At 47.6% G+C, this 69,591-nt stretch overlaps 1 protein-coding gene across 1 annotated transcript; it reads left to right on the top strand.

Moving 5' to 3' along the window:
- Positions 1 to 14,412: 14,412 nt before the first annotated feature.
- LOC144138195 (serine/threonine-protein kinase SBK1-like) lies at positions 14,413 to 68,034 on the top strand. The gene is made up of 6 exons (XM_077670371.1): positions 14,413 to 14,872; positions 52,399 to 52,529; positions 53,006 to 53,194; positions 58,857 to 59,036; positions 61,449 to 61,630; positions 62,544 to 68,034. The coding sequence occupies exons 2-6, from the start codon at positions 52,410 to 52,412 to the stop codon at positions 62,932 to 62,934; spliced, it is 1,062 nt and encodes a 353-aa protein (XP_077526497.1). The 5' UTR covers positions 14,413 to 14,872; positions 52,399 to 52,409; the 3' UTR covers positions 62,935 to 68,034.
- Positions 68,035 to 69,591: the final 1,557 nt, after the last annotated feature.

The raw sequence follows: 69,591 nt of genomic DNA, 5'->3' as shown, positions 1-69,591 counted from the left end.
CTACGGGTGCTTTACTGGGGCCGGTTCTACGCTCTGCAAAACGCTTATTATATAAACCATAAACCGTATATACCTTTCGTTTGAACCTTGGCCCGTTTTTTGTATATTTGTGGCCAAAAAATTTTTTCCACCCACATGCATGGGTTGTGTGAAAGATTGTCTTCGCTTCCTTCGCTGCAAACTAGTCAGTAGCGTCCACTTTGCAGACCAGCCCACCTCACAGTATGCACACAGATCGAGAAAACTGACATGCATTGATAAGACTAGAACGCGCATGCGCCCTCGGCTATCTCGACAGAAGGCGCTCACCCGGAAGGCGTCGCGCCGATAGTTACCGCGCATAGCTCCCTTGTTGCGATTTATTTTGTGACCGACAGTACACCTGTGTTTTGACGCTCCTTAGGTAGGCAAGTTATTCCGGATCAAATTCAGTCATTCCGTACCTGCGAATGTACGAAACCAACAGCGCTAACCGTTCTCTAACCCAAAGGTCCCCGCGCCGAGATGCCCAATAGACGACCCATCGCATTGAATCGCGCCTGCTGATCGAGAGAACCAAACGTGTAAGCACAAGTGGGCAGAAGTTGCCATGAGCGGCCCCTCGCTCCAGATACCTGTTCCTTTTCCCTTCCCCAATTTTGACCTGAATGTGCCAAGGGGAATGTGCAATGCGCATGCGCTGAGGTGAGACCTTTCAGCCGAGTCATTTCGATGGACCGACAAACTGGCAGACGGGGATAGCTCTCGCGCTTCTAAAGCGTTCTTTCCAGAACGGATTGCTACGTGTAGGCGGTGCAGTCGCAGATTTTATCCATATAGTGGTTCTCAACAATGAGTGCACCGGGGACGGGCCCTTTCGGACTTGTGGGGTACGGTGGACCCCACGATGACCTATGTTGGTCCGTGTCCTAATACCAAACAATTTGAACTTGTGGGTAAAGACCACAACGTATACTTATTCAATGCCCGCAAAAAGGCGCGCCTTTTGTGTCTGACTTGTGTCTGACTGGTTCCTTCTGTGTCTGACTGATGCTTATTCAATGCCCGCCTTTTGTGTCTGACTTGTGTCTGACTGGTTCCTTCTGTGTCTGACTGATGCGTGCCGTATCGACAAACAATTTGCTCTCGCAGCTAAAAGTCACCCAAACACTTGCACACGTACTGCGTTTCGCGTGTTTGGCTTCTTCGCATAGCCGGCGTGTTGTGCAAAAAGCCAACCTTAAACAAGTCCTGCAATCCATCATCCCCCGCCTAGTTTCCAAGTGACCCATGGGCCACACGAGTGGCGGCAGGGGAGGATCCTGGACTCCGAACGCGTGCTCTTATACCTGCGTGTTCGGTTCTCCTCTCCTCAGCCTTACTAGGATGGAGGAGGTTGTCCTAGTAAGGCAGGGGTTCTCAAATGGGTGTCCACGGACCCCAGGGGATCCGCGAGAGCATTTGAGGGGTCTGCGAGGCCTCCCTCAAAACTTTTTCTCCCTCCATTCTTTTCCCGATTTTGCCAGCCCTTGCTTGCAACGCAAAAAGGTGGCCTCGCCGCATTACTCGCACGTTTAGCTTCTACGCGTAGCACATATTTTAACATCTGCTTTTTGTCCACCACGCCAGGTGTGAGAAGAAAAAAAAAAAACACACAGAAAAGGCAGAATATGGGTGTTTGGAGGACTTTCGAATCCAAGAGCAAATTGTTTAACATTATGACGCGCATCTTCATTAACGTCCAGCAGAAAAGGCGGGCATTGGATAAGTGTGTGGGCGACGTAAGGTGAAAGTGCAAATTGTTTGACATTATGACACCGATCAACATACGCTCTATCGTGGGGTCCCCCATCGCTTTCGCAAGCCCAAAAGGGATCCCCGGGGCAGTCATGGCTGAGAGCCACGGTACTAAGGATCCGGCTGGGGGTGGCTCTTAGTCCTGCCCTCACGAGTGGATGGAATGGGGAATACCCAGGTCACGTGACACGTCCAACCTGCTCTGATGAAACGGATCCGGCAGACCTTCACCTACATGCCCTGGAACCAAGGACTTTCGAAGGGGATGTCTGATGGCCTCGGGCCTAAATTTGCGGCAAGACACGTATCACCATTGGTGGCTCCATGGTCCTACCTACCGTTCTTTGTTGGGCTTTATCCGGGACGCTAACCTAGTTCTTGGATATAGATCGGACTCTCGTAATGTCTACTAAACCTTGAGGCTGTTGAATAAACGAAAACGCGACAACAAGTCATGCAACCAAGCCACCTTTTTTTATTGCCAGCAAGGTTTGGCAAAGAGGAGAAAAAAAAATGGAAAGGGGGTGGATTGGGCTTCGCGCATCCCTGAAATGTCCTCGCGGACCTCCATTCGCGAGCCACTAATTTATTACATTGCGCGAAAAAAAATTTCTTTATTGAGACGGAACAGTCTAAATGCTGTTGCTCTGATGTATGCCACAACTGATCGATAAGCGGGACAACACAGCCAACCTTTTCGCTACGGAAGATGTGTCCTGCAGCCGACATGGCTGTAACGAAAGAAGACCAGCGTCTGGCTTCCGATGTGGTGATCGAGTCGATTACCCAGGCAGCGAGCGCCCCGATCCACCTCTTCCTCTTTTCCTACTGTCGCCCCCTGCTTGCGCTTCTTTATTTCTCAACACACTCCCGCCGCCGCCCAGTTGGTTAGGAGCTAGCTGGCAGCAGCACGGGAAGTGGAAAAATCCGGGCCTCACTACGACCAGTTGTTCGACTTCCGGCGGCGCATAATTTCACACTAGCAATGCTTGTAGGCTGGCTGGGGGATTCAGTGGAGCATCTGGCTGGGTGCCTCGATGCCGTCGATCTCGGTATATGTCTATAGCCAGCGTCACGGGCAACGAGCGCTTGCTGGGTTGCTGGATTGAAGTGACTTAGGATCTAAAAGTGAATATCGCGAATGTTCCTATGGTCACCCGTCAAGCGAAACCATGCTCCAGGTTTTCGACCAGAAGGCAGCCGCCAGGATCGAATGGGAACAGCTGATGGGGATGGTCAAATTTGCGGAGAGCGTCAGGAGAGTGATATGGCATTGCCGTCACGTCCACGTCTGATACTTCTTCCATGAAGAAATATGTGTGTTCCACCGGCGTGTCAGTTTTCTTTGTGAACCATAGGATTTCGCTCTCGCTGGACTCAACACGGTACAAAGTCTCGTACACAATCGAGTTGCGCTTGCTGAAGAAGGGGTCGTCACCATACAAGCATTTGTTCTGTTTCGCCACGAGGATGCCTCTCCACCGGGCTGACACAAGTGCGGCCGAAGCTCGCTTCCGGCGTCGAAGCTCGCTAGCGGAGCGTCGGAGGAGCATGCGCTTCGTTATTCCCTGAAGCGAGTCCATCTTCTGCACGAATCGCGTTTTCGTTGCTGGACCCAATAAAAATATATTTGTCTCGAAACCGGGTTGCTGAATTTCTTGCGAAACGAGAGATGCATCGCCGACGTAAGGGTCGCAACAGGGAAGCTCGGAGGACTCCAAAACAATAGCCGCATCGTCTACGCTGGGGCCATGGCAGAACGGGTCCGACGTCTCCAGAGCGGTAGTCAAGTCGTCAATGCGAGGGTCGCCACAGTGTCGCATGGACGACTCCAAAACGGGGGTTGCATCGATGATGCAAAGTTCGCTGCAGGGCCGGTCGGTTGTCTCCAAACCAGTAATCAAATTAGCAATGTCATGATTCCGGAAGGGGCGTGGTGACGTCTATGAAGTGAGAGCCGTGTCGGCGATGCCAGCGCTGCAGCAAGGCCGGTCAGACGTATCGGAAACAATAGTCTCGTAAGCGACAGCGAGGTCCTGGCAAGGTCCCTGAGATTTCTCCATAACGGCGATCACGGAAACACCAGGGTAGGGCGGTCGCAGGAGCCGCTCTCGCGGGCTGAGCCCCTAAGGGTCTTCTTTAGCATCGTTGTAACGCGCAGCGCCCTCTTTGTCGTCGTGTTTCTCTACCCGTGCAACAGTCATTGCCCGAGCAGGCGGCATGTCACCCGTGACCTTTGTGGACACCGTCGGCCGCGCCTCCTCGGGAGGCGAGCAGAGGGTCGAAGTCGCGTTGCAGGTAGAAAACAGGGCTGCCCTAGGTTGCGGGACGGGGCTTGCGGACAAGTCTTGGCTCGCGGAAAAGCGTACGCGCGTTCGCAGGGCGCAGATTCGTTCATCGTAGTCGATCGCGTTCAAAATGTCCGCTTCGAATTCGTCATCCGTCAGGTTCGCTTGAATTTCGGCGTCGAGCTGGTGAAGGCTCACCTGGTCATGCAAGATGAGGTCGAGGACATTTTGCCTATCAAGGGCCGTTGCTGCCTGACTCCGCAGCAAGGCGTCGAGGACTGTCATGGTCCCGGAGACGGTCGCTCGCAGGACATCTCGGCGAATACGAAGAGCGTCCATGGCACCAGTCGATGAAGCAAGACGCTGGGGTTGCGAATAACAAGGGAACAAGGGCGGGCTTGGGCACGAGCCGAAAGGGGCGGCGGCCGAGGGCAAGGCTTCCAGGATAAAGCAGTACAAAGGTATTCAAGCCTCGCGTGCCTTGGAGCCGCCGCGCCGTCGAACGTAGATTCGCTCGTGCGTCGGTTCTAGGGTTTCAGCACCAGAAAATGTGTAACGAAAGAAGACCAGCGTCTGGCTTCCGATGTGATGATGATGATGATGATGTCCTCAAATTTTTTGGCACGTACCCACAAGGGGGGATTGGCCAGGGCTAAATCGGTTAAAAACGTGGGGACTTCAATATACTTATTTCCGGAAAGAGGCTGTAAAAGGAAACTTAGTTGTTAATGAAACCCGAATTACCCATTAATCAGCACCGCTTAGCAATTCAAACGACCTGAGGCAGAAAGAAAATTTTGAATGCAATTATATATATCCCTTCTTGCAAACCCCAGCTTTGATGCGCCAATAGATAATATAAGTGTTATCGATAAAGTCAACCCCAACCTCTCAATCGGCTCCTTCAAAAACAGTTGTCTAGCTGTTGAGAAACGGCGACAGTCGAGGAAAAAATGGTCGATTGTTTCGGGGACCTGGCACCGCACACATAGTTCTGTAGGTGAAAGTTCTGATCTGAACAGATAGAAATTAAGCCTCGGTACCCTGCAGCGCAGCTCGGTGAAGGTCACCTCGCATTGCCGAGAGCCACAAAAATGAACATTCCACCCGTACTTTAAATGTTCGAACTCTTCAAATGATAAGAGTGAATCGGAACGGGTGGCGTCTAAATGCCAATATCGTCTTAGTCTCGCAGATGCAAATAGAGCCATATTAGGAATTCCGAATTGAATGGGAGCTGTGACGGCGAGATTAGCTAAATGGTCCGCTAGCTCGTTGCCCCTGATGTCCGTATGGCCAGGGACCCAAGACAAGCGTACCTCCTTCACGTGACTGGGAACAAAAAATAATAGTGTGCGGTACAATGGAGAGTCCGAAGAGGAAGTTAACGCCGATACAACTGCCATCAAATCAGATAATATGATGATTTTTGAAACATGCTGCGGTACTTTGCATAGAGCTAGAGCTATTGCTAAAAATTCGGCCATAAAAATGGGTGTGTAATCCGGGATTCGCAGCGAATAACTCCAGTCTAAAGATTGTGAAAAAATGCCAATTCCAGCTTTCTCGCCATTTTGAGATGCATCAGTATAAATCACAGAAGAAGCAGGATACTGGGATAAATATTCATTTAAAATAGCGGCTAATAGCGAGCGTGGTAGAAGTTTTGCAGCGGAAGGGAAGGGGTTTTGAAAGTAAAACTCACTTTCTCGCTCGATTGTGGATACCGGAATAACCTCATATAACTTAACAGAAATACAATCCAGGCATGATTGAACGAATAGCACTTGGGGGGAGATACGTTTAGGCCACGGGTATGTAAAAAATATACTCGGCTCACAAATAAATACAGGCTTGGCAGCCCCAGAGGGGGCTTCGTACATGCGGAGGTAAGTTTGCACCGTCAGCAAGAGAAAACGGACCCTAAGTTCAGGAACGCGTGCCTCTAAGTACAGAACTCGGTTCGAAACGAACCGGGGAAGGCCAAGACAAAATCGAAGAATGCGCCTCTCCAACAGGTATAACGGACGCAGTTTGTAGATAGGCGGTGATCGAGTCGATTACCCAGGCAGCGAGCGCCCCGATCCTCCTCTTCCTCTTTTCCTACTGTCGCCCCCTGCCTGCGCTTCTTTATTTCTCAACAATGGCATCTCGTTTATCGATTTAGCGAAATTCCTGATTTTACGAAGGTTTCTTAGCAGATGTCCACCGACTTCGTGAAACCGGGTTTGAACCGTATTCCACACGTCTAAGCGAATTAGTACACAAAGCCGCCTGATGCTGGTACGAATCCGATCCCCGGGAGAAGTTTTTTCCCTGGGTGAATCTCGCGAGACTTTCGGTTTATCAGGGGTCTATTCGATTCAGCCTGCACCTCTTGAACCAGTTCACAGCGGTGCAAAGTGGGTTCCGCAATCGGCGGAACCATGCCCTGCACTTTTTTCGTCTGCTGCTGCACCTCCTCGGCAGGGAGTGCAGGCAAAGCCGTGAACTCGTCCTGCACCCGTCGGCACCACTGGTGAATCGAGCGGCGCGGTTCAGGTGCCGCGAGCTGCACCACTGAAACGAACGGCGAGGTGCTGCACCGCCTGAACTGGTTCACGTGGTGCAGGTGAAACGAATAGACCCCATGTTACTCAATGCTAAAAAGGGGGGGGGGGGGGCATTTCCGGAAGTTTAGCTTTCGTGCGAAAATTAAGATTTACTTTGGCGTGGCAAAACATGTTACCTGGAGCTAGAAGTGCTCGTACAGGTGATTGCGCGCACGTTCGCATTATTTTGCGGCAGACATCAACTTCAACGCTGCTCACGAGCTCTATGAAAGTTTCAGGGTACACTGTTTTTCTATTTACATGAAAACTTTTCGACGATTCACGATGAGTGACGTCAAAACCGCAGTGCTAAAAGAAATGCGCGCATCAACGTCACCAGTTCTCAGTCTTTCGGCAAGGTCTGCATTAACAAACAACTGTAGCTTCGCGAGTGGCGTATTTGTACTCGGAGCAATGTAATCTATCGATATAGGGCAGCTTGTTCTTGCACATTATTCCTTTACTACACTACGCCATGTCTCTCAAGGTCATTCACCGCGTCGTCATGATCTTAAGACACCGGAAAAACAAGTGTGGCAGGTGCGACGCCACGCCACGTGATCAGCTACGGAGAGGCATCGCCGCTGCGCTCGCTCGGAGTCTTGGCGCTGTGGTATCACGTGACTAGGCGAGGGTTTAACAGCTGCTTCGCTTGCGCTTGGCCGCTCAGTCTCGCCATGGATAGCGCGCAGGCTGGGCCAGCTGCGTATGCGCTTCAGCTTTCCGTCGTGATAACGATGTTTTGAAGTGCGTGGGCCTATTTTAAAGGGGCCCTAAATAGGCTTCTGAAGGTCGCCATTTCAATCGCGCAATCGCTAAAGAACCCCTTCACTGCAATGTATATCAAATATTACACCTCTGCGTAAAGCAGAAGCCGCACAAACACGCAACAAAGATGCTTTCTTCCTTGCTCACCTAGCGCTTCCTTGCCGCCACACTCAGACGTGAGACAGACTGCTTGTGACGCATCCTGTGACGCACGAAGCTCTCAACAGTACGGCTGCGCTATTGGTGGACCCCGTTAAATGCTGTAGCCAATCAGCGTTCCCGCCTCTAAAACGTGGTGGCGCGCGGCGCTCCTGCACCGGCGGCACGGATATATTCGTCCTGCACCGGTGGCACGGACGAATCCGTTACACGAGCTTAGCTGAGTTTGTAGATATAGCGCGTCGTTTACAAGGTATGAATAACGCTGAAAAACACGGAGCAACTCTGCGGGCACAAACGCTTGCTACACGCGTGGCCGCGGCAAGCATCTGCCTGCACGGTCGACAAGCAGCCCCCTGTGCGGTGTATGCACGATACGGCATACACCGCAGCAGCTAAAACTTGTCACCGCCCGCCAGAGCGGGACTATTGCTGAAAGTCCGTTTGCAAATACGCGAAAGGGGGTGATAGTGCAGTGAAAGATTGCGCGGGGGATCGTCGTCGTCGCGGCCTCGCAAAGCAGTGTCTGGATAACTGCGGCGATGCTAAGCCTTTTCCCAGACCTCGGTGGGACGAGTTCACCGCGACAGCGCCGCACGCCGAAACGCTGGCGAGCCGCTATGGTCGTCGGTGGCAATCTCGTTTGGAAGCCTTCTATTTTGCCTTCAAACGCTCGTTTTCGCTCGTTTCCGCCGACGCGGGCACGGCCGGTGCGAGGAGCCGTTCGATGCGGGTCGTCTTGTGCCTGGTCGGTGACGTCTCCGCTTCCACAGTGCTTTGGAGGCGCGGTGAAAGAGGAAATGCGCCAGGCCTTGTTGCGGGCCCTTTTTAATGAAAAACCATTTTTGCGGCAGGACGTTTTTTGGATAGTACTCCAACGATTGCGCACGTAAAATCGCAATCTTTGGAACCTTGTTTAGGGCCCCTTTAAAGCGAAGCTTTTACCTCAACCACCCAAAGGTTCTAGAAAACTCCCACTAACAAATAAAAAGTTATTGGCACCACCAGGAATCGAGCCGCGAACAAATAGAGAAACGGAGCGAGAGCTCTGTGTCTTACCGATTGAACTACGAGCCCACGCGGAGACGGGGGAGCCCACCTGCGGGTTTACCCACTGCGCTTTCGCTGAATGCCACGTAATAGCGTCACGCGACCATTGGCGCCGCTGTGCGCTCCGCCCACGACGCGTGTAGTGGCCGTGTGCGCGCCTTGCACATGCGCTAGGAGTTCGTCAAAATGAAAGGAAGCTCACACCAACGCATGCCATCTCGCTTCTCCGTCTCTGCCTCTGCCGATGAGGCGACGAGATCGGCGGCAGAGACGGAGAAGAAGTGAGATCGTCTAAGACCGGGTTTGAGCTTCTTTTCATTTTATAAAAAAAGGTTTTCACCCATGTGTTTCACCAATAAAACTCAACCAGCCACCATTCATGGATCATATTACGGAAGAACGACCGAAGCGAGACCGAAGCCCTGGCTGCCCGGTAGCGGGGACCATCACTTTACTAACACGGTCTGCACGATGATGGTGATTAAGAGGCGCATACCCATCGGGAGATTCAACATCCTCCCGCGCGCACGACGTTCGCATCTGGCCTTAAACAAATGCGGTTCCACACACCGAACCTTCTAGCTGTTCAACAGCTTCAGCAGCTGGCGCTGTGTCTCGAACACGTTTCTGCGATGCAGTTTCTTGTAGCGCTGCTTCAGTGTGTTCGCCTCGGGACGATTCTCGCACAATGAGTCCCGCAGTCCATCCAAAATCTTGGGCCGCACGTGGGCTCCTCGCAGCAGTATGCACGGAGGGGCCGCTTTGCCATGTCTGGTACACCTCTGAGCTGCGGCACAAGTTAAACGTGCGTATCCGACACACTTCGTCGTCAAGTACGGAGAGCTTTTCTTCTTTGGCGCGTTAAGAAACTGCAGGGTTTGCACTGCCGCGCTACGCTTCTGCAGCCTCGTATGGCAACCGGAACCAAATGGTGGTGAGGTAGGTGACTGGCGGCTCGAACTTCAGCTTATCTCGGAGCTTGCCCTGACCCTCATTGTGTATGGCGACGCCTTCTGTGGCGGCTCAGCAGCTGGGAACAACGAATGCTTCTTCTGTCGGTGCGCGCGAACGCGTGGCTATGGCTCTGTTGCTCCACAGGACGCTGAATTTCATCAGGTCGAAGCGGCTCGTCTTATTCCCCACTCCCACCCGCGAGAAAATCGTTGTGGGGTTTTACAATTCATCCGCAATCATAGTGTATTGTTTTAGGGGCGAAGCTCCTTAAGTCATGGATCTGTCCATCCCTTGTGTCTTGTGGTACGTGACCGCCGCATGCTTTCGGAGATGTCGCAAAGTGGGCCGCGTTGCACGCGCAAGAACCGGCTGCAACCGGCAGCGCAAACTCGGCACCGGGAGCGCGAGTTTGTCTGCGTTCGCCAACGGAGGCGCGAGCGCACGTGCACTGCGAGGGGAGATCACGCAAGAGATCACGCCACGAACGCAGGCAGTCGTTCTCGGAGATCGAACGAGACGCAAGGACCTTTGCTCGTTTCCTCTCGTCTTGTTCGGGCACAAGTTCACCCTAAATAAAAGTTCTTTCTTTACCGTTGTGTCCCATCCTACGTGACAAATCGTGGTGGAGGTGCGGGGTAGTCCTCGATGGCGCGGGGTCTTTCACCAGGTCTGGGCCTGGGAGCATTGACTCCGAAAATAAAAGTTGATTTGTACAATGTACGCACACAGTCTTACGTCTTTCTTAATGATGCAATGGGCGAACTTTCACGGGGGAGTAACGGTTACCGATGATCTCCCCCACTCGAGCTTCGCCCCACATCATTCGTTCCGTGGATATGGCGTGATTTTTTTTTCTTTCGAGAAGGTCATTCCTTGGAAAGCTACCCTGAATTGCTGTCACCTCTTTTGCTTCCAGCGGTGCATCCGACGTCTCGCAGCTTTCACGACAGCCAAGCGCCGCCAAGGTGATGCGGTCGACAACCAAACTGTGCTCCAAGCTCGTGTTTCCTGTCCTTCGGTTATGGACCTATTTTGGTGAAGCTGATGTCGGGAAAGTCTCAATGGTTCATGGTACCTGCAGTTCTCATGCAGCGAATTGGCCCGTATATTCAGATTCGTCTTGTCCCTGCCTCGGGTTTTTCTTTTGGCGGTTTCCGATTCTGGCGAACTTGCCTTTGTGCGAGGTGTCGGCTCAATATGCGTTATTGATGTTTCTTGACAAGGCCCCGGTGTGTCGTTACATTGACCCGAAATGTTCAGCAATAGCGGTTCAGACTTCCTAACCTCAGGAACGCACAACGAAGCAGACTCGAACCTTGGTGCAGCGTCCCGCTCTAACTTGACAATTGGTGATAGCCGGAGTTTAGGAAGCTCCGGGAAGGCTTCCTCATTCATGAAGTCTGGAACGAAGTTATACTCGAACGTGTACGGTGGTGGCTCTATGCTTTCTTTCACGTTATTCATTTGACGTGTTGCGTCGTCTACTTGGACAGGAACCGCTGAGTCGTCGTTCTCTGTGGCAGACGTAGCCTCGCGCTCTTCACGCTTGTCTTTCGCTGGGACGCGCGACGCAACCTCGCAACTGGCTCCCACTTTGTCAATATCGGGAAAGTTCGGGTGGCTGTTGTCCGTTGCCTCGACACTGCACCGAAACCCGTTGCACCCACGTGGCTCACCGTGGAAAGTCGAAATCTGAAGCATCGGCAGGACAACTGGCGAAGTCGACGTGTGCGAGCTGACGTGGGAGGAGTCGTGTGGACGGGGTGAAGTTCCCTTTCCGGTAAACTTAATGCCGGCTGCCCGCAGATTGTTCAAAGTCGATCACAGCCTACTGAGGGCCCCGCATATCCTCTCCTGGTAGTGCAAAATGTCGTAGCAATCGTGTTCGAACTCGTCTCCTTCCAGCAGCTCACCCACGATATCGTTCTTGTTGAATTCGGCGTTCTTCTGTTCGAGCTGGTTGATAGCCAACTCCAAGTCCAACGCAGATGGTGAGGAAGCTTGCGGGAGCGCGGTCGCTGCCTTAAGCGGCCTTGTAACTACAGCGCGAAGAACCTTTCTCAACGAACTTAGGGCGTCCAGGTCGTCACCAGTTTGGTACTCGGGGGACGTACAGTTGCTCCCAAGCATGGTACCCTGGACGTGACGGGGCGTATGTGCGTCCCGTTGAAGGTTCCACTCAGTCGTAGGTGGGCGGTCAGGGCCAGCCATGCCTCTCCGGCTGAGGGCGGGGTTGATCAGCGGAACAACAGTCGAAATCGCGGGGTTCTAGGTACCTCAAGCCGGAGGGGACGTAGGTGGTCTCCTTCGTCGTCGCATGCGATCATCCTCCCGGGTTTAACGGCACCACAAAATATTACGGAAGAACGACCGAAGCGAGACCGAAGCCATGGCTGCCCGTTAGCGGGGGCCATCACTTTACTAACACGGTCTACACGATGATGGTGATTAAGAGGCGCATACCCATCGGGAGATTCAACAGATCATGCATTGATTTCAATTTATCAAAGAATATCTCTGAAGTGATAAGGGGCGGGGTTAAGTTCTGTTCTTTTGTCTGTGGTTTCGCTCTTTGTAGAGCCACGCGTGTGAATTCAAGTGACGTCGCAGGGGTAATCGTTGTGGGAATCGTATGCAGTTTCGCTTTCCGACCACCTTCACAGGGTGGATTGACGCGCATTTTTTTTTTTTAAATCGAAGCTGACGCACTGGCCAGAAAGATGTTTATGTGCGTATTATTCTGCGACTAAAATGTTTAAAAGCATGAAGTGCTTTCTGTAAGGTATGATGAGAGCAAGGATCGTGTGATGTTCACACTGGATAGAAATTAATCTGGAAAGAGCGTATGCATGCCATCCAAGTGAACACCCAAGATTTAAAAATACATTACAATGTGCATGCGATTAATACAGCCGGTGCATGCTTGCTGTCCCACCGTTTACCAACTGCTGTAGCTCTTGCAGAGATAGGTGCCAGGTCTACACACTTCGGAAATATTGTCATCGTCTGTGAATACGAAATCGAACCAGTCGAAACCCCCAACCGTGCCCCCGTCTCCCGCCGTGTGACTCACTCCGAGCTCTGCGTAGGCGCCACTACCTTTCAAGGAAAGTAGGAACGGTCACGGTGGCATCCTATATGTAGCCTTATCTTGCCATGCGCGCGAGACTCACGTGTCTTATGCGCATGCGTCGACGCTACGCAAGCAGGTTAAATCGCACGCACCTCTTGTATAGACCGTTCCAACCTCTTTGTACGGCAGCAGCAATTAATCACTGGGCTGTGCTCGCACCCATTTAAATGGCGGAGTCGCCAGTACAATCTAACTACGCACGCGCAGCATAGTCTATTGATGTCATTCGAATATGTTATCAAGTTATCAATGTAGAAGAATGGCAAGGTCCGCACGGGGAGATCAAGTGCAGCTGCACAATCGTGAATGCACGTGGTATGTTCCAAGTGCCGATGCAAGTGCGATCGATAAAATTCGGAGCTGTCGCTGCCAGGCCCATTACCTGGATATGGCTTTGGACGTTTATTGCTGATCACTGCCGCTGCGTTGGTAATGGCCATACGACAGTTCTTGAAGCATTTTCCAAGCGATGCTTGAAATAACTGGCTCGAACGCTGGAAGCTTGATATAAACTCCGTACAGAAAAGCCCACCTTAAGCAGCTCTGATTATGATGATCACCTGAATTCACGTTCCCAGCTCAATGGGTAGGCCACGGGTGATTCGTTCCGCCGATGGGCTGCATGCTTAAAGCCACACAGCAAAGCCCACCATAAGGAGCGTGAACTACCGTTCGCAGGTCTATGGGTAGGCCACGGGTTATTCATTCGGTATACTAAGTTTGCGAAAACATTTTCATGGTCTGAAAGGACTCCAGACATCACAAATACGAAGTCAGAAAAACAGTAGGTTTATTAGAACGGCTTGTTGGTTCATGTTCAAATATAAAGAATAAGCAAACGAGTGGAAGTAACACTGCGCATAGGTGATGAACAGAAAACACAAAAATAAAGTTCTTGCAGAAGATATTTGCTTCATATGGTTCGAGTATATATATATATATATATATATATATATATATATATATATATATATATATATATATATATATATATATATATATATATATATATATATATATATATATGAAAACACGAGCTACAAAGGATTCAGACTGCATTTTTTGTTTGCCAGTGTACGAAGGAAATATTTTAGACAAAATAATTGTAAGACGCGGGTTTTTTAAACCTGTGTATTTTTGAACTTGCAATGACTACATTTTATTGAAGGTTTCAACGTCTATACTGTACGTTTTTTTGCCGCATTTGTTGGGAATATCATCGCATGTTCCTTATATCCCCATTCTAGTTCCCAATTCAGCCAAGCATCTCACTTGAGAGTGTCTGTTCACCAATTGATTTCTGTTTTCCTGCTCAATGCGCTCGTGGTGTTTACGTCCTCTACTTCCAACCTAAAACTGGAACGTACACCCACTCAAACCTAGCTTTTGAGAGCGGAAATACAGCTTGCACTGCTTCGTACGGCTTCAACCGAATGCGCCGGCTTCGGTTTCCCCAATTTCCCTCTTCCTACGGCTTCCCGTTTTCCCCCATCGATGACAGAAAGGGAGGCACGCTCCCGTGACGTGTGCCGACGTCACGCACAGTGACGTCAATCGTTGCGTCACGGTGTCGTCACCATTGACGTCACAGCCGCGGCCCTTCCTCTCCCCTCTCTCCAAGCACCGCTCCCTCGCCCTCTTCTTGGCCGTGTTGCATACTCCGGGCTTGTTTTTAGCCGCAGACGAAACTCCCGGCCGCTACCCTCGCCCAGTTCTCTTCTCCTCGGCGCGGCAGCCGCGCACCGTTTCGCCTCCCGTCAACCCGTGGCATTTTCGGGTTTCGTCCACCGTGCCGCATTCAACGGCGAGGCCGCTCCGAGAAGTTCCTCGTCCATGTTGCGGCTACGCCGTCGGGTGCCGGTCTCGCGACAGTGTTCCCAAGAGCAGATGAGCACGAAGAGATGACGGCGACGGCAGTGGCGTCCTCGACAGGGTCGGAACACCGTTGGAACGGAGAGGCTCGCGTGCGCTCGTCGCCTGCCCCGTGAGAAGCGCTGCGGAGAACCGCGGCCGAGGTGGGCCGCGCCAGCAGAGACGCGCTAAAGGTCAAACTGTGTCGGAGTCGACGCCGTCGGTGCGGGCTACCGGACGGGCCGGATTCCGACGCATCGGAGGGCCGCTTGGACGCTGTTGGATACCACGGCGCTGTACAGGTGGGAATAAGCATTGTTGTGGCATTTGACTGCAGGGTTTTGTCAAGGAGGCGCTGACGAGGACTCGTGCGAGTTTTGGGTTTTTAAACGAAGTTGTCTCAAAGAAAGTGTTGAGCATTTCGCACATGAGGAGTGACAGCTAATCACAAGAACGTAATCGTGTGCACTTGAAAAGTTGTTTCTGAGATAACCTATTATTTTGTTGCAGGAAGTTACTTAACTGCACTATCAGCTACAGGCGCCTAAAGGTTTGTAACTTGCACCCAGACTACCTGTAGATCGTGATGTTCATGTCAGGCTTCAAATGTACTCGCGCAGGTTCTGGGTTTATAAACAAAGTCTTGCAAAAGAAAGATTCGTGCTTTCTAGCATCCAAGGAGCAACAAAAAAGCGCAAGAATGGAAGCGTGTGCAGTTTATTAAGACCTGTCTGGGTTAACATATTTTGTTGCAAGATACTTCTTAACTGCACTATTCGGCACAGGCCCGAGAAGCCTTTTCCGGGCCCTCAGATCTTCATATGCATATAAGACTTCAAATGGGCTAACTGTTGCAGTGTCAACCGTCAGTGCCAGGATAGTTGGTGATGTATGGCGTATTTGGTGTTCGCGGAAAAAGCTTTGGCCCCTCAAAACCAGGTGGATAAGTGGATGGTATGCCCTTGAAAGGGATTGACCAAGGAGCTAGAAAGGATTAATTTATTTCCACGTTATTTTATCTGTCACCTTAAAAAGCTTACAGGCATTCATTTACAGCAATGCTGGCCATTCTATTGACGCTAAAATTCGAAGCACTGATATAAACCCGTTCGGCAACTCTTTTTGCACTTCCAATGCAACTGAGATTAGAGGCTTTCGCGAGCGTGGCCACGTGAAAATAAACAAGTCATGAGTTTCTTATCTGTCAGCACGTCGAGAAGAGCATGACAAACGGACAGATTGCTTGTAAAGAATTCCCTCCCGGGACGACCTTTCCGACGAGACGCGCGCATCAGCTTTCGTCGTCGAACAAGCAGCACCTCCGTTGAAAAATTGCATTAGAAGAGGTGACAGCTCAGTGGGCGGAATAACAAAGTCAGCGCATTCGTGAACCAAATGGTGCTGCAAGTGTATGCCACCATGGCGAAGACGTTGTTGCTGATGGTGCATGTGACAGTCTAAGTTGCAAAGTTGTTACTCGGCAGTTGGAACACATCCAGAGTACTTCATCATCTCCTTGTGCTGGAAATAAAGAAATGACGGACCAGCAATCAGCGCCTACTGCAGTACGAAGCAGACGTATAACAAAGTGGGACACAGGCGCATGTCCGGTAACTGCGTTGTGTGGTTTTGCTTTGTTTAGACTAATAATAGGAGATGATATGATCCTTATTATCGAGCAAGCTGGTTTTTGGAGAGGAGCTATTCTTATGCTGGAACGAAACGAAAAGTGCGATAGCCTTTTTTTTTTTCCAGTGAAGTGCACGCACGCCGGCAAACGAAAAAGCCGTGAACGGGATTCTTGCTGATATTTGCAATATAAAAAGCGCACAGCCCTATAACAAGGCAGTACAGTGGGGTGCCTTCATCATACCAACTGCCATTTTCGGCTAACATATATTCCTCGTTCACTAACATGTCCTAAGTCGGTTTAAAGGAACTAAAATATTCAACAACAGGTGTGCGAAATGGCAGTGGCTTAAGCCCAATGATGTAAGTGGGAATATAAGAGGAAATGCAGCTGTCATCGGTTTCACACGAACAAGAGAGAGAGTGAATAGCTTTCTGTGTCATATAGAGTGCAAAAAAGCATTCTGAATGACAGCAATGTTACGAGATTAAAAAAATAAAGCACACCACTTAAGAGTCCCTGCTCATTGATTAAGAATTACGTGCTTTGTTCTGCACCAGTTAAACCATAAAACAGTTGTCCTGCCGATCTCAAGGATACGTCCCCCAAACGCTGTTCCCGTACATTGCGCAGTAGGAGTAACTTGTGTGTGTGCGTTGCGTGTATATATGTGCCACATCTCTGACACGATGTTTTCAACGCAATATCATTTCCAGCATTAAACATCCCTTTTTTACGCCAGGGATTGTAGCTGGGTCATCGTAGCAAACTGTGACAGATTGCAGGAGCTGATACAAGCGTCGATAATTTTAAGAGATTCTTAGACTGAAATTATGGCTAGCTATACCATAACGCGTGGGCGAACATGCCCAACGAGACAGTCATTGTATTGATCTGACCATGGCCTGAGACCATAAAAGAATGGGGGAACAATAGCGCAAGGTAAATTTCATGCGCATGGAACGACGTGTCATTAGAAGTCTTAGCTGAATATAAATCTTCGCCAGCAAAACAACAGCGTGCTTTGTGCATGTGTCGATTCACCGGTTGAGGTCTAACACTGCAATAGATGGCAAAAACAGGGTGCAAAGGAAATGGAAGGTGAAGTCGCCGGCACTGCAGTTGTCTTGATGAAGATGCACCTGAACACCCTTTGGTGTAATTGAAATATGTCCCTAAATCATCGTTTCTGCACGTGCAAGTGCTTGGAACCGTTCAGCGCTATTCACTTGATGGCACGACCATTACAGCTAAGCTGACAGATGACTTGTGAAACGTCACCAACCGTGGAAAGCAGGGGGTAATTTCACCAATGCTGGCGGGAAAGATGATAACAAGGCAATAATGGATAGGTTAGTAGCATCGAAAAAACAAACTGGTTCGAAAGAACCAGTGATACTCTTTCCTAGCGTGATACATTTCGCGAATGGGACGATGTCACGTTTCTCTCCCGTGTCCTGGGCACGGATACGCGATCATTGCCATCAGTGCGGTGCAGACGGTCCCAGATGCGGCTATTTTTGATGGAAATTTACCGTATTTTCGCGCGTATAACCCACCTCTGCATATAACCCCCCCATTCACTTTCCGTCAACTAATAAAAAAAAAAACATATCCCCGCGTATTGCCCGCATATTTTACACATAAAAAGATGGACCAAAGCTACTACTCAAGCAACATTACTTACCTAGCTTACTGCGTAACTAGATGACTTGACGCATTCATTTTTTCCAGGTTGGTATATTGAGCTGTGTGTGCAAAATAAGCACTGTCAATGGGATAACAGTGGCTTAGTCGCTGTTACTGCTGTAGGGCATCACGGCCTAACGCGTATTGCGGTGAAGCTGCACCCTAAGGAAATATCTCGCATATAATCCGCACCTCTACTACACCCCTGGAATTTTCGCATTTTTGGTGCGGGTTGTACGCGCGAAAATGCGGCACGACGTCGGCTTGGAAGATGAGCAACTGCTTACCGCAGTGGCTCTTAAACAGGGCTCCGCAGACCCCAGGGGGTCCGCGAGGCCATTTAAGGAAGCTTGCCTCAAGGCTGTTTTTCTCATTCTTTTCTCCCTTTTGCCACACCTTTCTGGCTATGCAGAAAGGTTATTTCGCTGCATGAATCGTGCGTTTAATTTCGCGGAGTAGCCCATGTTTTAATGATAGCACATGTTTTAAAGCTTCAAGCGCAAAGTGTTTCACATTACGACATGGATCAAGAGAGTTCATCGTGGGGTCCGTCATTACTTTTGGAAACGCGCAAGGCGTTCCGGCACACCCATTGTTGAGAACCACTGGGTTACCGGGTAGGATTGGCAACGAACTATAAGCCCTCAATTTTGAGCATGGTAATGTTCATTCATCTAAAACTGGAGCGTGCAGGTATGCCATTTGGTTGACCAATTGCCATTGGCCATCAGCCATTTTCCACATTTTTCGTTTTCGTGTTTAGGGAATCTGTATTATGGGCCGGGCGAAAAAATGGCCACACGATGTATAGGTTGAGAGCTCATTTTCAGATCAATCACCTTATATGCAATGCGCTGAATGCAAAGAACGAGCATTTTAAACACAACAATTTGTATTTTTTTCTTGAGGAACGAATCAAATCATGCACACCACCGTCAACCTACAATGATGGTTCAACGAGAAGCGTTTTCGTGACGGAATATTTGGTTGTCGCCCAAACCGCTTCGACCTTGTCGAAATGAAGTAATCGGATAGACGCCGGCTTCATAACGCGAGAGACCCAGTTTCGGTCCCAGGCATATTTTTCTTTCACTTCGGCATTTTCGCGTTACAGATGCCGTCAGTGAGAACGACTGATGGCGATTGTACGTCAGTGAGTACGACTGATGGCGTATGGTCAACCAACGTCCCCACTGCCTTCAATGTTTCATTTTCGAATTTCGTGGCTCCCACAACCACTCACAATCATTGGTCAGTCCATGACAAAATATGTACAGTACTGAAATTTAGATGTTGAGGTTCACCATTTCTTTTTTTTGCGTTGTCTGACGTAAGCAATGACGTTCTTTGCATAAACTAAGGAAATACCCAACCACACTTCGTTGCCTTAAATTAAAAAGTGCCATTATATCATAAACATTTTCTAAACTTTTGTCCGCATCCAAGGCGGTCGAACAGCAGTACTGGCATTGATAACGGGGAAAATCGCTCACATTGTGCGCATTAAATTTCGTAATGCGTGTCATCAGAAAGATACTTTCGTATTCTTGTTTTATTCGATTCTGAGTGCTCCCATTTTTTCGAGTGGGCTGACGGTGTGAACGAAGAAGACAGATTTAGAAATGGTCTCACAACACCTTTGGGTTGGGGGGGGGGGGGGATACTCTTCCGCAGCTAGTTTGACACCTGCTAAATACTTTTAAAACATATACTTCTTTTATATGCAAAGTTTAGCAATGTTCTGGCTGGTTGCAGTTGCTAGGCCACTCCCCTTTCCGGCCGCTACCAGTCAAAGCTGGTGCCTAGAATCATTCTTTAGATTTCAAAAGTCTTGGGGGTGTATTAGTATTGGCAATGTCGACACCACAACAGTTCCGGTCGTGCAGTGAGCGCGTTGATAATGCAGTCCGCGCGGATCGAATGCCACGCTAAAGCTCCATCTATTTAAGTGTCGATAGGCAGCAAAAAGTGCCCGTCAAACCTTGGCAGCACTTTTATTACAATTTTACCGTCTATTAAATTGGCAGCCATGAATGTGTCGGAAACCACTTTTGGGCTTGTAAAAGTGATGGGGGACCCCACGAAGAACTATGTTGATCGGTGTCGTAATGTCAAACAATTTGCACTTGCACATTACGTCACCCACGCACTTATTCAACGCCCGCCTTTTGTGCGTGAGTTTTATACTTATGCAAGTCATAATTCTAAACAATTCGTTATAATTCTAAACAATTCGTTATTGCATCAAAAATTTTTCCAAGCACCTGCATGCTGCCTTTTGTGCGTCCGGCTTTTAGGGGTGAACCCCCTTAAGGGGCTAGGGCTGTTGGCGTCTCCTGTCGTCGTCGTCGTAAGCGTCATCTCATGTAGTCACGGTACTAAAACACCGGGGAACTCGTTTACGCCTCGCGCTGCCGGAGCGCTCCGTAACGCGTACTAAAAAAACATCAGGGCACTCGTTTACGCCTCGCGATAGAATGCTTTGTGCTTCAAAGGCACGAGACTTTTACAGCAAAGCCTGCACCCCCCAACGGTTTCATCTCCGTTGGCAAAAACGCCAAGGCGCCAAGAATACCCTTATACACTGCATGCTTCGCCCCTCACCAGGTTTCACGTTAGTGGAGATGGCCCGGGATTTTTAATTAAAAGAACACGAGTGTTGCAGCTCTAACGGCTTTTTTTCTCGTAATTCGCGTGTTACGCAAAACGACGACGTTAAAGAATGTGCTACGCGGAGAAACAAAACGTACGTGTCATGCAGCGACGCCCCCTTTCTGCATTGCCGGCAAGTTCTGGTAGTTTGCGGAGGGCTTCGCGGACCCTCACTTTAGAACCAATGTGCTAGATGAATGCCTCTGACATTTATTTCCAGCAGGTCCTGTGGTGTTACAGGCGAATCCATTGGTTGCGCCAGAATAATCAATCAGATCCCTCGACCTACGATATGGCAATTCTTATCACCGCGTCCCTCCGTGGTCATTGCTACTTCTTTTATTTTACTCTTCGTCCTCGGCATCCATCCGAACTACACTTGTTTCTCCTAATCTAGGCTCAGATAATGTCTACCAGACGAGTTTGGTTCGTAGCCCATGAAGCTGACTTTCTATTACTCATCATAGAGTGTAGCCTCGAGAAGCCACACACTTGAGTTCTTTAGTGTCTGATCTGCTGTTCATGTTTTCAGTACTTGTATTAGCATTCATGTATACTTTTTTGGAAACCTTCTGGCCGAAAACAAGCTTCTTGGTTTCTGGAGACTTCCACGGCTGTATACCTCCTTTCCGGGGCCACCAAAGATCTCCTGAAGGTCTTCACTAGAAGTAAGAGAAAATTCCGCGCAGGTGGACATAATTACGATCAGAAATTGTGTCGAACGGGATGAACAGTTACTTACACTGACTCGGTTGAAATGTGACTGTGATTACCCGTTGCAGCCACAGAACCAGTAACCCGCAATGACGAATTAAAATGGGTTCAAGTGATCATTATTAGGGGACCATTAACAGCGCTTACGTCATCCGTTTTACCACCTTCCTTAAGCTGTTTCCATCTACACCCCTCAACCTCCGCCTCACCCAGTGTCAGGAATAGCGCTAGCATGTGTGCTACTTTAAGTAATGTAAGAATGATAACGGGCTCCAAGCAGTTTAAAATAAAATTCAACTCACGGTTGTTTTCCAGGGTCACTCGCATAATTTCGATATATTCCGTCGACTTTCCGTTCCTAGTCATGCACTTCCTATGGCCGGTATTCATTGGCGTGGAATTCATGCAGGCAACCATGCGAGTGCGCCGCCATATCTGTGGCCAAGCGTCTGTTGCTAGGCGACGTTGTGCGCACGGCCCCCAGATCAGGCACCCCACTCGTTACGTCGGGCTCCGCGGGATGGCGGCACTTGTCCATGTCCGTGGCGCATCGGCCATGTCTGTGGCCGTTTCCAGTGTTGCCAAGCGATGAAATTGACCGCTAAACTTTTCAACGAATACCGTCTATAGGCCGTTTTATAGTCTGGCGCAGCGCGCGCGTGCTCTGGGAAGCGGTGGTCGATGTCGGCGTCGTCAGGTTTGTCACGTAACGCTGTCACGAAAACCGAGCCTTTTATACTTCAACGCGACCGTCATAGCGCGCCGTATCGCGCTGCCTTGACGCATGCGCAAATTCGCTTTCTTGCATGAAACGGAACTGCGAGCTACCCACACCTTGCATGCAGACAGTGGGCCTCTTCGATTTTCCACTTCTGGCTCCCCGCGGGCTGCCCGCGGGTAGTCCGAGGATTCCCCGAGGCCATAGGGATACACGGGAAAATCGAATGTTGGACTGCTTCTCGGGGAGTCCGCGGTGAGCCCGAGACTGTAAATCGAAGAGGCCCAGTGTCGACGCGCGGACGCTCCGCGTTCTCGGTGACGAGGCTGGCGTCACCGGCGCGAAATGCAGCATATTGCATCTCGTTCCCGCCGCCGCCGGGTAGCGCCGACGGACGCAGTTACGTCGGCCACGCCAAGTCCATGAGTGCTGCACCTTCTTCGCTGACGCAACGTCGCCGTGCCGCGCGCGTCGACATTACGTCTGACTATACAGGCCCCTTAATTTTTAGTACTCGGCGCTGTATAATAATTAAACTACATCTTCAGTGACTAACGCGTTTCATTAGGACAAGTTTTATTTCGTGACCTTTACTCAACGGAATAATGGTGCAACCGAGCGCTTTTCTAGTGCACTCTAAAATGCCCTCCCCCCCTTTTTTTTTTTTTTGCAGAATCTTTGGCACGCCATAGTCGCGGCCCTGATTTCAGTCGTTTATGTAATGGCATTGTTCGCGCAAGAACCCTGCCGCTGTTCCGCCCTTCGACTGGACGTCGTAGCGATGCATATGCGGCGAGGTAAACAAGAACACACGCAGTCCCTGCCCTTTGTCTTACGACAGAATCGGCGAGCTTATAAGACGGAAACCCGCCAAGTGTGACACTCGTCGCCACCGGTCTTCTATTTTTTCCCTCACTCTCCTCAAAGTTTGCTGCTTTTCTTGGCAGCTGGTGTTGAGAAGCAGGCGGAGAGAGGGGAGAGGAACAACACGATAAACAAGGCGAGGGTTAACGCTACCCTGGTTACAAGCCTCGCACGATTCTGCTTGTCTCCCCACCGCCAACCAGTTTGGTACCTCCGATCACCGTGAGTGGCGCTTTTGATTTCGACCAATCAGAAAGGAGAATCGGAGTCCCCCGAGCTTCCAGGGCTTACGATGCGCGTTTGGCTTATCCGCAGTTGCCGCACGTACAGCACGCATTTTATGATGACGTCATTGTCTTTGTCGTAGTATCCATCGATGGCAGGTTTTTTGTTATTGCAGCCAGTTTATAACGGTCCGTCGAAACGGTCCCGCTGTCAATTCTTACTCAACGAACGCGTCTTGTTTTCTGTGAGGCGTTTAGTCGCAGAAAGGTTGCGGGGAGGCGGGGGCCAGAATGCCGGGCCTCGGGGTTATTTTTAGCGTAAAGCATGGCAGCGGCAATATAGAACACGGGCTTCAGTGGTCGGAAGCGCAGTGAGAGAGAGAGAGGGGGGAGAGGGAGAGAGGGGTCTCGCGACGCGACGCTGACGTTTGTCTCAATCCTCCCTGGCGTGGTCGCCGCTTTCTCTGGCGACTTGTTCCAATCTCTCTCCCCCCTCCCTCTCCTCCACTTTCTCGGCGACCTGCGGTGACAGCCGCAGTGACAGCAGCGTGAGTCACCGCCCTGCAGACATCTGTCGAATCCATTAAAAATAGGATCCTGCCGTAGGCAAGGCGGGTGGCGGTGAAGTAAGTCACTGTGCTCGGTGGGTTATCGGGCTATTCCTGCCGCTTGGCTGGCCGGTGATTTTTATTTCTTCTGACACACCGGTGCTGTGGCTTTTCGTTCGTTCGCCAGTTTGCGCGTATGTCGCTTGTTTCTTCGTTCAATTCTATCCGGAGGGGATGTTCTCGCGACTTGCGCAGATATTTACTTGTGGAGAGTTAAGCAGGCTTAGGGGACGAAAAACAAACAAACCGCGCGACCGCCGCTTTGTAGCGACGCTATTTCTCGGCGCTACCAACACCGACAGCCGAGGTTTAACGGTGGAAACACTCGATCACCCGAGCATTCAACTCGGTGGACACGGCGTACTTTTTCCCCCTCAAACCGCTGCAGCAATAAATGGGGCAAAAGGTTGCACACTCCATTTTCGCGTTGTTTTTGTTTGCGTTAGAATATATAGGTGTGGTGCAATAGTTGAAGTTTCCACGCCCAAAAACCACCTGCTAGGGCAATGCCCTGTTGTTGAGTGGAACATTTTTGTTTTCTGCCAGTTTCTCAGATGCCGCAGGTTTATTTTTATCGTCGACTAGGTTTTTCTTGTGGGCCATCATTACCTTTAACCTATTGTAGTTCTTGCATTTTGGATGGATCTTCTCCTGTAGGACGCGGGTTCGATTCCCGGCCGCGGCCGCTGCTTTTCTGATGGAGGCTAAAAACAAAAACGCCCGTGTGTTGGTGATTTTGGCGCACGTTAAAGATCCCCAGGTGGTCAAAATTAATGCAGAGCCCTCCACTACGGCGCGACTCATAGCCTGCGTTGCGTCGGTGCGCTAAGCCCTGCAATCAATCAATCAATCAATCAATCAATCAATCAATCAATCAATCAATCAATCAATCAATCAATCAATCAATCAATCAATCAATCAATCAATCAATCAATCAATCAATCAATCAATCAATCAAATCTTCTTCTGTAAACGAAATTGCGGGAACTCCCAAGATGGACTTGTCAAATCTCTGCAATACTACAGCAGACAGCGCCTGTAAAGTTGCCTTCACGGCTGTGGGCAAGTGCATTGCCGCGAATACATGTTCACGAGCATACAGGAAGTCAAGTACCAAGGTGTGATATCAGAAGGACCTTTTACTAAACACCTTCAAAAGACCCCATATATCCCTAAAAAGAGCTGTACATTAAGCACCAATAAAGTTTTCTTCACTGCTATACACAAATGCATTACCGAGAAGACATTGTTTTCAGTGACAATACAAGCGGTCTTATATGAAACCATGAAGACCCTAGCGCCAGTTTTACAGCATTTCCTTATGTGGCGGAAGTGTGACACGCCAAACTTTAACAAACGGACAGTCGGGTTTTCCCGTTTAGTTCGCAGAAAAATGCTTAGGCATGTAAAAAAATGCAGTGCCGTTCTACTCCGTGAAGAAGGATGACCGGCAAACAAAGGGAGGGGGGGGGGGTGGCGTAATGGTAGGGCCATCTTAGCGGATAATCGTCATATTGTTCTTTTCCGTATAGTTCCGGCAAAGCAACAGTTAGACCGGGTTCAGACTGTTGCCGCAACTGTCGTAATAACTGTAAAGAATGACGTCATTTAACGTCTCAGCCAACCGAACTGCGTGACACGCCGTTTTCTTACGTCCATACATAACGATATTTCTTTTGCGTCGGTGGTCTGAACATAACCTTTTGCAACGTTTGTTGTAACCATACTGTCTCCATACATGACCATGTATACTGTAAAGTAACTATGTAACGTTCAGAACATAACTGCGAAGTAATTAAGACAAGTCAATGAAACTCCGCATAACGGTAGTCATCTTAGCGTATAATCGTCATAAAAAATTGTTTCAGGATACTCGCGATAGCACAAGAGTTAGACGAGTACGGATTCCTAGGCGAGTTGCTGTTGCAATGCAGAAAAATTCTCAGCGCATGCGGACGAGGACAAGCAAAGAGAACAGACACCACGTTAGAGACGTTTTCTCTCTTCTTATTTCCGCCGTAGATAGACATGTTTCACTGCGCAACAGGCAATGTGGGAAAGCCAGCTTCCGAAGACAAGCTTGCATCAATTTTTTTAAAGGAGCCATGAAGAGAAAATACAAGTTGGGTTTATTAGAAAGACTGCTTAGTCCCGATAACAATGATACCAATATCATCGCAATCTTCGAACAAAGAACGGATATATTAAAGAAAACGTGTGAAGCAGTGACGAACCCCTAGCCAATTTCCCGCAAGTTTTCTATGACGTCACGGAACCTTGTTTGTGCGACTGGCGGCCGCCTAACTGACCTGTCGCGACAACACATGACTGGACGTCTGTAATGGGGCCCCTAGTTCCATTTGACCGCGTAACTTGAATGCTAACGTGCAGTTAACGCACTGAAAATTGTGTTTTGTTGTTGGCCCGTATGACGTCATTCTTGCTCATAACACGTCACTGTGGCGCAAAATTTGAAAGTTTTTAAATACTTCTTGCTTTTTTTCGTTAAAAAACATCGTTTGTGGCTGTAATGGAGCTGAGTTAAATACTGAATCCTTGTTCTTTCAAATTAAACGAAGTTGTATTTTCTCTTCACGGCTCCTTTAAGACTTCACCTTTATGTACAAATGAAGTGCTGGAAAGACATTCTTCCGGGGCAAATATAAGCATTTTTATATCAAAATATTAACAGCATAGGACCTTCTTTAGTTTTTATGAATGTTTTTTTTGTACGCTGAAGGTGTGGCGCACAGTTTTACGGTCCCAGGGACCTAGCCGCAAGGTGGCGCTGCGCTCGCGCGCGATTACTGTCTACATCGCTTTGTTGCGGGAGATAATCTGCTGGATCCTAGCAACAGACGGCTTTGCTGTAACGTCGTTCTGCGAGTTCGTCCGGGATCCGAACACGCAGCCTCTAAGTGACGTAATCCTACCGCTCTTAAATACTCGTACCTTAAACAACTCAGCTACATAATTACAAAAGCGTAAGGATCCCCGTCCAGTGGCAGGTAATTACCCTTGCGTTGTCACCGACACTATACTCGGTGACAACTTAAGAACGGCACAGGAAGTTGCCGCTGTGCCTTATCACCGTAGCCGGATGTTTCTCCGCACGGCGCAAGTAGGGCGTTACTGGGAACATTTTGAACATGGCGTGAGCCGTTCCCGTGATTTTTTTGGACTTAATATGCTTATAAACGACTCCAGTGACGACAAACAAACTGCGTAAGACAGGGCAGACGATATCACGCATTCATAGCAAACCCCTTTCAAAACGCGCGCGCACTGACGTCACGGGTCCGGCGCTTTGGCGGAGTGATACACTACATGAGGTGGTGCCCTTCTTGAGTTGTAACCGAGTATAGAGATTAAAATTTTTTCGCACGATGACAGTCGGTGCCGGGAGTTTCATCAGCGTTAAAAATGCTTGTATTGCCTGAGAAAAATCGTCAATTGAATTGTCTTGTCCAATGAGTGGACTTTTATCATTATGCTTGATTAACTGGGACTGTATTTGATTAGCCGCTTTATCAAACTTTGATCGGACATTTTTGTGAGCACGTGAAACTCGCTGTTAATGCATGCCACTGTGGGGCGATAATTTCCATGAGCATGAGCTGCACCATAAATCAACGGCTAAATACAGCATTCACGCTGCGAATGAGGCAGTCACAGGTGATACTGCAAAATAATTCAAACTCCGCTTCTTCTTTATTCCCCGCTCTTATTTCGCTGTTTTATAAGGGACAGTGCGTATAATTAGCGTTACCGTAGCTTTATTAAAACGTGTCAAGAAATGCGGACAAAAAATCAGAAGACATTTGTACTGCTCTGAGAAAAAGGAAGTTCTATTGTATATTGACAGCCAATAACTTCTTGCCGGCGGTTCTCCTCTCTCCGAAATCGTTGCCTGGAGGTTCACCTCCGGAGCCTGGACCTCGCCTTGTCGGTGCCTAATTTATTGTCAGTTGGGGCAGTGGGGCTCGGTTGGAGCAACGGAGATGTTTGTCGCGCTGTTCACTCTTTTATTGACGAATCAGGTCGCTTGCATTGTTAGTCAATCGCATCAACCAACGCGAGGTTCACTCCGCGGAAGAGCAAGCTACTGTACCAATGGTTTTCGCGCTTCAGTCGGCTTGCGTTAGAAAGGGGAGTTTTAACTTTTTTGTTCATTGATTATCGCATGGAAACACTGACGTACATCTAAACTGGTCGTAAGCCATACGACCTTATCATTCATGAAATTATATGTTCAGGGAAGGGGCGCACGGTAAACTTCTGGCAGACAAATGCATTACACAAGCCTCTGTCGCGGTACGCGCTTGAGCAGTCTGTTCCGAAAGACAAAGGAAACAGTATGACGGTTGGTTCCGCATTCCAGTCGTCTATGTGGTATCTTCATAGGGGCTTGAGTCCAATTTACGTGAATAAATCCTACAAGACGTATTCACATTTTGTTTAGAAGGACGCGTATTCCATGAAAAGATAGGGGTAACTTTTTGGATGGCACACTGCAAATCGTATCAAAAGAACACACCACGGGGATAGGGGATACAGCAGCGGTCCCTTGTTTGGGGCTGATCGCACAAAGGCAGTTCACAGACCACGTGACATCCGCACCTTTTGCCTGAGGCCGTGCCAAAACATGTGCTGAGCTGCGCAGTAAAAAAAGCTTTCCCGTAAAACACATTCTGAAGACATTGGAGAGTGTCTTGACCTCAATACTAACAGTGAAGCTGACGAAAATTGGGAACACAGGAGTCAATCCAAGTTGTATTTTCGTCATCACCAGCCTATCTACGCCCACTGTAGGGCAAAGGCCTCTCCCATAATTCTCTAATTACCCCGGTCCTGTGCTAACTGCGACCAATTTGTCCCCGCAAACTTCTTGATCTCATCTGCCCATCTAACTTTCTGCCGCCCCCTGCCACTCTTGCCTTCTCTAGGGATCCACTCTGTTACCCTTAATGACCAACGGTTATCTTGCCTTCGCATTACATGCCCTGCCCACGTCCATTTCTTCTTAATGTCCACCAATATGTCCGTAACACGCGTTTGCTCCCTGATCCGCTCCGCTCTATTCTTGTCCCTTAATGTTACACCTATCATCTTCAGTTCCATTGCTCGCTTAGTCGTCCTCAATTTAAGTTGAACCCTTTTAGTGAGCCTCCAAGTTTCTGCCCCGTAGGTGAGTATGTGTCAACCACCTTTAAATGCGTAATATGGCATCTAGCGGGATGTTTATCCTTCGGCGCGTGACCTGGTAACTTTGATGCTTTTCCCAAGCGACGCTCTTGCCAGACGAAGAAATAAGAAGCTTAGGGGCGCTTCCCATGGAGAAGCGACAGGCCGTGATGCATAAGTTGTTGCTGAAGTCACTGGATAAGCTGCTGCGGCTTTACACCATGCCGTCAGCAGCTCCAGAACTGCTCATGTACGTGTCTAAAGTACTCGGAAGACTGGTAACGAGTGAAGAGGTGCAGCAGTGGCAGGAAAGGCTTGGTTGGGTGCGTGTGGTTGTCACTGAAAAGAAACCACCAGAGATGCGCACCCGCTGTTGCTCAGGGCATGTGGAATGTTTTGTGGCTGCAGGGCAAATGACACGAAGGATATATTTGAATGTGAACAAGACGAACTTTAATGAGCGGCAGCAATTTTTTGCGCGAGCACGGCTATTAGTCAACTTGTACGTTGTCCTCTACGTAGAACTGGTACGCCACTGTCCAACCTCATCTTCTTCACGTGGCAATATATGTACGAATCGTGTATGTAGATACTCTCCTTAAATTATCGCTTGTATCTTTTGATAGACCTGTAGCCTGTGCGATATCACTGCTAGGAGTTTGTTTCCGTGAGACTCGACATCATTCAGATGTATCCTTGAACTATGCGAGTGAGGACATACGGGAAATGAGAAGTTAGTCAACCGGATGAGTTTGGCCGAAGTTACGCGACCTCAACTGTTCAAGTGTGTGGCTTTGTTTTATAGGAAGCGGGGACATGTGCCACGTGACGTCAGCTGAGTGGCTTGTATGGGTATCGAGTGACAGGCAGCTTTTATAGTGCAAGTGAGAGTACGCGAAGGGATCTATAGGCCTCTTCATCCCTTAATATTTGATGCGATCAGGACGTGTTCTTGGCTGTGTTGCGCATGCGAAGTCAGAGAATCCTGTCGACTGTGCCAATTATAGTTTCGCTAGCACAGCCCATTAATGAAATGATCGTTCCCAAGCAAGAAAGGTTGAACAGGTCTACAGGTGGCTAAATCCGCTGAATGCCAGTAGCGGCGGAGCTGGGGGATACGTGACACCGTCCGTCACATCGTAAGATGCGTTACAGCTTCATTTTCGTGGGGTCATAGTGCCCATTTTCAACAGTTAACCCGAGATGAGATGATTTTAGCTTGCTTTCGTAAGACTGTCTAAAAGGAGAGAAAGAGTGGGAGGGATAGAGAGAGAGTGCGTTTATTGAAACAATAGGGGAACGGGTAAAGGAGGAAGAGCTATGGGCAGCGGGTGGCCACTCTATTCTGGTAGGCCGCGTGCGGAGTCCGCAACCTTCACCTGAGAGATCAGGGCTTCCTGGTTTTCAAACTGGCAGATCTGCAACGTGCATTCCCACTGCTCAAGGGTATACGCTAGCTGAGTGGTGGTGGGAATGTGAATTTTTAATTAAATGCCAACTGCTTACCTCTGTTACGTACTTGCTTTGCCTGAAGTGTGTCCGCTGTTTTCGTTGCGCTAAACAGTGCTGAAATACATGAATCCTGCCACTGGATACAGTTGTTGAAAGTTGTTTGCCTATGTAAAACTTTTGTTCAGAGACAGTGTTCGGGGAGAAAAGGTTTTGCAATTGCTCGGCGCTCGTGGGCTGAAGTGTACTTCGAAAAACGATGCCAAAGATCCAGCTGGGTTCACCAGGGTATAGAGCAGGAGAAACAGAATGGAAAGGCAGGGTAGGGTACAACCAGGCAGAGAGGTCGGTTTGCTACCATACTTTCTGGGAGCGCGGGTGGAGTAGGTAAAATAGAGAGGAGTGGAAAGAGGGGAAACAGCAGCGGAGACGCATTGAAACCTATCGTGTTGTCCGGCGCTGTAATGTTTCACATGAGCCGTATCTGCTGACGGAATAGAAGGTAGGTCTCCTTCTGTAAAAGTGCCTGCTGGGACCACTGTCTTGACACAACCTCTTCAGTGAACGACCGATCACCCAGCCAGCTGAGCGCGGCGACGGGGTACAACAAAGACAAACACTGTGTCGGAGTGTCTGCATGCCATTCCCAACCCGCACTGGCGATTGTGCTGCCCCGTTATGGCTACCGGTTTTCCGGTGCGCTTTTTTTATGTTTATAACCGGGAAATTGGAGCAGATCAAAGGTATTTGCAGCGTCTCCTAGCTGTATATGTATTTCTGTATTTGTCGAATTTTTAAAATTATAAAAACGTACCCGGAGTTGCCTTTTAACAGCAAAGCTCTTTTAATAGTTCGCTGGTTCCGGCGTTTCGCAAAGCTGAGTATAACAGTATAAAGAAAAGAAGCCACCGGTACCGACAGGACTCGAATACCAACGGAGTTAGTCAGTCGTCTAACCGACTCGGCTACGACAGTGAGTTAGTACCGGAGTGTCAAACGGCTTACTCACTCGGCTGTTACTGTGGGGCGACGAATCACGCCACCTCCTCGACACGGAACACGTGATAGGGTACATGTTGCACCTGTGGGCGCCTAGCTTAAGTGTGCGCGTTCCGTTCATTCGTTCTTCGTCTTCGATTTGCTTCTTCTTCGTCGTTATAGCAACAATGATGGAGTAACGGTCGTTGCGGCAATGAAGAAGCAAATCGGCTGCAATCGTGGACTTAAACCGTCGTGACGGTAGGGTACGTTACGTACAGCTTCGCTACCTTCAAGTCTTACGCGTTTGTGTGAGCTTCCTGCATTTAAAAAAAATATCCTGCGTGCTCGACGAAATCTTGAACTTAAAGTGGTAGAAACTAAACTAAGCAACAAAAAGACAGACCGGTGTATAAAATAGCCAGAACAACTGACTATTTTCTTCCTCTGTCACTGAGGTGATAATAAGCAGGGGACTTGGTCTTTCGTAGACATCATAATCAACTAAGTTGCAGCAATGAGCAGCGAGCTAATGCTGAAAACATTTTAGTGCTAAAGAATCCGTAGTCCACTAACCTGAATTCTCCATCTTCCTGCGCGCACCATCTTCGCAACTAGGGAAAATAAAAAAAAAATCATGCACCCCTCCGTCTAACGAGAGAGAGAGAGAGTAGGTTTTACGCGAATCTTTCCTTGGTTGTCGTCTGAGTCTGGACTTAGACTCATTGAGCTTCGACTTTTACTCGACTCAGTTTGGACTTGTAATCGCAGTCGCTTTGACTTTGACTCTTCGCCATTTGATTTCGCACGAAGAAAGCTTCGCCGTCAACCATCGTCGTCGTCAGACGGAGGGGTGCATGTTTTTTCTGCCTAATTTTACACGTCCTGCACCCCTCTACAAGTCCAAACTGTTTCTGCCGTGGCGGAGTGGCGCAATGGGACAGACGTCGAAATCATAACGCGTGGTTCCCAGGTTCGATTCCGACCGCGGGTAGCGTTTTAAAGACGATAGTCTTTCTTCGGCTACTTCAACGGGAAAATTTTGGTGTGTCTTTTTATCACTCGATTCAGCCACCCGGCCAAAGTGAAGCAGAAGCTGCGCAATATAGTCTTATATACTCACAGCGAAATCTAAACGTCCAAGTCCGGTGTTAACGTTCACACTTGTCAACATTGTTGAACAAGAACAAGACATTACGCAAATATGAGGCAGAAAATCAATACATAAGTGACATTTGCAGTGTTCCTTTATTAAACAAATTCATGGATGTTTGCTTTTTGCGGTAGCAAATGAAATACTACATCAACTGCAGAAAACCGTCGCCTGCTGTTGCCCGTGCTACCTGGCGGCATTCAAAACAATCAAACGGCAACAGCAACGAAAGGTTCCACTAGACAGGTTCCGCGTTCCGCTTGGAACACTCGTGGAGTAGGGCAACGTGGTTCTATAAACGTTGTAGTCGGGTTCCTCGATTCATGCGCTTCTCCGCCGCACGGCAGCGCTGGCATCGAGGCACCCGACTTGGAGCAGTGGAACGCGGTAAATTTAATATTACTTGAGCAAACCTCTGGCGTGTTAGCTTGGAAGGAAAGAGACGGGAGAGGGACAGGATGAGAGGGGAGCGGGAAAGAGAAGGGAGGCCTTTACAGGGCAGGGGCGCCAGTCGACTATCGTCTTTCGGTGACATTTGCAACGGAAAGAGCAGATACGCGGTCATTTTTCTGTATAATTTTTCACGTCCTGCACCTTCTTCCAAATCCAAACTGCCTCGCCCGTGTCGGAATAGCGAAATCGGACAGACGTCGAAAGAATAACGCGAGTTCCAGGTTCGACTCCGACCACGGGAAGCGTTTTTTCTTCACTTCAGCCACGATCATCATCATTGTCTGAGAAAGTTGGCTGTCTTCCGTTGTGTTTTGTGGTGCGCACGGACGCCAGCAGTGCGACATAGAAAGTTTAGCTTTAAGAGAGGATATCTTCGTTTGTGTAGGTTAAGATTTGACCACGAAAGCAGCCGTGGCCGCGAAGTGTTGCTGAGTTAGCGCAAGAATGTGACAGCTGATTCCATCCATAGTTTGACAGAGTTGGTGGCGGTCACCGGGCCGCGGGATATCCGAAAAGTAATTGGCCGATTTGTGTAAGCAGGCGGCATTTATAGGTATTTATAATTATGACATATTTTATTTATCCCATGCGACCACCGATACGTAGGCAGAACGACATTCACTGCGCTGGCGCGACACTTGTTGAAATTGTGTGTCCATTCTTCCGTCTCCACTGTACTATAATTGTCTTTCTTTTCATCGCCGTTGTTTCTGCGTCCGATTTCAGCTTCACACGAGCGTGCGATTCTGGCTCCCACTATCGTAGTCTCCGGTAGGTGTCGATGACGTATTTTCGTGGACTTTTATCGCCGCGGCTGACACCAGACTGCTGGCGCACCCCTGGAAAATCGCTCATGAGCATAGTAACGCTCTCGCGTTAAAAAGCAACCAGCATCTGGTTCTCCACGAAGATGATGACCCAAAGGGGCCATGCAGACAAAATGCAAGCTTGTTTTATTCGAAAGAGTTCGTATTTTATAGTGCCCCGAGGGCTCGCCCGGCAGCAAACGATGCCGTATTCGCTGAGAAATTTATCAATTTAGGTTAAATTTTGATTCTCCCGCCAAATCGTGTGTTTTAGTGACTTCTGCCATGAAGTCACAAGAGCGGGTATTCAAACGAACTTCCAGTGCGTCATTAGGCTCCGCAGCCTCGCTTACCGTCAGTCCGCCCAGACGGTGCATGCTACGACACTGAGCCGCAGACCATTGTCCACCGTTGCTTTGTTTGTGACCGCATTTGCACCTGGCTTGTTGTAGTATTTAGCGTAAGTATTTGCTTCGTGAAACATGCGGTATGCTCGACAAACAGGGTCACGTGAGACCACGTCGCTTACGCCAATCGGCCAGTGTCGTGTAAGGCAACACCAAAGCGTCGTACTGCTGTGCATCTAAAACAAGCATAGTGCGCCCAGTACCGACAGCAGTGCGCATCGGGATATCTATGTTTGCGTGTATTTTGGTAACTTTCATTGTTTGCCCCAACCATTCTTACTGCTGTAAAACGAACATGCACTACACTTAAGCGCAAATAGTTCGTTCGGCAAGCTTATAAGCCCTGCCTAATTTGCGTTAGCTTTACCGGCTTCAGCCAATCGCACAGCTGGGCATATAACATCATAGATTCTGTTGCGGGACATGAGCTAGTGGGTCGCATGGTCATTTCTTTTTATCCTAATTATATAGCTTATTTGAGCGAAGTGTGCGTTATAAGTGATGTCAGTATGATTTTAACAAGGCAATCTTTCGAATGAAGCAAACTTGTGTTTTGTCTCCATGGCCCCTTTAACTACTGTGCCACGCTGGAAGGATATCCCCATTAAACAAGACGTTGGTCGTCACGTCTGCGCTCTGCTCGTAACTGCAGACAACACCGGCCGTGGTGCATGCTGGGCATGAGAGGAAAATTTGAAGTCGCTCAAGACCAAAACCTTGACCTTGAAAAAAATATTTGGTCCGAGAAAATGTGCTTTCGCGCAATATTCCAAACCGCCTGCCATATTGTCTTCGCCCGTTCCTAGCGTAGCGAATTGCTAGAATTATAGCAACTATAGATGTCCTCAGTGAGCAACTTCAGAACTCCGGCTTAGACTGCACTGTCGCTGATAAATGTGCAGCGGGAAATCCCAATTTACTCAAATATGTTCAATTCCTCACATCGCCGTACACGAGACATTCGATGCAAGAAACTAACAAACCAGTGACCTTGCAGTGACCGCTGGTCAGCGGATAACCTGACATTTCAGACAAACTTCAAAACGGGACAAAAACAAATTTCCGCGCAAGTCCTTATAATGTACAAATAGTCGTCCAACCGGTGCGTGCCTTCCAATGAAAGGTGAACTCGTGAACTTTACGTCCAGGCAAACAGGCACACCGGCTGGCGACATTTTCTACCGACGACATTATCAATTTTTTTTTTCAGCGAGCATTCGATTTCGCCCACCTAGCGTAGGCACTAGCAAAGCTTCGGGTCTGCAAACAACGCTACGGGCAAAAATATGGATCCCACTTATACATTGGAGGCTGTCTGCCCGGCTTCGAGAGCCCGACATCGCTGAGGCGAGGAGAAAGGCTCTTTACGCCGTGCTATTTATAAACCCGCCTCCAACTTCGCGCAAAGCTCCGTGCTGAAAAGCAAATAACAGTTGGAGAGGAAAGCTCCGACCGCGAGGAGAGAGAATATGCGCCCAGCTTTGTTGTCCACCGAACGTCCGTTTCTCTCAACGCAAATCCACCCAAGCTCCCAAAACGACGAGGGCTCGCTTTTTTTTATTCGAAATAAATATCGCCCGCTTCTCGGACACTTTCCACCTCCTCCTCTCTGTCTGAGCACCAGCGCTATCCCTCACAGGGTGCTTTTTTTCCCGTTTTTAACAGCCCGGCGCGGCGTATCGATCATTGCAGCGCGACTGCGAGGGGCGGACCCCGAAATTCGTGACGTCAGTGGTTTCCGCGTGCTTTACTGAGTTTCACCGGCCCCCCCTGCGTAGCTTCGTGGGCGGTCCGACTCTGACTGCGTCGCGTGCGTATCCGTTCGAGTAAACCTGTTGTCGGGGCGTGGACAACTATGAGTGATGGATGACAAGTCACCGTCGTGACGTAACAGGTTTTTGCGATGTTGAGCCGGCTTTGCCGTCGAGTTTTGCAGTCGCGTGGGCGAGCCATCTTTGAGCGTACGACGAGAAGCTGCAGGGAGAATGGCGGTGGGAGAGTAGGGAAGCTGACTCAGGCGGGTAGCAACCGGGAAAGAAATGGCGAAGAAGGGGCGGGGATGGAGGCCGAGTAGGGAAGAGAAACGTCCTCATTCCGGCAAAGTGGCGGGAAAAAAACAGGCTCGAGGACAGACGGTGACCTTCGGGAATGTGGGTCGAGCGCAACGTCGACCCAGTTTCCTCTCGGGATGGCGGCGCGCGCTATATAAGGAAAGCGGGGAAAATTTGTATAGCGGATCGAGTCGAACGGCTATAAGCGGAAAGAGTTCCGTGCCGTTGTTGGATAAGTGGACAGGTCGCAACTTCCGGCAAAAAATGGGCTCGCGGCCGACTATGCTAACGGCAGACAGCTCCGAAAGGAATCCGTGGGTGGATCCGTCATTCTTGCTTTTTCAGCGTGTGTAAGTACGACGAATGTTTTCGTCGATGGCGCACGGAGAGTAGGTGGGCCGTGCATAAAGGAGCGAGCTTGTTTTCGTAAAAGGGATTGAATGCCGTCCGTTTTCCGGGGTAGGCAGTATTGGCATTCGTTAGTGCTAAAGGAGCGCCGGCTTCCGCAGTAAAAGTACTGGTGTCTTTATCCCGATCATCCCTGAAGTGCATTAGCCATTGCTCGGTGAGTACTCGGTTGTGTGTGCTAGGACGGCTAGGTGCGCGTAGTCTGAATGCTTCGAAGGTCCTACGCTGGTCATTAGACGATACCGTGACCCAGAATGTTTGGTTGGACAAAATGATCTAGGAAGGCTTCGCGACGTTTATGTTGGTCAGTCAGGTGACCTTGTTGCAGTCGGTGAATTTGTTTCTCAGACCAGGAGGAGCAGGGTTGGTTTCTCAAACCAGAGTTTGGGGAGAGGCGGGGGTGTTAACTAGGCTCTAGCCCAGTTTGCTATCTTGCATGTAGAGAAAAGGGAAATGTGCAAGAATGACAGTGAGACCGCGGATTGAGAGGCGTAGTGCAGTACTGGTATTGTTGATTGGACTTTATGGTTACCGGTTATCGGTGATAAACAAACTGCACTTCTGACCACGTTCCCATTTTTCATATAGGGACGAGTTTTCTAGGCTTTATTTTTTAGGGTGGGTCTAATCTCACGGCATCCGTGAGAATTACCTCCGGGAAATTCCCACGGCAGTTTCCATAAAAGCTGGCTAGCTTGAATTTGCTGAATTATATTACGTCCCAACGTAACCTAACGTGACATAACTTCACCGAACCTAACGTAACCTAACAAAACGCGTCATAACGTGCCCAAATCCATCCAAACTGCAACAAACCTTATCAACCCAGCCCAGCGACACAGAACACAACCTATATTAAACGTAATTCAACCCATTATAGAAGTCCTGTGCGGCGATCTCTTGATATAGTAAAAACGAGAGTAAAAAAAGCGTTAACAAAATCACGATGACCGTCAAATTGCGAGAGCTATTAAGAAAGAAAGAAAGAAAAAAAAAAACATCGCAATGTCGAATTCAAACCTGGCCCTTCTCGTTTAAAACCAAGTACTATACCACAGCGCTACATGGGCAGCTGCAAACAGGACTTTTTAGGGAATATTTATCTCATAGAATCTCCGGGTAGCGTTCTTAGCCAATGAGAGGGGACTGCCGTCAGAAATGTATGTCGGTAATTCTCATGGTTGCCGTGATAATATACACTACCCATTTTTTATAAACCAGCCATGACTTCTTCAACCTCAGGCCTAACGCAAGCGCATTGACATGAAGAGCAATAAAACCCACTCCTACTGCAGAGACGTCTGGTTGTATGGGTGCTGTTAGTTTGGGCGGAGCTAGGCTACTACAAAAAGAGCGAAATAAACAGTAAAAACACGTTCAAATGGTCGACAAGGGCAAGGTGACTGAGATAAGAAAAGGGGGAGGACCGAGCTTAGAGGGGTGCCTCTGTCTTCCAGAGTATTGGGGGGGGGGGGGGATTTGATATTCCCAGAACTAAGACAAGGAGGAGAGCACATGGCAGAAATAGATCCCCCATAAACCCTTGAACCTGGGCGCTCCAAGTCGAAAGAAGCAAGCCGGAGGTCGAGCGAGAGCCAGTTTTAAGGGAAAGTATACAGAAGAGACTTAAACAACGCAAAATAGTCGAGGCTTTCAGCTTACACAAGGCGACGAAGGAGGGACTCGCCAGCTGCGAGCTCGCGCTGACGGATATTGAGAAGACGGGCCTGTGGAACAAACAAACATTTCAAGGAAGCTGGCAACAGCTTGCCGCCCCTGAGAGCTTTCTCCCACATCGTGGGCATTTACGTTGTAACATCTGGGCTCGCCGGAGAAACCTGTGTTCGTGGCTGCTAGCACGTATGCTGCTGGTGGTTTTGCTGCAAGACCCGACATAAACGACCCATCGGTGCCGCAACCCACTGGCAAGAGGCGCTGACGCGTGTCTAACATTGATGTTTCTGTCGACGCACCGCGATAGATTGGAGAGGAGGGGATGTATTGACGTCATTGTGGCGGCTTTCCACCACTTGAAGGAGTTAGATAAAAAAGCGCAGCCTGCTTCAACCATGAGAGGTGAATTTTAGTGGCCGCCATTTTAGCATTGGCACGCTTTCTTAACCGTCGACGAACGCAGCTCAAGCTATGGTGTACGTCCCCAATAGTGGAGTAATGGGCAAACGTTTACGGACAACGATAGTTCCGATTTCAGGCGATTTTACTTCATTGTTGAAACACCAAAACTGTTGTGTGCGTGTGTGCGGCTAATTTCTAATCTATACGTAAGCACGCATTGTAGCAACGGAGCTGCCTTGCGGGGGAGAAATCACCGCAAAGTGGTCCGTAAACTTTTTCTAGTGACTGTGCATGCGCTGAGAATAACTCTCGGCTCAAATGCTCACAATGATGGTTAACAAAATTGACCGTCTGTTTCGCAATGCATTTGTGTGAGGCTGGTGTCAAATGTAAAACATCGTAGCGTGTCAAAATGAGCGTTTTAGAAAGAAGATATTTTTACGTTAATGACAAATGCACTCTCTTTACTAGATGCTTGCATTTGACAAAAAATATTGCGAAGTAGAGCTTTTTTTGATGATTTAAACATTTAACAATGTGCTCTACCGAAACGTCAAAGTTTAAACTTTTGTTATGTGGCTGCTATTCGTGCTGAATAGAAGCCTATAGAAGCTTTTCTTATGAAAGGCTTTAGCCCTGCAGTTAAGAACCACACGACTGATTTGGATGAAGCGGAAGTCTGTTCTTAGTGTAATGTCGCGTGGCTCAGACATTCAAATTAACTTGATGGGGATTGGTTCTATTTTCAAAGAATCCCTGCATGCAATGAACGGGAAGCCTTCACCATGCAGGCTAGAAGTGGCTGGACGTCCAGATGTCTGCTGGCCAAGTTTTTCCGTAGCTGAGGGTTAGGAAGGGGGGATGGGAAAAGTAAAACGTTCACCGACGTCTCTGTAATGCTTTAGGTAATAATCTCGATGTCATTTTAGCATCTCTCGATGACCTTTGCCCTAGAACATATGCAAGGGCTGCATATAGATGCGGAAGTGAAGAAGGTCAATGAGGGTGGTGGCTCGTGTCGTGTCTAGCTGTTACTTCTCGCCGCGAAATTCGCCGAACCCTCGACAATAGGCGTGACCCGCTGTGGTTCATCATAGTGGCGCGATGCAAATGAGCTGTGCGTGCTTTTCGGCGGGAGCGGGTGTCTCGCGGCCCTTCGCCATTGGGCGTGGCTGGGCAAATGTCCTCCCGTGTAGTCCAGATTCGTATGGGCGCTCTGGACGCTCCGGCAGAATGACGGATTTGGGGGTGACCGAACGAATGCGGCTAAATAAAAGTGATGCTCACGTTTAGTTCCTCTTTCGAAAGAATTGTTAGGCGCAGTGAACATTGAGACACGTGTATTCGTGCGGAAGCACACGTTCACAGACGCGCACCCTCTCTTAGTTCACTCTTTATATGGTCATGATCTTCTGTTGATTCCTGCGCTCGCTAGTTTATAACCTTTTCATGTTTCTCTAGTTACATAGTGATGGTCTTCGCTTGATTATTCGGTTCATTCCACTGGATGACGCAGCCCAAATGAATCTCCAACAGTGGATGTGGCGTACCATCCCACTTCGTAGTCTTCCCATCCGCAATTTCGTCTCGTGAGGGGGAAAGGGTGTTCCCCTCTGCCCTCTGTCCGAAGCTTGCTAACCTGTTCTGCTTAACTCTGTGTTTCGCCTGCGACGTTGCTAACGACCGTGTCACGGCGATGATGCAGGTGGTCGTTTACGTACGTACGCACGTACGTACGTACGTACGGGTAAATTTCGCTTGGGCCGTGTATTCTGGGAATATGCGACTAACATCATCGGCTTTAGCTGCTTGCCGACTAATGTTAGATTTGTAGGTTCTCGCATGGGGTTGTAATCATGCAGAATTAACGAGTGTGAATTTGGCGAAATATTCACTTTGGTGAGAGTTGTGACATTCGGTCTTGGTGCTTGTATGTACTGGATGGAACTCAGCTTGCCACGCTTTTTTTTTTTTTTTGGCTCCTCCTATTTCCACCGCTTATTGGTTCGGATATTAGGTTCACCGATGTGGCTGCTTTGGGGCCATTTCTTTAAAGTTCACGTTAAAACAAATGCAAAAACTAACGGTTCCAGACAGAACAACTTAAAAGTTTGTGTTAGAGCTAGTTGCCTCACTGTAGTTGGGGGTATGAAAATGCGCTGTGTAGTATTCACAAAGATGCAGGACGGGAGGCGAGGTGACCGGCAAAAAGCCCAGACTGTCCCCCATTACACGTAATGTTGAAAATTTTGTAGACGCCATGCATCTTTTCTGCCATATTATTCAGTTAGTGCAGCGTAGGCGTGATTAGAAGTCAATGGAAAGTCTATCCTGCAGAGGACATGGTGATGGAAATGGGGACGGAAGTTAACCGCCAACGTAACCGCAATTCCTTAAGCAGATTAACATAACCGCCAATCACAGAAACAATTCCCTTTGGCGTCATTAGCGCTTGGCGAGAAAGTAGTTGGTGCGTCGTACTGCTCCATTTGATTTTCTTATTTTGACGATTTCCTGGAGTTCGCTAGAATTAGTATCATTGTTACAGAGGGAAAGAAGTCTTTTGAATGAACCAAACTTGCAATTTGTAATAATTGTCTCTCCAAGCAAACAAAAAAAAAACAATACCTGTCTTCGCTATCGACGATTAGCGACTGTTTCTACTGGACTTTTGGAGTGGTGTCATGTTTTAAAACGAAAGTGTTTTCTTCCCGGATACACGAATATTTCGTTGACGTCGTGCGCCAGTACAACGAAGCAAGCGGCCTGTAAAGGGTGCACCCCTGCACACAGGCATTCTTGCGGGGAAGCAACCTTTAGTACTTAAGTGTACGTTATACTTCGGGTTGTTCGTTTTCGGGTTTTATATGTTAACGCAAAAGTGTTTTATACCGGGATACACCAAGATTTCGCAGACGTCATATCCGTCACGGAAATGACAGCAGTACAGCTTTTCCGAAGCGACTCGCCAGCACGACGTCGCTCGCCAGGCACACCCACAAGACAGCCGCCGACCCGCAAATCATGCTCAGCTGCAGATTTCGCTGCACATTTCACTTTCGTGTTTTACTGATTCCTATGACAGAGGAATCAACCACAGTTTTTTTGTAGTAGCCTTGGCTGTGTGGCTGCATATTTCTGTCGTCACCCGCCGCGGTGGCTCAGTGGCTAAGGCATTGCGCTACTGAACACAAGGTCGCGGGTTCGATTCTCGGCCGCGGCGGCCGCTTTTTTGATGGAGGCGAGAAGCAAAAACGCCCGTGTGTACGAGATTTCGGCGCACGTTTAAAATCCCCTGGTGGTTAAAATTAATCCTAATCCCTCCACTACGGCGTGCCTCATCGCCTACGTTGCGTCGGCGCGTTAAACCCTTCAATCAATTAATTTCTGTCGTCGCCGTAAAACCTGCATACTTCTCTTTTCTTTTTTTTTTGCAGATCGGCAGGGGGGGGGGGCAAAAAGAGTCTATGCGCGCTTGCAGAAACAAAAACAGGCCTTACGTAGACAAAGACTAATTGGCAGCCGGAGGAAAACAATTCAACGCTCACATTTTCTCCTCTTTCTTGGTGCTTGTCGGGGCTTTTCTTAGAGCTCTAAAGAGCAAGAATTGCCTGAAGGGCAGCACACCGAAGTGAAGGGAGCCTCTCGTCCTCACAAAAAAAAAAAAAAAAAAAAGACCGGACGACTGAAACTCTTCATAGTGACGTTCAAAGATCTCTAAAAAATGAGCTCTCTCGGTTGCAGGCACTCAAACCACGGCGCGATGATCTATCGGACGAAAGTCTTTCTGCTAGTCCGCTTTCCGGTTTAGCACATGATCCATTGGCGTCATCTTTCAGTTTGTCAGCTCAAACCGAAAGGGTAAACACGAAATGGCACGGAACAACTATATCAGCGCCAGCGTGGGCGCAGTCACGTACGCCTGGTTCCTGGATTCTATTTGGGACGGACATGGCAAACGAGAAAAATATACACTCCCGGTGGAAGTGCGTATGCGCCCGGGGGGCAAAAAAAGCGTCTATGATCTGTTCACCTTAGTGATGCTTCTTCCAGACACTCTGTAAATGAATATTTGTACGCGAATATAATATTTTACCAGTGCATGCAAGTGTATTGTTTCGGAATATCGCGTAAGCACTAAATTACGGAATTGTGTAAGCACTAAATTGTGTAAGCATGGTAAACGAAGAATTCATTACAAATGTCTCTTATTTTCAAGGTTGTTGCGTCTACGTTCGTGATATTTGGGCGTAAGGTAAGATTAGGCTATGAGAAAATGTAAAATACGTTAATATGCACTGGAATAGATGAAAACCGTTGTCAGAGAAGATAAGCGAGCCACCGCATTTGTGCAGGAGTACCTTATTTGTGCAGTAGAATATGAAAATGCAATGTTATATGAAAGCGAGAATTAAATGTTGGTTGTACAACGGTGGTTATGCGGGTATAATTTTATTTGGATGTTGACATTGATTGATGCACGGCAGAACGGCGAGAACTTGATTTTAATGCTATTCTTTATTTACAGATCGTAAAGGGGGAAGGGCTAACCAACATCTATGTTTGGAAAGGTTTTGTTGTTTGATGAAAATTGTCGTGAGACCTATGTTGCACGAAGTGACTCGTGAAACATCGGAAAATTTTATTTTCGAAAATTAAGTACTTTGCATCTGCTAAAAAGCAAACGTTTTTCGCAGAATGTATCGAAAGCGGGTTAATTACCAAAAACGTACCAGTTTAAAAAGAACGAGCATAATCTCACAGCCACTTGATTAATGTAACACCTCGAACACACTTCAAATGCATGCGTGTTTTTGTGTACACACATGCAATGCACCTAAGTTTTGGCATTTTTAGTTGTGTGTATTCTGTTTTATTGTAATTTTGTGACACCAGTGTAACCCCCTTACCCTATGTAATACCCTCCCCAGAGGGCCTTTAGGGGTTTTTTGAAACAAAATAAAGCATGTACCAGATATTGAATATTACCCAAATTCTTATTTTCTACTCAGGGCTCGATGCTGAAGCTTGTGCAGTTATATCTGCTGGTGGTCCCTGAAGCTGCAACGCATACAATTGCTCCAGTTTTCAGATTACATATGGCAGAAATTATTGCCAACTATTTGTACATTTGTGTGGGACATCGCTCTATATTTCCTTTCTTTCGCCGAGAAATGCATCCTACGCAGTTAATGTTTATGACATCATTGCAGCGACGCTAAAACATGATACCAACCCTCCTGGAACTCTGTTTTTGCCGAATTCTGTGGTTCAGCTGCGCCACAATGCATTCGATGCACAGATCTATCCCACCACCCAAGCGAATTCGGCGATCGGCAGCAATGCGCCATTTGACCGAAAGATCTGATTTGCGCCGTGGCACTGCGGAATGCAGAATGTCCTGCTCGCACTGCGTGATGCCACAGCGCAAACATAACTTTTGAGCCAAATAATATGATCGGCATGGTAATTCCCCTAACTTTCATTAGTAGATGCACCAAATAAACGATCGAGTGCACTGTATAGGGAAGGTAAACCACAGGAATGTCCTAAATTGTAGTTCGTAGTTACATTCCTTCATTTCGTCTCATAAGTTTTTTTCGACCATTCTTGCAATTTTTAGGCATCTTCAGGTGGCGCCGGTTCCTCGAGTAAAGCTCGTGAACAGGCTGTTGATGCTTAGTGAGTGCAAGTAGAGAAAGAAGAGCCACGGTGGACAAAGGATAAGACGGGGAAAACTGTACATCAAAACACAGTACTCTCCGTAGAACTTACAAAGTTCTTAATTTTGCAGTGCGCAGTGAGCAAGTTCTTGTAGATGTTGTGCCAGCGTCTTAAACAAGGAAGAGATCCGATGGACATGTGCTTATTCTACAAGCTTGGCAAGCTGCTGTCCCACATGATATCTGATCAGCGCAGTGTCCGCCTTCTCGTCTCCAGTCTCAGCTTCGCGTCGTTTTCATGGCCCTTATGAACATCATGTTCTGCAAGGTTCAACCCGCTGAAAGAACCTTCACGTATCCGGTCTTTGTCGGGGTGCCCTGTCGACATTGACTTTAATGCATAAACGACACACTGAAATCGTCTCCATACTGGTACGATTAACTCAGGCTCCCAAGGAGTAACCATTTTGAGCAAAGGCCTCAGGGCGAGGCAATGGCGCATTATGTTAATTTGGGAAAGTTCAGCGGTGTGAGGATAGTGCCTCCAGCCCGTCTTCCATCTGAATACCTAAAAGGCGGAAGACAGGCGGCTGGCAAGAGACGGCGGCGCGAGTCTTTCTATATATAAATGGCGACTCCCGCATCTCCTTGCAATGTCAAGCGGCAAGGAGGCGTGATATAACGACCGCGACTGCGGCTCACGACCTTTGCAAATACCGCTGGCGTACTGGTGTACTCATGGTATTTGTGTGTGCATGCTATATTCTTTGTCGGAAGCCTGTACACCATGCCTTTTTTAAAGACTAGTGGCGTACTCTAGAACACAGGGTTTCCGCTAAGATGCTGTGAGCAACCACCGTGGTGGCTCAGTGCGTTGCGCTGCTGAGCAGGTTCGATTCCCGGCCGCGGCGGCCGCTTTTCTGATGGAGGCGAAAAGCAAAAACGCCCGTGTGTACGAGATTTCGGCGCACGTTAAAGATCCACACGTGGTCAAAATTAATCCGGAGCCCTCCACTACGGTGCGCCTCATCGCCTGCGTTTCGTCGGCGCGTTAAACCCTACAATCGATCAAGATGCTGTGAGCGTACTTGAAGTGAAAAGGGGTATTACGTTGATAGATAAAAGAACGCAACAGGAATAGGTGCAGGATTTTAGAACCACTGAATAATTCGGGCCACAATTGTCACACCGCAGCTGTTAAAAGCTAAGTGTCCCGTTTTTTTTTTTTTTTTTTGCGGGCGTAGACCAAGAAAAGCCACCACTCCTCCTCACTTCGACACATCTCTCCCTTTGGCCACCTGTTCGCCTCCGGCACGTCGTATGTTAATACAAGAGGGCGAATATAGCCTCTGAAAAAATTGTCTTCCCAGTGATGCATTTGCGTTTTGTAGTGATGCCGACTTCAGGGAGGTCGCTGTTAGCTTGGTCTCTCTAGGCTGGGTTTCACACATTGTGTGCTGCACAGGTAAGCTCACTCATAAAGAAAGAAATCGTGCTCTCCCAAAAAAGTTGGTTAAAACGCGAAGCTTTCTCCCATGCAACGTGAGTCGATGCCCAAGTCCAAAACCTACTCTCTCAAAGTCCAAAATCCACACTGCCAAAGTCAAAATCTCAAGTCCACTTCAACTACGCCAAAGTTCGAAGCCAACGTCTAGCTCCACACCACCAAAGACCAAAGCCAAAGCCGAACACTGTTTAGAGAATGTATTTCATCATCATTATCATAACTAATCGTGTGTTTACTGCCAATGTTTTGCCCATTACGAGAGGTCCGTTTGGTGTTATTACGTTATGTGGTCTGATTGACGCACCCTTTGTAAAACCCACTGTGTAAAGTTGGCTTCCCTGCAGTATTTTACACTGATGTGAACGCCATTAGTGAGGCATACAACGCCTGGCTTTCAAAAGGGGGCAACGTGCGCGAACATGGCGGAAGCAGACCACCGGTGACGATCAGGCCAAAGAAACGTTAAGCGCGAGACACATGCATGGACGACTGGTGCAAGCGATTCGCACGCGACTGATCGTTATGACTGATCGTTAGGACCGGTTTCGACGTCGTTCGCTGGTCAGTGGAGGCTCACGACGTGCGACTGGTGAGCCAGATGCAGTCGTGCCATCGTTGCGATCGTCGTGCGGCCACAGCCAATGCGATCCCGAAGGTGTCATCGCTGAGAAAGTTTCTTTCAAAGCCCCAAGGAGGCGCCAGTGGCAATTCGGAGTATTTTGTGGGGAGCAGCTCTGCGCCGCTGCCACCGCCGACCCGTGCGCTCTCCGCCTGGCAGACACATATTGCCAGCGGTACCTACAGCATGGACGAGCGGAATTATGGGTGCTAAATGTTCCCACACCGCTGTAATGAACATATAAAAATGCAATGTTTAACGTAATAGCGCTATTAATTTCCACTTCAAGTTGATAAATGTTTTCTTTTCCTGCTCGCATTTCTCTAGCATATATCCAAATCGGCCTGAGTGTGCCTAGACCAGGAGGCAACCATGGAGAACAAACAGCGGGCGGAGCGGTGCCGACGACGCATCGCACGCGCGCATCGGACCATGTGTCTCAAATTCACGGGTGCGACAATTCGTGGCGACCGACGTAACGATTAGTCGCATGCCAATCGCATGCTGTAGTCGTCCATGTGGCTCGCGCTTTAAGCGCGACGACCATCGCTACCACGAATACTGCGAGGGGTCGAAAACACGACATCGACGTGGTACAATCGCGGTGAACGCTTCCCTGGCGCGACGGTCTAGTTTGAGAGGGAGTTTATGGCCGACCAATTACACACGAGCACCTCCGCTGGTCATCCGCCTTCATAGAGCAGAATGCAGTGAATTTATTTTTTAAAACTCTGTACGTGTCAATTTGTGTCGTCTTGCAGAACACAGAATACACGCTTAACGCTTTCACTATATTCGTTCAGTGCAGGGTCATTAAGATAATTAATAAGGCTATACTTTTACAAGGCTATCATTTTTATCCAGTACACTGGAGCAGAAGCTCGTGCGCATACAGACAGATTACACGCGAGCATATTCCGCCTCGTGAAATACAGCGTAGAAGAGAACGTGAGAGAAAAATGGCAGCATCTCCACTCCGTGGATGATGGCGAGAGTGCGGAGTACGGGGACTCGAAATGAGATCGAAGTTGCGCCCCGAGTGACATCCGATTTGCGCCCCATTCGATTTGAGCCGTGAGTTGCACCTTGATTATTCCCTAACTGAAACTGCAACTCACGGCTCAAATCGAATTTTGCTTGATTTTCGCTTGATGGTGGTGTGCGCGCGGATGGACGCGAACGGACATTGGGAGGTCCTAAGGTACTCCGCAGCGTTACAGGCGAGGGAGTAAGACGTTTGACTCTCTGGTACTAGCTTACGGTCGTAGCTTAATGGGTAAGACGACTGACACTAACTCTGTCTGGTCTACCAGACACCGGGTCGAATCCTGCCAGTGCCTGTGTGATTTTTTTTTTGCAATTGTAAATGCTATGCGCACGGACGCGGACGGACATTGTGCGGTCCTAAGGCACTCCGCCCTTAAAAATGCGTGCCAATCCACCCTGTGAAGTTGGTTGGAAAGCGAAGCTGTAAACGACGCCCACAACGATTGCCCATGCGACGTCACTGGAGTTCACCCACGTGGCTCCACAGAGTGAAACCAGAGACAAGTGAGAGGCACTTAACCACACCCTTTGTTACTTCAAAGAGATGTTCTTTGCTAAGGCCAAATGAATGAATTATCCATGAATGGTGGTTGGCTGAGTTGTAATAGTAAAGCGAAACTCTTTTTTACAAAATTAAAGGAAGCTCAAAGCCGGTGTTAGACGATCTCACTCCTCCTCCGTCTCTGCCGCCAATCTCGTCGCCTCCGTCGGCTCCGGCTGAGACGCAGGAGAAGTGAGATGCCATGCTTTGGTGCGAGTGTAGTTTAATTTTTACTAACTCCAAGCGCATGTGCAAGGCACGCACACGACCACTACACGCGCCTTGGGGGGAGCGCCCAGCGGCGCGAGAGGTCGTGTGACGCTATCACGTGGCATTCAGCGAGAACGCAGGGTGTAAACCCGCAGATGTGCTCGGTGAGCTTACCATCTGCCTCGCCCGTCTCCGCATGGGCTCGTAACTCAATCGGTAAGACAACGGGCTCTGGCTCCGTTTCTCTATTCGTTTCAGGTTCGATTCCTGGCAGTGCCAGTAACTTCTTTTATTGGTTCGCGGGAGTTTTCTGTTGACACCAACGGTCGCGATAGAACCCTTAGGGGGTGGAGGTAAAAAGCTTCGCTTAAAAATCAAAGCTTCTTCAGTAAGAGAAAGATGGTCAAAACACAAAGCTTTCTGCCATGCAATCTGAGTGAAAGTCAGTCCACAATCCAAACTGCTTCGAGCGTGTCGAAATGACGCAATCGAACAGACGTCGGCTTGGTAACGCGAAGTCTCCATGTTCAATTTGTACCACGGGAGGCGTTTTTTTTTTAGGTGCTTGATGTGCCTTTGTGGCAACCCTTATTATCATGTGCACTCCTATCGTGCAAAGTTGGTTTTCCTGCAGTTCGTTTTCGCGAACGGTCGCCATCAGTGCCAAAAAACAAAGCTTCGCTTTAAAATGTCTTGGCAAAGCCGCTCATGCAGTGCTAGGTATGTTGCAACATCTGTCGCCGTCCATGTTCTCCTGCAATAGCTACAAGAGCTGTCAGAAAAACCTGGAACAACTAAAATGTTTGAGATATATTGCATCTGGTTAGCAAGTTGTTATTCCTTAGACACGCACTGTAATCATCACTGAGCTTGAATTTGACCCGTGCCAATTAAACAACTTCGGTTGGATTTGAACGGGCTAGGATCGGTAACGTGCACTCTTGCACTTGGCTAGGTCAAACCGTTTCATCACAGATATTTGGCGTGATGCTATGAAGTCATTGCAATGCCTTCTGACTTGAGTTGTTTGTTTCAAATTCACGGAAACGCGGGCTGGTTGGTTAGCATTCATGAAGGTAACTTAGCGCGCACTAAACAAGGTCTTGGTGTCTTTTTTTCGTTGTGTCTCCGTTTACTGCGCGAAAAGTTGTTTGTTTTGTTTACGGTTATAGTTCGACTTGTGTTTAGCATGCGTATCGGCGCTGTAACTATTGTGGTGCGTATATACGTGTGTAGTTGCGCATGTGTAGTAATGGAAAAATGAAATGCGAACGCGAAAATATGAACCAGACCAGGCGAAATTTTAAAATGTTTTTCGAAGTCCAATAATGACGCACTATTGGTGTACTCGGAAAGCCACATTTCCCAATTTTGTTTTTGTAATTAAGCCACGCGTCATTTTGACTTGCACAGAAAGAAATCGCGCTATTTGTGTGTTCTTGGTAAAGTTTTCGTTTTAGCGTTTCATTTGTCGAAGACTACAGTACGTACATATATGTATGAATGTCTTTGTACGTGCGTAACCTATACGAATGCACACTTGCTAGGAACATTCATTGCGTTGAACACTTTTTCTAAACGCCATCACATTGTTTTTTCCTTTCGATACGTCTTTCTTGTGTTCGTTTTTCTCTGTTTATTGCTATTATTTTCACCTGCGCTGCTGCTATCACCTGTAATCTGCACTGAGCCACAGGCCTCGTCAAGCCCCTCAATGATCGGCTTTTTGTCTGGGTCCTTTTTCTTCAAATGAAAAGAAACGGGTTCAGAATCTCAATTCGAAAACCGTATTCGCCGGGCTTTTGCTGTTGCTTACAGCTGCATGCAAATTTGTTGTGACGGCAAACCAACGAACCAACCCGCCCCTGCTTTACGACTCAGTTCTCTGCAAAAACACTTCGAAACACGTCTCGTATCGTGCCCAGATTAGAACAATAACAGCGCAATGCGATACGTACGCATTCGCGCAGACTGGCCCAAATATGGTGGCATCGTGGAACGGAGCAAGAGAGCCGCCAGTGAGGTGTTTGTTTGTTTGTTTATTTACGAGGATTTATTGCCTGTTCGCGCGCAGCGGCCACGTATAAAAGGTGGAGTGGCGTGGCGACTCTCGCGTCGCGCCATCTGGCCACGTGTCAAATGCGTTCTCCGCGGTAGACCCCCCTCAGATGGTCCCCGTGTCTTTTCTTTGGCTCCGCACCGTGTTTGCCCACGTGATATTCGCGGAGAATCGGCCGTGCTGGCACCATGGAGCCTCGGAGAGCATATGGTTGCTGCCACCGTGGAGAGCGGCCTTAGAAACGCTCCTAGGTGGGAACGAAGGAATACATCTCTGCGAAAAAGTTTTCTAGGGGCCAAGCCCCTTAGAGGCTGGAGCTGTTGGCGTCTCCTGTCGTCGTCGTCGTCGTCGTAATCGTTGTTCGTTCTGGCTTTGCCACATTAACTATCACGTTGAAAAGACCTCACTCGCACTGCGTGCACTTCCATCCACCATACCATCAGCAAGAATATAAATATTTCCCTCGATAACCAAAGCACTAAGAGCAGAAAACATCAAAACATCAAAGCAATAACATCATAAAGCCCCTTAGGGACTGGGGCTGTTGGGGTCTCCTGCCGTCGTCGTAATCGTCGTTCGTCTCATGTAGTCACGGTACTAAAACACCGGGAAGCTCGTTTACACTTTGCGCTGGAGCGTAACGCGTGGATAAAAAACACCGGGACACACGTTTACGTCTCTCGCTAGAGAGCTTTGTGCTTCAAAGACAACAGACATTTACAGCAAAAAAAAAAAAAAAAACGACAAAGCGCCAAGGCGCTTATACACTGCATGCTTCGCCCCTCCCCAGGTTTCACGTTAGTGGAGATGACCCAGGATTTTTTTCTGGTCCTGTATGAGGTTACCCCTCACTCTCTGTCCCTCTTGCCCGCATTTGTTTTACGTTGAAAACGCCGTGAAGTGGTTTTGTGTGAAAAACGGAGTAGGTTCGTGAGATACTGTGCCATAAGGATGGTACTATGCCCCAAGATTGACGCCTTCATTTTTGTTTCGTTTTGCCACGTTTAACGAGGAGCGTAATAAAATTGCAGCTGCAGTGCTTTCTATTCTCATTTAAATACACATGTTCTCGGGAAAGGGGCAAAGGAACTCGCGCGTCTTCCTCTTTACTTCGGCGACACCTTTGTTGCGAAAGTCTGATGCTGTAGCACGTAGTAAACGAGAGCGACGGCTCAGTTTCGAAATCCACGCTACCCGTCTCAAATTCCGCAGCGCTATCCAGTGTTGCCATTATTGTTTTTTTTTTGCGAAGTGAATTCCACCGGCCTACACCATATTTTTATTTCTTTGTAAGAAGCATCAACACGCAAACACGTTAAGCTGAAGTGGGATGACGAAATACGGTCAAAATGTCCCGGAGGATTTCTGCTCAGAATCTCCTTTCTTCTACTTTTGCAAATAGCTGTGCTATAATGAAAACTACTAATAGATCTGAAAGTTAACGTGGGTTTGACTTCAGGCGACTAAAGAAGGCCGGTAAAAAACGAATGACGAGCAGTAGGAGGCCATGCTGCTCGGCTATGACCCAGAAGACCCACCTCGGCGCCATCCAGTTGGCTGTAAACGCTGCCAGGGCCGAAGGGCTGCTGGCCGCCGTTTAGGGAAGAGGTCTATAGTTCTCTTTAAAAACAACTGCACAAAACATAGGCTCTCTCGCTCTCTCTCTCTCTTTAAAACTACATCAAACGCACAACTATTGCTACGCGACCAGCAGCCAATGCTTTTCGTAGGTGACTAATCGGAATAACAACGGGTTAGTCTAGAAGTTAATGCAATGACGTCTGGTTTGAACGAACTAGCGCGAGTCAAAAAGTAAGAAAAGACGTACGCAAGTGCTTTTTCTTCCATGAGTACTTTTTCTTCTCTTAGTCTCGTGTTTCGCTCTTTTGAATACGTCAAGTTTGGTTCAGAGTGCATGCAACACAAATAAAATACGCAGATTAATGTGAAATATTTGTTACTTGCAAATACATATCCATTTATGTTTGATGAAGTAAAGAAATTTCAGAATTAGGATCCAGAATCAGGTATGAGTAGAACAAGAAGGTAGAAAGTTGTGATCCGTGCTCATAACTTGTTTAAGTGGTTTGACTGATCTATGCTTCTTTTTTCCAACAGTTGAAAGCAAAATGGACAAAACTAAACAACAAGCAACAATCCACAAAGTCCGCGAACTTCAGTTGGAGGCGGTCCAGGTGGAAGAACACTACGATGTCATCAAGGAGATTGGCTCCGGAGACTACGGCAAGGTGAGCTATTGTCAAAAGATACCGCGCATAATGAATGTCAGAACTACTAACTTTGTCGACCAGGCTATTATCAGCCAGGCTTTTAGTAACAATTTAAGGCTGAGCATACTGAAGCGTCGGGAATGTCCGTTCAAAACACCACGGCATTTTACCTTTAAGTTCGTTATGGAGGGCGTCATATCTTGAGGACGTAGTGTAGCCCTGAAGATAAGCCCGTTGTTCGCTGCCAACAGTGGCAAATCATATAAAATAAATTTGATATTTCGCCGCAAAAGCATTGCGAATAACGTCCAGGGGTCATTCAACACAAGCAGCGTAATCATTGAAGATTGAACTTTTGTTCGCGGGTTCTTTCTTTACCGTCATGTTTGAAGCCTCGCATTTTTGTGGTGCTCCGAGGTTCTCTATTGGTAACCAGATGTGAACCGTCTGCCCTTCTTGTCGCCGGTATTAAGTCCTTCCCTTGCGTGGCGCAGGTTGTGCTGGCGCGGCACCGCGAGACGGGCTCGCAGGTGGCGCTCAAGGCCGTGCCGCGTGCAACCACGACCCTAAGGGACTTCCTGATCGAGTTTCACTACAGCTACTTCCTGTCGCCGCACTCCAGCATCCTGGACACGTACGACGTCTGCTTCGAGACGCCCGAACACTACTACTTCGCCCAGGAGGTACGTTCTTGCTCTCGTGTGAATTATCTTTGTCTGCAACTACATCTGGCTTAAGCAGCACTCTGACTTGAACAGTACTCTGGTTCAGGGACTACTATGGTTCGAATAGCACTCTTTCTTGAACTGTACTCCAGTTTGGAGAGTAAACCAGTTCGAATAGTGCTCTGGTTCGAATAGCACACAACGATTAGGAATTAGACGCTCCAATTTCTGTGGCGTCTGTTGTAGCCTGGTCTGAACATACCCTGACTCGAACAGTACCCTGACTCGAACAGCACCCTGACTCGAACAGTACTCTGGTTCGGGCAGTACTGTGATTCGAGTAGTACTCTGGCTTGAACTGTACTCTAGATTTAACTGTACTCTGGTTTGAGCAGTAATCTGGTTCGTATATTTATCTGGTTCAAACAGCACCCCGGTTCGAACAGTACTCTGGTCTTTGTAGTACCCCGGTTCTAGCAGCACCCCGGTTCAAACAGTAACTTGGTTCGAACAGTATCCTGGCTTGAACAGTACCCTAGCTGGCTCGAAGAGTAGTTCCCCTGACCGCGTGGCAGGCTACAGACGCGGTTCCTGCTTGTATGGACGTACTCTCGAATTCCTTTATATTTGAGTGCGCTGTGAGTAGTAACTTAAGCTGCATGTCCGCAAGTTTGGTTCATTTTCTCCAAACACAGCTCAGGGTACTGCCGAAATCACTACCAAAGTGGGTGAAAACATGAATCGAGAAGACTGGCATAAAATATTGCCGGACGTCCCCTGGCGACAACTCTCGTAGCGATGACCCGGAAATAGCGCTGTTGTACGGAAAAAGGTCGTTTTTCAAGTAATACGTAGTTGTACAATAGAAATGAAGTATTCCAAATGTGTGACTTGTTGCCGTTGATTTCCATTGGTGCTCGGTGTACGTAATTTCTGAAATGTAACATAAGGCGCGAATGCTGCAAGCTTTCTTCAGCCTGGATGTGCCGTAGTATGTAGACAATTTGATCAATACTTCTGACAACCCATACTTAAAAAAAGTAATATCCAAAATTAAAAGCACAATTAAATTAATTTTTTTGTGTGTCAACATGACAACCATATGTTGGAATGTTTTGTTCATGAAACACTATCTCTGGTTCATCTTGTAAGCGATAGATTAGAATAAATTTCAGCGTCAGACAGACGTCGTGTCTGCCTATGATGCCTTTTATGCAACTGCCTCCCGCAACTTGACGATTGTGACACGCAAAATCTGAACTGCACGAGAATGAAACCTGGACCTAAAATACCCTCGTTCAGCCCCTTTTCTAGTTATTTGTGCAAGTAGGTTAAGCTCGACTCCTTGAAAAAAAAAAGAAGAGGCGCTCAAAGAACAGAAGTAAACTCCGAAGTCTAGTTCGGCCAAGCTTGCCGCTGAAAGTGAGGTATAATTTACGAGTGCAGTGAGAAGGAGGTTAAGCCTCTTTTTTTGTTGTTGGTTTGAGCGTTATGCGACGAACAAACACAAGCGCCGGTTGAACGTTTCGTTTTCAACGGATGCGGCGAACAGTAAGGCGCCTTGCTATGGTATTGAGAAAGAAACACTGCCGACCGTTTTTCAGCCTGATTTCAGAGATGGCTTCAGTCGCCTAACCCGGCTGAAAATAGCATAGAACCTCGGTATTTTCCTTACTCCCTCCATTTCTTTGGCGTTTGTGTCTGTGAATATTTACGCTACCGGCACCAGTTTGTTTCGTGAGATAATAAGGGGTGAGTAAACGCCAGGGAAGTGCGTCATCTTCTTTGGTTAGCCAATAACAACATTCCAGATAAGCGTGAAAGAAAACCGAGTGACAGTGGAAGAAGCAAAGAGATGATGAAATGTGTCAAGTTCCCACAAATGCAAAGCAGTTGCCTGGCTAATATGCCTGGACCGAGTTGAGGGCAGCGCCGGTAAAGGGTATACAAGGTCAACAAAACTTGTGCACTTTCTCGTTTCCTTGTTTGTCTGGGTAACGGTGTTAGATCGACAACAGACGCTTTTGTGAACAGAGCTGAGTAGTAACCTTCGCTGGAGAATTTCTTTGCCATTGGCAGTGATGATCTCGACTTACGACTATGGTTACTCACACGTAAATGCTTACAGCACGGCGAATTCTTTTTTGGTCCCTCTTGAATAGTAAAACTAGAGGGGCCTCTAGTTAAGCTTGTCTTCATCACTTGTATGCCAACGTGGGCTTGAGCATTGATAATAATGTTTTTAGTGAAGGACCAGGCAGCGTATTTCCAAACGCTTCGCTGCACAAAGCACCCACGCGACATGTCTGTTAGCGCGATACAGAACGGTAATTAAACGTCGTCATTGGCTGCGCCCCAAACGTAAAGCGACCTAAAACAAACTAAATCATTATTATTAACAAAAACAACACGTAGATATGAGTTTAGAAAAAAAATTAAGTTTAGAAGAAAAGTTAGGCAATCAGGAAAAAAAAATTAAGAGATAGACCTGACGGAGCTCGAATCCAAACCGTCAGCGCCAGTACTCAGTGCTCGACATCGAGACCACAGAGCCCGAACTGTGGACTCCTTTTGGGAGGCGTTCAGAAGAATAGCGCTTGTAGTGATATCATACATGTCACGTGGGTGCTCCAAAACACGCGACCGGATAGCTGGGCAGGTGGCGCCACCATTCGGCGCTCCCCTTGTTACTGGAATGGGCTGGCGCATTAGACTTCGCAGCCTTTCGTTCTTGTGGTGTTTGGTTTGGTGCTTTTAGTGCTTAGGTGGTGTCGTCAGCGGCTATATATGCGGTGAAACGAAGTCTAGGCAGATGTGTTGCGTTCTTAGATTCACAACCGGCTACGTAAACTCGTCGGGAGCTTCTAAGGGTAGGTGTGGGCCTCATTTGCATGAGCCCTTTTTTCCACGCTGTACGCCTTGCTCCAGCTGATTTGAGTACGAATAAAACTATTACTATTTGTATTCATTTCTACCAGTTTAAAATATTTTCACTGGTTTCAATGACTGTGATTTCCACACCGGCCTTAGCGATGGGATACCTCGATATGTGTACTTTGAAGAGAAAGCTTTGACGCACGTAGGAGTTTAATTACCGTGTGGCCGTAGAAGCGTCCAATTTACAATTTCTTTCTGTAACCGTGAGCTTTGTGCTTTCGGTTTCCATGAGTGACAGCATGGGAGCCTGAAAACTGAAGCTGAAGCGGAAGTTCCACGTTTGCAGTAATAATTTTACCGAGAGGTAAAGTAATTCAACCACCCAACCGCCCAAACTACAAACCCCTCCATATCCTTCCAATTTTACCAGCCGTGTGGAATATAGGGTGGAACCGATAGACGGCCAAGGCGATAAAAAATGTGGCAGAATGTTGGTCACCCGGTGTCTTTTAATGCGTAAGCATTCTTTACCGAGTATTTCAACGAAAACTTGTGTAATACATTGTAATACCTGGCAAAGAAACCGAAAACGTGCGACAAAAGTTGTCTCAAGTAGAGGTGCGTTAACCTGAGTCCTTTAGCACAGACGCATTTCACCCGCCGCGGTGGCTCAGTGGCTAAGGCATTGCGCTGCTGAGCACGAAGTCGCGGGTTCGATTCCCGGCAGCGGCGGCCGCTTTTCTGATGGAGTCGAAAAGCAAATACGCCCGTGTGTACGAGATTTCGGCGCACGTTAAAGATCCCCAGGTGGTCAAAATTAATCCGGAGCCCTCCACTACGGTGCACCTCATCGCCTGCGTTGCGTCGGCGCGTTAAACCCTACAATCAAATCAACAGACGCATTTCCCACACGATGGAAGCAATGTGGATTTGGAGAGGGCATGGTCAGGCAAAATTAAACAAAAAAAGCATCCAGCTCTCCGCCTAACTACGACGATGGTTCAACGCGAAGCTTTTTTCGTGTGAAATAGAATGGGAAAGGGTCAAAGTTAAAGCCGCTGCGATCAGAAGGCCAAACTGCGCGCGGGCCAAATTCAAAGCTCAAGTAGTCAAAGTCCAAACCGTCTGAGAGTAAAAGTCCAACCCAGACGGCAACCAAGAAAACTCTCGCGAGAAAGCTTTGCGTTGAACTATCCTCGTCGTTAGACGGAGGAACGCATGATTTTTCAAGCGTAGGTCGCAGCTTGAAAACTTCTACCGCAGCATTCAGTTGTAAAACTAAGGGCAGGTTTTTGGCACCCTCCTGTCTCTCGCTTTCAGCCATCCAGTAATCTTAAAGAAAAACCATTAAGAACTAGCCAGCAACCATTGCAAGTCTTAAAACAGGCATTACGCAATGCTTTTCCTCGACAAGCAATGCCGTTGTGTGTCATGCGGTATTTATTCTGAAAACGATTCCCCGTTGGCTGTTGTAAGCGCGTTTCTGTGAAATTAAACACGTTTCTACAGCAAGTAATGAAGTTACGTAGCGTTATCGCTCAGCCATTTTGTTTTGAAGTAAATCTTAGAAGGTACCCCCAACTTTGCCTTTCGCTCGTGCACGTTGCCGTTTGGTCGTCAACTGCCAAAGGCCAGCGCCGCAGCATACTTGAATAAGCTGCCCGCGCCGGCTTTGCAGTAGCATCTAGTTGCAATATATTTCTCGATACGCCAAACTGCACGCAGGCAACAATACCGCATGCAAAATTTGCACGAAGGAACGGACTTGCACTTCCAGCTCGGCTTCCAGCTAGGCGCATTGAGCGTCGTCTGCGATTTGTAATTACTGAGTATGGGCGTATCGTACTTTCAAGATTTATCAATCTGAAAAAGTCATTCTGGTTATCGACACTTTGCAAGCCGCACCGCAGCACAACAACGTTGGGCTGACTCACTCTAATTCACTCTAATTCCACTGACGAGTGGTTCGCCACGGGCGGCGCTGTTCGCTGAAACGACGGTGGCGCCATACAACGGCATCCCGATTTCTATTGCGTCTCTGCTGACACCATGTAGCACGAAATTTTAAAGTTTGCAATATTTCTTGCGTTTCTCTGTCAAGAGGTGTCACTTATTACTAGAATGAAGTTGAATGCGTTACCACAAGCAAGTTATATCAGATTAAAAAAAAGTTGTATTTTGTCGTCAGGGTTCAATTATCTGTATTTCTGTGGATTCCGTTGACCGGAATAGGTACGTTGAAAGCAACGTGCAAATGCCACACTATCGAATGCAGGTTACTGAGTAGCGAAGACTAAACAGCCCCAGCCCTTTAGGGCCTGGGGCTGTTGGCGTCTCCTGTCGTCGTCGTCGTCGTCTTAATCGTCGTTCGTATCATGTAGTGACGGCATTAAAACACCGGGAAACTTGTTGACGCCTCGGGCTAAAACGTAACGCGTACTAAAAAACAACACTGGGACGCTCAATTACGCTTCACACTAAAGCGCGTCGTAACGCGTACTAAAAAAAAAACACCTGGACACTCGTTTACGCCTCGCGCTACAGAGGTTCGTGCTTCAAAGAAAAGAGGCGTTTACAGCAAAACTGTACACCTGTACCCCCCAACGGTTTCATCTCCGTTGGCAAAAATATCAAGGCGCCAAGAATACACTGACACACTGCATGCTTCGCCCCGCCCCAGGTTTCACGTTAGTGGAGATGTCCCGGGTTTTTCTAATTGCTCTCCTCTCGAAATGTCATTGCCTCTTGCAGACATGTCCGAGCTCGAGCACGATTACATATTAGGTTTTGCGCAACGTTGCAGGTGGCGCCGTACGGCGACCTGTGGCACGCTGTGGAGTACTACGGCGGCATTGACGAGCGGGACCTCAAGGTTATCCTCAGGCAGATAATTCCTGCCCTCGAATTTATGCACAGCAAGGAGCTGGTGCACAGGGATGTGCGGGCCGAGAACATCCTTATCTTCAGCAAAGACTTCACCAAGGTGAGCCTGTCCCCATTCGAAGCCGCTGTGTGATCTGTCATCCGAGGAGAGGCAAAAATCTTGCAGATTAATGTAGGTTAATATAGATAATATTGCCACGTAGTCAAATTGGTTCGCGGCAATATAGAGAAACATGCAGATTAACGCGATAATATTTAGCATTTGTTTCCTGCGATGTTGCTGTACCAGGACCTGACATTAGCAAAAAAAAAATCAGTACGTCTACTTGATTTGGTTGTGGGTTAAATTTTGGGCAACTAAAAAAAAACAACTATAAATGGGTGCGCGAATCTTCGAAACATTCGAATATCTAAGCGAATAAAGATATATTTGATCTGGCTTTGAATCGAGTAGCGCTATTCGAAACTTCGAATTCTTTCGAAGTATATCGAAGTTCGAAAGCGCAGAGGCACAGTTCTTTTGATGAACGCGGACACACGAAATTATGCTTTGTTGAAAAAGAAAAAAATGCCGTGCTAGAAACGAATTGAAATATATTCTTTCCAACGAGTTTTAACTAGTTGGGCACAGGATTGATCACATTGTGAGCGCCTCTGATCCGCCGTCGCGAACATGCACCGGCTTCCTCCGCCATCGGCAACAGGCTTCCCCACCATGCTCCGGTGACGTGCTGCTACAAGGTGCTTACGGAGCCCTCTCTTAATTCCTTGGCATCGGGCCAACTCCACCAATCGTGCTTTTGTTTTGCCACCCTGATAGCGTGATAGCGCTCAAGCTGTCCCGATCAACACTCTCTAGATAAGAAAGCCTAGCTATGTAGTGAAATGGTACGCGAGCCCCTGTTTTCTGACAGAATGTTGCACGAGGATGATTTTTTGAACGTGTGATGCTCTTCTTTATTTATTTATTTATTTTGGGTACCCTCACGTGAGGAGTGGTACGTGAGAATTTTTTCAAACTGTTACAAGCTTAGGGTACACACGAAAAAATATGCACAAACACTGAAACAATAAACACGCAGCAGTACGCCAATATATACAAATGCTCAACACAAATTTATACAGGTATTGCTTGGGAAAACAACATTGACAATTGAATATCGACGGAAATGAAACATATCGAGGAAGATTTTGCTTCCTCAAAAGGAAGGCGCTGACACCGCTTCACCCGCGAAGTCAGTTTTCCATTTGCGGAACGTGCATGTTAGTTAAAACAAGCTCGCGCCAATTTTTGTCTAAACCATTTTTGTACGTTTGTAATTGGCATGAAATTAGCTTCGCGGAATCAACATTTTAAAATTATTGTACGTGCGCACGGGCAATTCACGGTGTTTTTTTTTAAGAAGTAAAATTTATGCTTTGTTTCTTCCGGGAAACGGACCCGCGGGGAAGTGCTAATCATAGATGACACCGCCATGACATCAAGGCAACGCTCGCCAGGATTTTTAAATGACGCTATTTTTTCGCGCTTTTAGTGGCCCTATATCCCGCGTTAACTTCCTAGGACTGACGTAAGCGTTCACGGAAGGTCTGCTTAGGCTTTTAAAAAATATTGTGCTAGTCGCAGCTAGTCAGAATACTCTATGTCACCATTATCCGCATAGTGAAGCATTTATGCTTGCGGCAACCAAATGTGATTTAAGATTGCTTCCATATAAAATGTGACTTCAATAAAGTTAAAAGCAGTGTAGTAGCTTCTCTATAGCTGGCTTACGCTATAGAAAAAATTCGAAAATTTCGCTGGTGTGTTGAAATGAACCTCTCATTTTTCTACAGACTAGTTGGTGCAACATGCGTGAGAAAGTCTAAATTTCAGTTTTACTGTTGAAGATTACTAAATGTTCTCCTCACGCCGAAAAAACTTGCTTTGGTTGCGACCGTGTGAACGAACTTGTTGCTCGTTTTGTGCTGAAGTGGAAACCAAAAATCCGCATTCGCACGCGCCTAATGTATATTTTTAACATGCCTCCAATGAGTCGATAAAAAAACTACTTATAATATGTGCGACACTCATAACCTGTATTTGTCGTTTTTTCGTATTTGTGGTCTGTTGCAGCCAGCAGCATGTCTCTGACCCGTTCAAACGACGCATACTTAACGAAAACATATTGAAATTCTGAATTTAAATGTGTTTCAACGTTAGTGACGTTCCGCAATTCTTGATGCCAAATGGTTTACTTGCTATTTTGAAGTATTTTGCCCTGCTTCCGTGAAATTGGTGTCTGCTTTTTAAATTCATCTTCGCAACAAAATTAGCAGCCAGGGCTACCGCACTCCATTATGGTTTGTATTTGGTATCTGTGCATAGATTTTGTGTAGTGTATATATCACCTCACGTTAGCTTTACATAAGATAGAAAATACGTTAAAGCTATGGAGCCCCACAGCAGGGGAGCCTTGTACTGACCCTCAATTTCAGTGCTCATAGGGCGTTATGTTTTGTTTCTTTACAGGTGAAGCTGACTGACTTCGGGCTCACGAGGAAAGCTGGGACACTGGTGAAGAAGCGGACGCGGTCACTGCCCACCTGTCCTCCCGAAATATGGGAGGCCGTGCATCTCGAAGGCTACACTGTTGAGCTGGGCTCTGACGTCTGGCAGATCGGAATGCTCATCTTCTCCTCACTAACGGCAAGGTTAGAGCGCTTGCGTGAACATTTGAACCTTTGACGCTTCCACATTATGATCGCAATGCACGGTACTAATTCGATGGAGAAATGAAAGTAGGAAATTCGGGGGGCAAAGAATGGACTGTGGAGGGCATCGCAAGACAGGAACACTTAGTAGGACATTCGAAAGGTCTTCGTCTGGCAGTGGATACAAACAGTAAGATTCTGATGATGATTACGATGATAACATCTTGGTACAAATGATGTTTTACTTGTGACCGGTTATTTTCCACTTAGTCGTATACTAGATAAAGTGTGATTATGAAGTCAATCATTTAAATGTCGATACACTATGAGCTTCATCCTCTACGGATCTCTTTGCTACGCCTAAAGTATGAAAAAGGGAATTTTAACCGTTGATGCAACTGGGCCACGGCTATTAAGCACGCCAGAATGAAGAGTTGCAGATAAGTGTAGACTAACAGGGGACGTTAACATGTTTAAAGTACCTTGAGACCATTTGCATGAACCTGCAAGTAAAACAGAGGTCGTTTTCCAGTTAGCCACTGAAGTGTTTTTTACCAAAACATTGAGTACTTTCGCACCAATCGATGCAGATTCGGTGATTCTTGGGTTGTCTGAACCTTTGTTTTTTATGGGAGGTCTCGTGTATGCTGTGTTCAGCTAGCTTCCTCGGCGTAGTAGCGGAGTTCTCTCCAGTATTGTATTCAGAGGCGTATGTGTACTTCTTAATCAAAATAAGCAGCTATAGCCCGGTACCAGTGCAAACGTTGCACATAGTCACGTTTTTTCTCTAGTTCTCTTTGAAACGCACTCAACCAGAAGCATGAAACTCTTGCAATTTACGATCAATTGTCTGAGGCGTAATGTTTTTTCAGTTGGCCCTTGTTGAAGACGTCTAATTACTCCTTTTCAACAGGTTCCCGTGGGAGAAAGCAGACATCACGGACAGTCGCTTCAACGAGTACCTCGACTGGCAGAAACGCAAAACCACAAGGACGCCGCGAGAGTTCAAGCGGTTCACACCCAGGCTGTTGCGCATGATGCGGAGGCTGATGGAAGCGAAGCCTTCTAAGAGGTACCCAGTCACGGAAGTCAACAAGTACTACGGGGACCGGTGGCTTATGGTCCGCTCTCCGCGGACCTCCAAGGTGTCCGAAATCTGGGACGCTGCGGCAATGGCTGCCGTAACGGGCGCAGGACAAGACAAGCGACTAGGCGACGAGCTGCTGACAGACTATGGCAAGGAGCAACGCATCCAAAACTGGATCATGTCAGGAGCTGAAGGTCAAACAAAGGAGAGTCAGTAGAGGCATGTGCGCGAAGTGCTGGCGAGACCACGCTGTCGGAGATGCACATCTCGGAGCTTCCTCGAAGAAAACCTAACCCAAGAAAGAGGTGGTAGGTGCTGGCGCATGGAGGACCAAGTGCGCAAAGGAACTAACTTCTGAAGGAGTGGAGACACATGAAGATACGTTGAACTCAAGGCCGTGGGCGACATTTAACACGTTGGTTCACTGAAAATGAAGCATCAGCCAACCTGGAAGCATCTCACGGTGCTCTGGTGGATTCTAGAAGCGAGTAAAGTTGGGGCGGCGTGCGGTGAAACTTCTCATAGACGGCAGCAGCAAACAGCTCATACTAAGCCGATACCATATGAAAGTCAAAAGAGACTGGTATGCCCTCAGCAGTGCTACATTGCGTGAAGGTTAAATCCGCCATTTACAAAGAGTGCAACGGCCATGTTCGGTACAGTATCGAATACATTTGTCGAGTGGCTGTTAGTTTGTGTTCTTCCATTTACCAAAATGCAGGCGAAGTTTTGCGCACTACATAGATGGTTACACCAATCCCCTGAAGCTGAAAAAGTCGCAATAACGAGATGTCGAGAAGCACTACCTGCCAGTGCAGGACTCCGTGAATACAATTTTTACAAGTTTATCATAGGCTGAGTTTGAAGCAGACATTTCAGCTGAGTGGGCAACGTGAGGTTCATAGTGCACTGGATGTAACACAATGTAAAGCAGCTCGAAAATTAATATTTATCTTATAATTATTACAGCTTTGAAAAATCAAATGGGCGTAGTATGATAAGGTCACTCCTATGGCGTCAGTTAAAGCATGTGACACCATTGTTGCTGTCGCCACTGTTCGGCGTGCCCTGGTTTTTAACAATTCTGCTAAATCCAAGTTTGGAATAGCTGCTAGTAACGGCGCGGAGGACTGCGTAAAAATGAACGGTTACGTCGCGGAAACTACTGCTGAGGGTAGTTTCGATTTCGGTGTAGGCGTAGGTGTAGGTTACTGAGGTGTCCTCGCTCTTCAGAAATAAGGCCGCAGTGCCCATCACAACTACAGTGGATCCCCGGAATCGGTAAAAGAGCATCACCGACGGATGTATTCATTTGTACTTGGAATCATCTAAGCTACAATGTGACTCTGCTGATGTGAAATCGGAAAAGGAGTTAGCTTGTCGGCGCTTTATTGGAGTGTTGAGATACCACACTTGCGGTAGAGTCTTTGGGACATTAGACAACCGCGACGACAGTGATGACTTTCAACTGAAGCAGACAACGTCCACAAGTGGCCCCTGCTTCGTCGCAAGATGATCGTCGATCAGAAGAGCCAGAAAGCCTACCGGCGTCAGACTACACTTGCCAGAACAGTGATCATACGTTTGTGGACAGAAAACGGTGCGTTTGCTGAGAAACGGACACGGCACTTTCGGGTGTACCAGGCGTTCAGCAAACCAGCCACTGAGTGTGCCGATCTGTGTGAACTCGCTTGCAGACACTTTGAATTGTCAGTCAGTGTTAATCGAGTGAAGCTCTTCTAGCGTGTTTCTGAGCTGTTGTATATCGTCAAGTATTCAGCGCGAGAATCGTCACCGCTTGGAAGGGTGGGCGACTTCCAAAACAAGCATTCAGCCAACCCAATGCCACTGTACAGTGTTCAAAACTGGTGGAGGAGGAATGTAAACAATCTCTGTACCGCGTTTCTGAGGCGACGAAATAGTTTAAGAGCATGTGGTGCGTAGCACGTTCAAGAAAACCAAGCATCATTTCCCGTATGAGGAAAACAGTGTAATCTGTGCCATATGTAACTTAGTTAACCTTGCTTTCTTGCTTTCAGTATAGAGCCTTTTTCCTTGCCCTGAACTGTGTTAGCGCTTACGGTTATACTAAAACAGGTGAAGATATGCATTCGATGTATCAAATGTACACTCTTAACATCACAGTGCAAAATACTTCACTTCACGTTTGGCAGAAACGATATCAGAACAACTATAATCTTGTGCCGGTCTTTGCCAGCTTACCCATTGTTTTCGCAAAAAGTTGATACCTAGATATTATTTATTCTGAAATTAAAATGGAAGCATGCAAGTTGAAGACGTTATAACTGCTATCTTACTTGCGTTTAGATATCAACCCTTCTTAATTCTACAGTACGGGCCAAAGGCTTCAGGGTAGAGAGTTGGGTAGGATAAAGAAACGCGTTGTACGCAATAAAACACCGGGATGAGCGGTGGTAAGAATGAAAATCTGTACATACAAAGGGAACTGAACCAACAGGGAAGACGGAACTTTCAAGGGTATTTTAAAAATCTCCTTCGCAAGGTCAAATCAATTCCTAGAGGCGTTAATAAGAATCCCTTGGTTCAACTTCACCACAGTGCAGTTGCTTGACCAATCATTGCAGCCAGCAATAAAATTAGGGGCGTGTCGACGTTGAGAGAGCGATCTAACACAAATGTTTGGTCTGCGGAGGTGCATCACACAATTCAAGCACTACGTACTGCATTGTTGAGTGCGACAGGGCAAATCACATTTTTAAGTAAACTGTTATGCGCGTTGCTGTCATTCGCCGAATATGTATTGCGGGCGGCGAGGATTGTTCGCTGGACTGCATTGTGGTGAACATGTACCACGGAATTTCTGAGTACCTTAGACGCACTTGTACATGGGATTTGCAGTTTTGGGCACTCGCGATAGATTGGTCAGTATGCTGACCTGGCTCGCTTGGTCTGACCTACGAAGATACACACACCGACAGACAAACCAAGAAGTATTCAGCATAAAAAAAAAACTTTTTGAGACCGTTGAAGGGAGCAAGACATGTTGCGCAAACGGTCCCCATTCAGTACAAATGTTGGTGTAGGCCACTCATGTCTTTCCTTTGTCATCCCTGCGGAAACAAAACCCGTGCTTCCGGTTATCATAAGGACGAAACATATTTTTGAGCCACGTCGACGTACCTCTCAAAGTTTTTGACCGCGGTGTGGCGCCACTCGCCCCGAGCCATGTCTCTCAAAATGCGCTCATCTCGAAGTTTACATAGAAGCCTTGTCGTCCCTATTCTCATACTACACTTGAAAGTTACTGCAGAACAGTCCCCTCAACTGTTCAAGCCTATTTGACGTTGCATTCGCTTTGCACCCCGAACACCTCGTGCGCATGATGATGTAAATCACGCTTGTGGCAAACAAGTGTAGTGCCAGGTGGCACATGTTATTGGTGGTCTCAAACATGTGTTGCGAGAGGCGTTGGCTTGACCGCATGTTTCTGTTTAGAATTAGAAGTGTGTTATGAAGTGTTTTTCAACTGGATAACTGCACCCGACTGTTTGAATTTCACGCTGCTAGAACCCTTTTTTTAGAATTTCCTTCTTCGCAAGAAATTTACGAATGTTTCAAGCCAAGCAATAGCGATGTGTATAGAACTGAGTTTTTTTTTATATTCTCAGGCACTAAATTTAAAAACAAAAACTTCGCTTTAACTTGTTACCAAACACCGATAAACTGTCAATGTTTCTGTCGGTTAGCTCTGGTAGAAGTCAGTTTTTAATTGCCTTGGTCTTCCCTGATATTATCAGAAGTACATGTCTTACGAATAACGCTCGGGTGAAAGACAGCTGAAAATATTTTATTCTCTCGAAAGTGCACAACTCTTTTGACCAACTGCACTACCAGTAACTTCCTCCGACTGTGCTGTCTATCGGTGATGACAGACGTAGCCAATATACATAAAAAACTATATGCGTGTTTCTAGAATCCCTAATCGCATGTGCGTATGTATAAGTGAACTCATAGTACCCGTCATGAGTAACGATGCCGAAGAGTATTCTAATAACTGCTTATGCTATGTGAAACCTAATGCTAATGTTCCGTGTCTAGTGTTGCCGTTACAGAGTATTGTAGCGTATTTTATTGAAGCTGTTTCATGTTCGCACTGTCCTTAATATACCACGTGCGTCACACATTGTATAGATATGAAACACAACGTGAATGCCTGCACAAGACTACCGCACTCAACTTTTCGTTAGGACATAACGATTTCCTCTGTGGCTATTCTAGCGAAACGCCTCAACTTAAGGACGAATTTTTGATCTGCCTTGTATATCAATGGTGTAGAACTGCCTATAGGTGGCGCCGCGGTGTCGAGCGGAGCACCTTCCGAACCTTGTGCTTGTGGCACTGCCAGTGCTGCAAGACACAAGCTTCAACTTTTACTACAATATTTCAGGATAGTCTAGGTTATTCTTGAGTTTCAAGAAACACACTGGTTGTACTCAACAATGTTTAAAACAAAACATAAGACGTCGTCAGTTATGCGGGTGGTATCGTCAGTTTGTTAGTGACGATGCCACCCGCATAGGTGGCGAAGCGTTTTTTTTTTTTTAAACATTGTTGAGTAAAGCCAGTGTGTTTTCTGAAACTCAAGAATAATGTCCCCTGGCTTTTGCAACATTGTCTCAGAGATTATAATCGGCGTTTGGTACGCCAATACACTACTTTTCTTACCCACGAAGAACCCGAGTAAACCGCCTTTGACCCCGAGTTCACCCTTCAGCCATGGCTTTCACCCGCCGACGCGCTGTGCTGAATTCGATCTCATGGAGGTCGAGGAGGGAAACTCGCATCTTCAAGACGCCGATAGATGGCGCCAGCCTGCTCTACTGCTGAGCGTGCTCTGTAGTTTACTCCACAGATGGCGCCACAAGTGCAAGGGCCCCTGCGCTCCTTCCTGCTCCCAAAAAATTACAAATGTAATGCCACCAGTTCACCTCTGCTCCGGTCTCGCCTGCACATATCAGATTCCCCGCGTTTCCTTTTACGTCAAAAACAAAAAAACGAGAAATATTTTTTGTATTGCACAACGGACGCCACTTGACACCAACCCAGCCCAACAATGATGTCGCTGCTCTTCGCGATGTGCCTCTCCTGACTAATGTGTCTTAAGATGTGTAGGTTAAAAAGGCTATCGGCAAACAAAATATTCAAGACAAAGTGTTTGATGTTCGCGGTTTTTTGACGGATGTCTATACGTACGCCAGTTGTGCGAAATGTTGTCGGTGGTATTGACGTTTTTGTATTTAATCGTGATATATAATAAAATATCTGATGTGAGAAAGATGACTTTTGTCTGGAGTCATGAAGAAGTGAGGATTATTCGGGTAAGTTTTACTGCGAGATATTGATTGTTTTTTTAGTTTCAGTGCGTTCATTGGATTACTTGGATTGCTGTGGTAGAATTACAGAAAGCTTATTTTTCCTGTATATCCATGTGAATTGAAACGAAACCTACATACGAATTCATACGTGCATACATACATACACGTACACATGAATACATACCTACATGCATATGAATACATGCGAAGCGAATATTAGAGCTTCCAATCCGCACCACGACTAGTAATTTGCAGGTCTTGGCATTTCGCCTGTGACGCAGTGATGTCTCATGCTGGCACTTTATTTATTTTTAGTGAATTTACGGCCTTGGTGTTAAAAGTGAAGACCGTATAGCTGTTATCAGAGAATTTCGGTGTCAAGCGCGTATGACGTCCTGCTTGACAATATAGTTGCATGCTTCTGCCCTCGTTATTCACTCAAACTGGTAGTGATTATTTTCTTTCCTCCAACGGTGTCGTTGATGTGCCCAGAAAAGAAAATATTGGAAATATGTGGAGGATATCTTACTGAGCTTGCGCAGCTAGATGCTTCACGTCAAAGACGTCTCGGCAACGTCTTGACAAGATGACGACAGCCGTTAAGTCTGCTGCACCTGATCACGATAAGCCAGCGCGATTAGAGATTTGTCTACTCCAAGCCATTACGGACTTTTTCTTACTTTCGAGGAACAACTAACGTATACTCTTCCTGAGGACCTTCAAAACGTCCTTAAGATGTTTTTTCTGTAATATTATAGTTGCCTAAATGCTCGTGGTTGCTTAAGTTCCCATTTTGTAAACTGCTTCAAAACTTCAATGATCCGCCTGCAGGAATAATATACCATACACCCGCAAATATCTAGGAGAAGCTGGCCATATAAATACCGCTGTCTTATTTCGTCACAGATCGTAATATTGTATTTAAAAAAAATTTGTGCCAATTTTTTCAGTCTTGTCGGGTTGCCAAATACATTTGAAGGAAATGACAAAAAAGACGGTGGAAGATATTACCTTAATGCAAAACACTGCACGTCTTTTATCTGCAAACAAGCGGGCATTCACACACTAGATCAAACAAAGTATTGCATTTAATTGCTCAGGCCCATTATGTATGGCGTAAACTTAGAAGTGGTGGCTTGCTTGTGCACCCTGTGCTTATGCATTGCTGACTTTTAAAGCAGTGGTGTGGTGTTACTGCTCTGCGTCTGTTGTTAATTTCATTTAATACCTCAGCACTACAAACTGCCTCTGTGTAGTTGCATTGGTCATGCGTAAATCACACGGCTCCTTAGAAACGACATTACACCGTCGAATGAGCTTATGAAAAGAACGCACCATATGCCCTGGCTGCAATTCTCCGTGAAAGAAAAAAAATGATAGCTGTATTCCACAATGGGCTCGTCCCCTAAGCGGAAAGAGGTCGTAAATCAACATGGTTTGTTTTCGTGTGGCTAAATTTCAAGTTCTGCAATTTGTTTAGCCTGTATTAAAGCAACGCTTTCTCACTGATGGTGACT

This window comes from Haemaphysalis longicornis, unplaced genomic scaffold, assembly GCF_048455015.1.
Source record: "Haemaphysalis longicornis isolate Haplotype H1 unplaced genomic scaffold, Haemaphysalis longicornis Haplotype H1 scaffold_5, whole genome shotgun sequence".
Taxonomy (NCBI): domain Eukaryota; kingdom Metazoa; phylum Arthropoda; class Arachnida; order Ixodida; family Ixodidae; genus Haemaphysalis; species Haemaphysalis longicornis.
This window is presented reverse-complemented; position numbering and strand designations above follow the sequence as displayed.

Bases quoted from the DNA above. Each gene is read 5' to 3' on its own strand.
- LOC144138195 (XM_077670371.1), top strand. From the start codon at position 52,410: ATGGACAAAACTAAACAACAAGCAACAATCCACAAAGTCCGCGAACTT. The intron at 53,195-58,856 runs GTACGTTCTTGC...GCAACGTTGCAG, and splicing joins ACTACTACTTCGCCCAGGAG to GTGGCGCCGTACGGCGACCT. The intron at 61,631-62,543 runs GTTAGAGCGCTT...CCTTTTCAACAG, and splicing joins TTCTCCTCACTAACGGCAAG to GTTCCCGTGGGAGAAAGCAG.